Below are 72,089 nucleotides of genomic sequence, written 5' to 3'. Positions count from 1 at the left end.
AACCCAAACTGCAGCCTTGAAGGTATCTTTCTTAAATACTCTGTGTTTTCCTGCATTTTATTAATTATATATGCAGTACAGAGCCTGTTTTTCACCTTTTTTCATGGCAGTAAAGACTTTTAGGACCACCACCAAACCTGCCACCCTGGGAAACGCTGCCCACCCAACACAGAGGGATCCACCGCTCTCACCTTCCCTCCTCCCGCGGGGGATCCTCTTCTTACTGGTGTCAGTGGGAATGGGAATAACTGGCACCCCTGGCAGTCCTTCACTGACTCTCGGCCCCTGCTCGGGGTTCTTTGCTAGAAAGAAGCTGAAGCATTTGCTGGTGAGTGGGAAGCTCTGCAGCTCTTCACGGGAGCTTCCAGCCACCAGAGCTTTGCCCCCGGTGTGCTCAGACGTAGCAGGTTCCTTGGCAGCCAAGAGATTTTGGGCCACGAGGCAGCTCTGGAGCACAAGGACTACAAAACCAGCAGTTTCCCTAATTTAAACCTTGGGTTAAAGTGAGCTCTCGCCCTCTCCACTGTTTTCCAAACTGACTTCCAAGCAACCTTTTTTCCTTCTATGTGCCCGTTCCTGCCCAAACAGCTGACCCTGACACAGGGAATCTTTTCCCTGAGCTCATACTCTACCTTTTCCAGAGGGCAATTTTATTTTTCACTCGCATCTCCTGATTTACTCTGTATCCCCTTTAAGACCAGTTGTGCTTCACGCAATGATCTCTGAATTTAAATGATCGTTTATCTCACCTAACGCAAACTACAGCCATAACTCACTTTAAAAGCCTGCTATTTTCGTAGCACCCTCCAAAGCAGAGTGGCTTAAGACAGAAAGAAAATTGTTGCCGTAACTATTTTAGTGTCACTACTGAAGTTTCTAGATCTCTCTTTTGTTTTCAGTTCCAAACAAAGAAAAATGCTGTTGTGACCCTACTGCAGATCTCTTACGCGATGCTTTTACTCGGGAGATTAATGCAGATGCTCACGCAGTTTTGCTGCTTGTCTGAAAGTCAAGACTAATTACTCCTCTAAAGCAACCGCATGCGAGAAGTCCATCAGCATTGATACTCCAGCACCTTGGTGGGAAGACACTGACAGATTTTTCTGGATATTCTCTGTTTTATGGCTAAAGTAGCAGCAAACATGAAGAATTATGTAGATTTATAACGTATTTTGGTATGGAGTAAAACACGCTGGGTAAGTCAGCCCTGAGAAACCAGTAGCCTTCCCCTGCTGTCTGCACAGCGGGAAGAGCCACTGCTGTGAATGTGCTACGTGACAGTTTATTAAAAATAAATCTCACACCTGGAAGAGGACTAGAAATGCTATTAGCTCGTCACGCAAACAATTTTCAAAATTTTCTGTCAACAGCATCAATTCTAATGACATCTTCGAAGCTGAGGGACACCAAAGAGTAAACCATTGGGCTTGTTCTCATTAAAATAGAAAAAAAATATGCAAAACTCTGGGGTAATGGAAGAACCTCCTCCTGTGGCACATCTGCAGATCCATGGCTGATCTTTATCAGTATCGGTGACGCAGAGCCACGAGCCAACCTTCCCCTGCGGGGAGCAGAGCGGGTGTCCTGCTGCATCTGCACCAAGCAGAAGGTTTGGGCTGGAATCTGCCCCTCTGCTGTCCCAGCACCGTGCTGGGAGCACAAAGTCACCAACATCAGCCCGGGGGACACGATTTTGAAGCTGGCGCATGGAAGTAGCCGAGATGCATGCGAGAGTGCATGTACACCCCTCCTAACCATCCCTGCTCTGGTTGTAGCACTGCCCTTGAGAGGACACCCAGCGTGAGCAGAAGGTACAACCGGGAAAACAAATTCACATGCTGGGTTGAAAAAAAAAAAATAATTAATAGTTACAGAAGGGGGATAAAAATAGAAGAAAAACCAAATAATCCCCTAGATTTTTTCAAGGAATTTGAACACTCACAGTCCACAGTGTCACCCAAACGCTCTTCAATACACCCAAGGGCAAGGCTTCTCCCATGGGATGGCAATTCCCCCACTGAGCACCCTTCAGCTCTCTTGGACCTTCCACCTAAAGGTGAGCTGAGAGAGACAGACCCTGCCTGAGAGAATCTCCGGTCCCACACCAGAATTCCCTGAAATTCCCTGACACTCACCGAGCAGGGACGAGGGGGGGACACCCCAGGGGTGGGTGCCACGGGGGATGTCACCACAGGCTGGCCTGGCAGCGACTGAGTGAGACCGTACAGCAAAAACGGGCTTGAACAGGACTCCATTCTATCATTGGAAAGATAATAACTTTTTCCATATGTTTTCCTGAAATTAGGAACGCTCTGTCCTCGTCAACAGATGCCTATATAGAAAAAGTAAGCAAAAGAAATAAAAAATAAAAATAACTTTATCTTTTCATAGGGAAGCAATATTATTATTGCAGGCTATTATAACTTCGAGGTTTCTATCAAAAGCTTCTCTAAGGGAGACAAATATCACATTAAACTAGCCAGACAGTCCCTGAACTCCTACATTTTCAAACAACCCTGGAGGTCAGAAACTTACGCAATTATCTCTCCGTCTTGCACTCTCTCACGGACCTCTATATCAAATAGGAATAGTCATTCCATTCAGGCTTGGTATGGCTTCAGGACAGACACACAAATATAGCAGGAAAGGTCTTTGCAATAGAAACTTGGAGAGACGGGGGTGGGTTTGTGTTGCAGATAGCGGTGTCAGGGCTACATTTGATTTTTTAATGTGAATCCTGCTACAGTCTCATATTCATCATAAAATGCATGTATTAGAAATACTATCTCTATTTGTGCTGGTTGGGTGGGTTTGAATGCGCCTTGGTCTCACCCTCATTTGTAACGAGCCGCGTTAGACTGAATCCATCCATCTCCGCGTAGTTGGAGACAAGAGGCGGCTGCAGACTGAGCACAGCGGGGGTTCGCCTCCAAGAAGGACTTCAGTGCAATAGGTACTTGAGTTATCTCTTCAAAGATGATCCAAAGTAGCTAGTATTTAAAAGATTCAGGAGTTACCATATTTTATTCTATATTAGTTTAAGCAACGTAAAAGTTAGCATTTGTTAAAAAAAGCGGCAGAAAAAACATTTTTTCAGTTGGCTTATTCTTAGCCCAAAGAGTCATTTTTCCAATTATAACAATTCCTTTCTGATGATTTCACTTCCCTGGAGTAGCTACGGAGCTAAGAACGTTTCTGCTAAAAAAGTCCTACTTCTGTCTGATTCAACTCGGATCGACTCGCAGTGCTGGATTTGCTGCCACGACGCGAATACGGCTATCCTCTTATTTTCCCCTGTAACAGGAGCAGAAAAATTCCACTTCTGATTGTGCAGTCTGCCATGCAAGCGTGTATAACTTGCGTTTTTCTTTCATGCATATAAACAGCTTTGTGATTTGTAAGGCGTAATTGGATGATCATTCCTGTTGTTATCTCATAATTATTACATGTTCCTTGTAAAGGTTCCTGATGAAATACCGGGGCACCATCTTCTGCAAAAGCATTACATTTAGATCACCCTAAAGAACGGGAGAGCAACGAGGTTTCCTTAGAAGTACAGGAGCATCCTTTTGTAACCAAAGATGTGCAGCTTATTCTTTTATTCCTCCAAGATCTAATTTTCCCAACTTAGTAAGAGTTTCTGCGTGGATCCTTTGAGAGGTGTGAACTCTACCCTGATCATCACAATAAAGCGGAGAAAAAAAGGCGGTGTAGAAACATACCGGCCAGCCAGGCAGGAGCAGCACTCTAGGCATGGAAACAGCAAGCTAGAGACAAATTAATTTATGCTTTCAGAAGAACGGAAAAAAACTGCCCTGTGCAGACCTGCTGCAGTTCGACTGCCTCTAATATCCAGTTTTGCTGAAGATTACAGGAGAGAGTCTGGAGCTCGTATTTCTAATTTCGGGGGGTGGTTCTGGGTTTGTTTTTTTTTTTCTTCTCTGAAACTACGTCCCACCCCTCAAAGCCTGACATTAGCAAGCTCTGAGTGTCCCCAGGTGCCATGGTGGCCAGAGGAGGCAGTGGGAGAGTGGTCCCTCTGACTTGGGGTCCTTACTTTTTTTTGACCCGTATCTCAGATTTAACTATAAAAGACAGTACACAAGTAACAACAGGGTTATTCATTTAGCCACTGCGATCCTTGTTTCACTCAGTTTCTCTGAAAAAGATTACCCTGAAAAGGTTTTCCTCACTTTTGCAGCTGATAGTAATCAGGAATACATAGCTAAGAACTGACATTTGTACAAGGAGGACTTTTCCTCGTACTTCCAAGACTCTGCCCTACACCAGCTGGCTTGGGGTCCTTATTTTTTTTTGATCTATTTTGATCTACTCTTGCTTTAGAAATTCAAAAAGGTGTTTGATGTTTTAATGCAATTCACTATTTACTGCAATTACGTTTTTTTTCTATCACCAGATAACACACATTTCTACTTTCTTTTTTTTTTTTTTTTTCCCTTTTCATTGGTGTTTTCCAGGATTAGTTTCTCATGGCATTTACAGGGGAAGTTTAATATCACACGTTTCGGGGTGTGCTGTGGGTTCTCTTGCCCCAGTGCAGCCCCAGCCCGCGGCTCTTGTCCCTTCCACCACCGGGGCCACCACGACAGAGCAAACTCTTCCCGTCTCTTGCTCCTCCCTTCTCCACTCCCAAATCTACACCTGCCTTTCAGACCCCTGTCAGCTAAATGGAAATTCTCATCTCCTGCAGCTTTTTAAGCAAATGAACTTTAATATAAAATAAACTCGCTGTGATACCAGTTCTCCATAAGTGCCTGTAGTTTGGGGATGAGGTGCGTTACCACTCCACACCAGCAGCAGAAAATGTGAGTAACAGAACATTTCAAACAGCTGATTAACATATTCACCTCCAGATTTGCTAAAAATCTGAGAAAGCATCTAAACCGGAGACCTGCTGATCAGCAGCCTGGACACAGCCACCTCCCACCACCCGGCCCTCGGGGAGGGGAAGCCACCCGGCGGAGGAGACACTGCCCAGGGGAGGTGTCCCCTCCGCTCGGCCATGCCCTCCTTCATGTCTACGAGCTCTGGGCCCTGACACACGGAGGGGTACAAGGATATTTGGCTAATTAACCCCCCCACCCAAACACCACGCAGCATTTTTGCCGGGGGACACGGGTACCCATCACACACACTTTACATGCTTGAAAGCAGATGGCATGGCAGCACCCAAAGACACTGCGATCCAAGTATCCTTCCATTATTAATTTATACTTTCACGCCACCAGCACCCCACGCCATCTCAACAAAGAGTATTTCTGATAACGGAAAGCTCAGCTCTTACTCAACAGATTTGCAGCAATTCAATATCTTAGCACTGGCACTTATTTTACATTTCTTACCTAGGACAATGTCTTTTTTTGACCAATATAGCACCTGCTGTCTTCTCAGATGGCCCTGTAATGAAAGTGAAAAGATATCCTTTAAATGATAAAATGATAAACTATAATCTATGTTGTTTATCTACTCAGAGATTGTATTTTTCAAATTTAGTAATTCTGGAAAAATATTTACATCAGAATTATAAAAACAGCAAACAATCACAATTTTCAAAAAAATGACCAAACGGTCACGGTCAGCAATGCTGTGCTGACTGTAGTATCTTTCATGCTTTTCCATAGCTTCTCCTGTAAGCATGGAGACATGAATCCCCATGAGTTTTAGCAAAACACTGGAACAAAGCCCAGACCCCGGGGGGCCGGGGCTGGCAGGAGCTGGGGGCGGGGGGGGGATGCAAAGTCTGCATCCAGACTTTGTCCTGTCGCGGGCAACAGGCTCTGCATTTTCACCCCAAACTATATAAAGATTTGACAAGTGCTCAGCTCCCGCCGTTCGGGCACTGCCTACCCCAACCTGTCCGACCTCTGCCTCTTCCCAGTGACTGAGACTGAACATTCCGGCAGTGCACAGGGGACGGTGTTCCTCTTTTTTTCCTTTTTCTTTTAAATCTTTATCATGCCCTCTGTACTTCCACAACTCAGAAATAACAGGAACCATACGCTGGCTTGGGGTTTTCCCTTCAATTTTAAAATTACTTCTAAATTGTGACCTTGAATACCAAGATTTTGCCTAAAGCAAGGTTTTATTGCCATGTTATCAACTCCAGAAAATAAAACCTTCACATTATAAAAAGAAACAGACCTTTAATTAACCGTAATGATAGTTCTGGGTACCATTATCACACATTTTAGTGACAATAAAAAGCTTTTGAGAGAGTTGACAGCAAGTTCAGCCCATATTTCTCCCTCCTTCCCAGCACCCAGACTTCAGGAAGGAGGCGAACTCTCAGCTCCCTCCACAAAAAGCAAAGTTCAGAAACATCTCGGATGCTTGAGCGGTTGCTCTGTCGGGCCGACGCAAACTCATGGGGTGGGGTGATGGACGGGCAGCTCCATGGCCAAACTGCTACAAGGCATGGAAGAGTTTGTCCAAAGGATCAAAAAAAACCCACCACCACCAACAACGAAAGATAAACATTTCGTTCACTATCCTGAAAAGAAAACGGCCCCAGGCAAGTTCCTCTCCAGTTCACACCTCAATCCTGTTTCCTCTTCAAGATTTTGCAATAATTCCATTTTTTTTATCCCCAGTCCCTTTGGAACCAAAGGCTAGGTCAGAAGTCCCGTTTAACATCCTTCCAGTTGCAACCTGAGGTGGAACAGGCAAACCTCTTGAAAAACCCTTTTGCTGAAAAGCATTCTGACTTCTCAGTTTTGGATTTTCACATAATCTGGGCAGAGGGAATTGCTTGCCACCAGCTTTCAGCTTTTTAAAGCCCCAGGTCTGCCAGCCGACCCCAGTGGAGTTGGCTTCTCTCCTCCCTCCCCAAGTCTCATGGGGACGAGAGAGAAAGTGTCACCCATGTGGCCACGTAACCGCGCGGGGACACAGCGGCCAACACCAGCAATGAAGGGTCATCACTTTTCCCAGAGTCACAGCTTGGAAGGGATCACCAGAGGTCAATTGGTCCAACCCAGTTCCTCAGTTGCACAAAAGAAATCTCCTCAAAAATACTTCCTGCAGAGAATAGCACCTTTCATGCACTTTAAATATGGATGTCATGCTCTTTAACGTTACTGTGACTATGGCCAACTGCTACACCAGCAGCGTGCTGGGCACCATCCCACCTATCCCCACCCCAGTTGCTTTTCTAGGCCCAGTAGGCAGTGTGGTCGTGTTGTAACCCACTGGCCTTCAATACAGGGGGGAAAAAAAAAAAAATAAAAGAATAAAAATTTGCGCCCGATGGCAAAGCATTTTCTCCATTTTCTATTCCATCATCAGGATGGTTAGTATGCAAATGGCAATTTGTGTCAACATTTTTGCAGGCTGCAATTACATGGCACGAGAGGTATTTACATGCTGGATGGAACCAAACCGGTGGGACTGAAATTGCAGATCAGTCTCAGCATTTAATTGGACAGAGTAAATGTAATGAATTAAAACGACCAAGACAGCACCACAACAGCAACATTTAGCACATAAAAATTAGTATGCTATGGAAAGAGAAACTGCTAGAAAGGGCTCCGTTAATGTAAAAATACTTGTTCACAAGTGAGCCATTAGAACAGCACAGGCCAGAGGAAACATCAAGTAACATAAAATAACCATTTAGCGTTGCGTCTCATTATCCGCACTTAGGGTATACCAGGAATCTTTGGACACAAGGGAACTGGACCTCATCTGGAGGCCACACCATCTGCAGAGTTGTGAACTGGACCTCACCTAGAGACAACGTCATCTGCGGAGCGGTGAACTGGACCCCATGTGGAGGCCACGTCATCTGCAGAGTGGCGAACTGGACCTCAACTGGAGAGCACGTCATCTGCAGAGTGGTGAACTGGATCTCATCTGGAGATCACGTCATCTGCAGCGTTACCCAGGGCAGCTGATAAGGACCTCCCAGGTTTGGGGTTCCTGCCTGGTGGGACCCACCTCTCCTGCAGGATGCCTCTAAGGAACGCATTTTGTTGAGGCCACTTTTCCATACGTTGTTACTAGTGCATAGTTTAAAACACAAAAATTTAATGGCTGAACCCATTAAATCTAATTTTGGTTCAAATTAATTTCTTCAGCTAGTTTGGCCCATATGTAAGCAGAGTTCTCTAAGCAATAATACAAAAAGAGATCAAGGGAGAGGGAAGAACACAAAAAAAGTCTGGTCTGCCCTGCGCCACATTGCCCTGGCACCTCCATCCCAAGAGGCCACCCTTGGGATTCTTCCGTCTCACACAGACTTCTCCAAGATTTCTAAGATACAGTCAAATCTTTCAGTAAGTGAATTCTGGTTGAGACTGCTTCAACTTTTAGTAAGAGCTGCTACGGAAGCCATGATGACTTTAAAAAGCATATCTTGTCCTTATATCCCCATTTTCTGTGATTTTGTTGTTTTGGGTAGAAGGAAACCTGCCCTTGCAGCTGATAATTAAAGCCACAAAGCAAGAAACCAATACTTGTTCTTACTGATGCTAGAGATTCCCTACACTCTGGTAATTTGTTTTTAAATGAAAAGAAACTATAGTTTAGAATATTGACGCATTTCTCAGATTTGTTTTGGTTTTCCCCAAGTTGCTTTATGCCAAGTTATAGTTACTACTTATGTACTTTTTCTAATCAATTGGTCAAATAATCTACAGGATAAGTCCAGGCAGAGAGTCACTGGAGGGGTTTTGGCCTGTATTGCTCTGCTGCTCCCCAGATGCTGCAGCCCCGTTCCCTGCTGTGGAACAGGGGTTACGTTACCCTGTGCTGCAGCCTCTCCGGAGCTAATCTCTCAGTTATTGCTACCATCAGAGTAAGAAATATCAGTAGCAATTCATTTTCTTAATCTACATCAAAACCTTCCAAAACAGAAAGAAGGAAATTGGATTTTTAGCACTCCGACATTGCTCCAGCATCAACAAGGAGAAAACCCCTGCTACTCCTGAAATTAATGTTTTCATTCTCTAGCAACCCCAGCATCTCAGTCGGGGAAAATAACAGAGGCATTAATACAAAATACACTACTTGACCAGAAGGAAAGCATTTCAATATTATGTAGAAAAGTGTCTCAAAGGGCACACTGTGATAAAATATATATGTGGTTAAAAATGAATCGTACTTTAATATGTTAACCAGAAACACAAAAATCAATAACGGCAATTTAAGTTTGCAACCGAGAGAAGGAGCCATGGTTGAGTGAATGTTCAGAATGCTCCACCAGATGCTCAGAGTGCTTCATTAGGTATTTTTATACGCTGGCTTCGAGTAGATACAAGAGACAGAATTTCAAATGGACAGTAAGAATCCAGAGCTGCGCCCACCCTTCGACCAGCGTTGCTAAGCCCCCAGCTACTCAACACCGTTTTTAAAGGCAAACAGTACACTAGACTAGAAGCTGCTTTTTTTTTTTCTTGTCACTCTTTAATTTGACGTGACCTTATGTTACCACTTTTCAGAACCAGACATATTAAGATGTTGCGTTTCACATCTGCCTTTTTTTTTTAACTAGTTAAAGAGTTTATAAATATCTTTGTTTTAAATTCAGAAGAGCACTAGCAGCCCTGCACTCTTCTTTCTTGACTACATTTAAGCTATTTCATTGCGGCACAGAGAAATTACCAATTGCCTTCCATCTTTTTGAGCTCTGTCTCTTAAGGCAAAGAAGCACCTCCTTCATGGGAGCCACGGTCCGTTCCCCTGCTGTCCCTGGGGCTGCGTTAGAGGTGCACCGTCACAGTCACCTCCTCGCTCTGCTCCGTTGCCTCCCCCGTGTTGGCTTTCACCTTGCTGTTTAACAGACCTGCTCGAGATAAACGCCAGCAGCACAACGTGATCTATGTTTGCCTTCAACTTTCGAACCCAGGCTCCAGTTAGCGTGTTCCTTCAGAGAACAGCCATAGCTTTCCCTCGATAGCCAACGCATCGTTATTTTTTAAAGAGACTCAGAGAGCACTGCATGAAGCCAATTCCCCAAAGAGGCGAAGAGGAACATAAAGACGATGTTACTTTTCGTGGGCTAGGCTGGGAAGAACTAACTCCTTTGTGACAGAAAGTTTCCAAACCTTGCAGAACATAAAGAAAGAAGAAGGTACTTCCATAATTAAATAGCACAAACGCCAGCTGATACAGAGACTATCCCGCAGCAGTCTGAAATTAATTCCCATAACCAAAGTAATCACCCCTGACTTCAGAGAAAGCCAAACACTTGGAGAAACAGCACGAAAGGTGGAGCTGATTTGCTTGTAAATGTTAATAAAACCAGGCCTCCAAGGGGAAGTTACTCACTGGGAACAATTATGCCGTGGTGTTTGATTCCACAAAAAGGCACAGCAGCATTCACAAGCGGAAAAGGCCAGATCAACACCATGGAACAACTAAGACTACATCACGTGCTGAACATCTCAGCAGTGCCCAAGAGAGAGAAGTGACACATTCCAATACTTGCATTTCAAGGCATGAGTGGCAAGGCCATTGCTGCCTTACTCCCACAGCGTTGTCCATTATCTTCCAGCTTTCCTTCGCTGAAGTAAATGCTCTTCTCCAGAAGCAGTAGGACTGAATGCAAGTTTCTTAATACTAGTGTTGTCATATCCACTTTCCAAAGACGTGTTAAAACTAGGCAGACATGCTTGGGGGATGCTCAAGAGCAAAGAGAGACACTATTAATAGTGTCTTTAATAACTTAAAACTATCTCAAGCCTGAAAGTCGAAATTGTAGCAGCACAAAGGAAACAGAAGTTGCCTGGGCACTGTCAGCAGCGGTGAAGAAAGTTGCGGTGAGTTAAAGGAGGATGGACAGAGCGAGCCTTCTGGCCTTTGGCTGGCCCCGAGTCAGTCACTTATTCTGTGGGTTTATTTTGGATTCATACCCATATCACTGGCAGCTTGCAATGCCTGAAGTTCCGTCCCTCAGACCCGTTACGTCTTATCATCTTGAAGTGCTTGGATCTGGGGCAGGGCAGAATTCTGTTACTGAACACTAACGAAATAGCTTCAACGACACTATCTATACACTACATGAAAACTTACTTTCCCTCTTACTCCTGCTACAGTAGGAGTGTTAGTTCCTATCAGGACACAGCGTGCTCAACACATGATCCACCAATCTCTGGTGAAGTAGGTCTTTCCATCCAGCACATTCCCAGCCTTACGATGCTCGTGGTGCAACGCACAACAACTCCACATCGAGCTCTATAGCTCGATGGGGAAGGCCAACATGAGGAAAAGCAAAACGTCAGAAGGTCATCAGTGAGATTTGCATATTCCAAACCCTGGTTTTGCAGGGAACAAGACAAACAGACATCGCAGAAGCAGCTGAGATGCCACAGAAAATAGAAGGCCAAGACACAAGAAACAGTGTCGTTTAAATACCTTAATGAAATTATACTATGTTTTTGAAACAGTATGCAGAAAAATGTTTACAAAGACTAGCTATAAAACATTTAAGGAAGAAAGAGCAACACATGGAATGGACTGGACAGGGAGGAAACATTTAATTACTGCTGCAATAACAGAAGGGACAATGATCCAAAGCATCTTCTAGGTTTATTCATTCAGCGGGGCATTTTTATCTTCCTACTTGCCTTTTGTACATTTTTTCTTTCTTTTTGCCATACCACCTGTGTTGTCACAACTCCCTGTAGTGCACATCTTGGTTTTAAAAAAGTCTAAGTTAAAGAATGAAGTAGGAGAGGACCAATTTCCAAACTTCTGTTGTTCAGTCAACAAGTGACGGTTCCAGGATATCAAGACAGGCAATTACTGCCCACAGCCTGACATGATCCTCCTCTTCCCAGCACGAACTTCTCACAGAAGGGATCATACGTATCCCTTTTTTGCACGAACTCCTCATTAAAATCCTTAATTCTCTCCGTGATTTACTCGTGTTACTGACAATTGCTCCTGACAATTGTACACGTCCTGTTGACCTCATGTGCGCGGAGCAACAAGATATATTCTGCACGTAAATAGCCTTTCAGTTCTCTAAGGTAACATCAAGTCATTACAAAGAGACTCTAGATAACCTGATCATGAACCACAGACACCTCAAAGTGCCTGAGCAGCCCTACCAACGTCAACGTTAAGCATTTGCCAACGTGGCAGCAGTTTTATGGCTGAAGGTGTCCCCCAGCAGTACAGCACTAGCAACACAATCTCAGTCCCTTGCTCACATCTACTGGGAGAAGAGTCCTTCAGTCACAGCCATAGAATGGTTTGGGTGGGAAGGGACCTTAAAGCCCACCCAGTCGAACCCTCTCGCCCTGGGCAGGGACACCTCCCACCAGCCCAGGTTGCTCCAAGCCCCGTCCAACCTGGCCTTGAACCCCTCCAGGGATGGGGCAGCCACAGCTGCTCTGGGCAACCTGGGCCAGGGGCTCACCACCCTCTCTTTTTTAGCAAATTCATTTAATTGCTGCTTTCTCGACGGATATATTTTTTCCCCAGAGATTCAAGTGAAGCTGCTGGTCAGAAGCACTGTCAGTTCAAACCAAATTCTCGATTCACACCCTCCTTCTTGAGTAAATCTGTCCAGCTGAGTGATGCATCTTTCCCAACTGTCTTTATGGTAGGAACAATAAAAATGATCAGATGTCAGCAGACACGTACTCTGTAGTACTTCACCTGCATTTCTACCGTTTTTCCCAGTTTAATAGGAAAGAAAAGCATTCACAGATGACTCAATAGACCTACAAAGTCTAAAGCAAACAAAAGGCGATTTGACATACTTGGGCGCAACGTGTTCTGAGGATGGCTATGTCTTACACTTCCCTGTACATATAATCATTAACTGAACCAAGACGCTCTGGTCATATGGAATTCGGTAATGTACAAAAGAAGAGCTGGGGTGAAACAGTGAGAGATGGAGAGATTGGGCTGTCCTCACCAAGAAGACGTCCTGCTGTGTAGTGCTAACGCCTCTTTCTGCAACCAGGCTCAGAGGCAGCAAGACCGGCACGTGTGGTTCACGTTAATATTATCGATGCCTTGGAGAGGCGGCACACAGAAGTGCCTGACCCCAACCCCAGCCGCCTCACGTGGGCCCCTTGCGCTTTGAGGACACCAACCTCAGTCAGGCGCCAGCTGGCAAGTACCGTACTCCCCTCTATGAGCTTTTCTGTGGGCGCTTTTTATTTTTTTAAATAACCCTTTGAAATGTTTTAAAGAAATACTTAAACCCCACGTATAAAGTAACACAGCCCCAAATCTCATCTGCCTTTCATAGCAGTAGTACTTACCACAGCTTGTTGTTGCACACCACTTGACACTATCCGTAGGCCTATGAATCAAGTATAATTAGCTTTTATTCTAAAATGAAGCAGGTGCTTTTCAGTTTATTACTTCACGGCCTCCCACGCTACAGAATCTGACGTAGGAAAAGTTAGATTTATTATGTGCTCAGGAATTATTCCACTATATTAACTACCAATATAAAGTGATCTCATTGGAGACTGTATTATTGTACAAGCACTTCAACATCTGCATGATGCAATGTATTCCAGGCCCTTAGAGAGGTAAATAATTGATAGGAAACGGCTCATTTTTCATCTTCGCAGCTTTTTTTAATCCTTTTTTAATGTACATCAGAGTATTCCTAGGACACCAGAGCGCTAAAGGAGGCAAGTTTTGTTCAGGCAATTCACTAATCATCACTATGGCAAAAACTGTATCACACACTGGATATTTTGATGGGTGCTTAGCAACATGGTCAAAGCTAGCTTCATTATTATTATTATTATGGTATTTTCCAGAATTACTATGTACAAATTGCTATGTCCTAACAAAGCAGGAAATTGAATATCAGATACATATGCCAAATCAGGAAATTACCTGCAAAGCTCTTTGATGAGGGCAAGTCTACTGTCAACTAGGACACGGCCTGAGTACCAAGGTACAACCTACAGCAAAAGCCAGTCTTCTGGATTGGGGCAATATTGAGGTTCTGGAAAACCCTGAAAAACCAGCAGATAATTGCAAAAAATCTGAAAATGGTAAGATTTTCTTCTCCCGCTTTCCCACTGCCTTTCTCCTTTGATGGTCTAATCTCTGGTTAGTATGTAGCAAATATTTGAAAGAAAAAAAAAAAGAAAAAAAACATAAAAAGCACAAAATAACAAAAAACTAACCACCAAAACCCCACCAACAGAAAAAGCAAATAAAAATAAGTTAGAAAGGTAAAAGAAAAGGTGAGTGAAGGCCACGTGAGAGAGAAACAGAAGGAAGTGATTGATCAGATTTCCTTTGTGGTAGTTTTAGGAAGAAAAAAATAAAAATAGTGTTGTCTAAAGCATCAACCAGACTATCTGCACTTCTGATCAAGCTGCCCTTCAGAGAGACTACAGAAAAAATCACGCCATTAGCAATTCACTCTGTGCTCTGTAGGAAACCTAATTACACACGCTGCTCCAAAGCGAGCTCTCTCCCCACCCATCACAACCCACCAGCACTGAATCTCCTCCGTGCACGCAGCACTTCTTCTAGAAATTGGCGCATGTGGCATGATTTACACTCCAGCCACAGTGACTCCCTGCGGCCCTTTGAAACACACATAAATCAGCCCCGCTCTCTTTCCTGTTTTCCTGCTTCAAGAGTAATAATTTAACTCCTATAAAGTTCATAAAATCTAATTGTGGGGGGAAAAAAGGGCACCCGCATCACCAAATGTTGCCTTCTTGAATGATAATTAGCAACCACGCGTTAAAGTCCCATCCTGTTTGCATCCTAACACACATCTTGCCAATTAACTTGATCTGACACAGCTTTTTCATTACGGTTTCACAGGACCCTCCTCCCATTTCCATTTCTCTCCCATTTCCACTTTTTTTGCTGAGTCTTTCCCGCCGCCGTGCAGCACATCACCGGCCACTGAAGAGCCCCCAGTCCCGAGCTGAAGGAGGAATATTGCCTCCGTAGTGCCGTTGCCATCCCAGGGCTTTGAATCGCGGAGGGTCTGACGCACCACGGTAATCTCCCTCTTGCCCAAAGCTGCTCAGCTCTCATCCAAGTCCTTACAGCCCAGCGGGTATTTCCCCTGCAGACACGTTTCCCCCTGCCCTGTGCTGGGTGTTTCCGAGCAGAATGGAGGCAGAAGAGTCTAAACCAGTCCCCAGGCGCCCCTGCCTGGTCCCACGGACTGGTTAGAGTCACGTTCTCCCCCCGCAGCCCCTGCTGGGCTCCCCTGGGGAGAAGGGTGAGGATGTACGTACAGGTGAGGACAACTATGGCTCTTGCTACTCTGCCCTTCTCCATCCAGGTAAGTAAAATGCCTTGTCCCTAAGGGATCTTCAGAAGCCTCGCTGTGTCTCACACAGAGAGCAATAACAAATGAGCAGGGGTTGAATACCGAAAAGCTCTGAACTCACCGCTACGTGATTTTTTCATCATTCGTACCTGCCACTCAGTTCCTTCACTTATCTATTCCAACCCTTACCTCAGGAATTAAGTGCATTTGCATGGAACTGAAGTAGCTCCCCGTGCCACTGTTCCTCAACATAGAAGCTGTGTAATTCTTCACCAGAAATTAAAATCAATTAAGGGACAGCAGAGCATGAGGTATTTGTGTGTTTTCTTGAAGTCAGAGGGCTTAGTCTCTCTGAGCAGAAATGAAGAATAAATACAACTGGAATTAAATCTCTTAGACTATTAGACAAATGAAATTTCTTTCTCTGCTGTCAGCTTCTCCAGCCTTTCATCGAGGACTGTCAAACACAGCAGCACACCTCGCATGCCTGATGCCACGTCCCCGCTGCTCAGAAGGAACCTGAAGCAATGGAGAGGGGTTGGTTTGCCTGGTTAGGTCTAGCTTGCGATATTCCTGGGACTTCTGTGCTCTACCATGAGGTCTAATCGCATGGTTTCAACCCAAATGAGAAATTATACATTTGTCAGCTTTATGAATCAGAGCCACCACAGATAATCTATTTTGTTCCCACAATACATCTTTCTTCTAAATAAGAAACTGTTCATCAGTCTACCTCTAAAATCAGATCTACTTCTCCCTGTACTGGAGAAAGAAGACAGATTACTCATAATGGTGTCTTGTATCCTATTACAAAAGCCCCGGGAGATGTGAAATGAACAGAGCTATATGTAACCAAAGAACGCACGCAGTAAGTTCACTAAGTTGAAAAGAATTACAGAGAGACTTCATGATTTATAAAGTGATATGAGTGTAAGGCAAAAGAAGAAAGTTAAGCCATGAAATGAAGACACATCTAGTTAAGATAAATTTAATTTAATTCTCCTGTCTTCTGATGATTGGGAATACCTAGAGAGGCTTTGATGTGGATGACATGGTTCTCTATGTAAGAAAAAAAGGATGGGAGAGCGCTGAAATCCAAACGCGCTGGGGTCCAGCACCCAGTGACAAGAGATCACCTGCCCCATAGGGAACACCCAGCTTAACCAGTGGTACCAGTTAGAAGCACAGAGCAAGGTCAGCACTCATGTCTCTGGATGCCTTTATTCACTCATCTCTACAGCATGAATACAAACAAAGGTGAACTCACGGCCCTTCAAAAGCCCATGGTAAAACTCTTCATTCTAATAACTATTCCAACCCAAGACTCCATCGCCTTATGTTTGTACTATGTTCAGAGACCATGAGATTAGGGTATTTCTAGATTTTTATATTTTGGTTTTTGCTATAGCTTGTCCTTTGTTCTTTGTTTTGCTTGCAGGTGAAAACAAACTATTGCCGATGTTCATTCCTGCAAGGTAAAACACACATTTCAACCCCAGCTGTGCAGGAAACTGCAAATAGCAGGGGGGTCTGTGCCGAGGCAGAGGTCCCTCTGGAGAGGGGAAGGCGCGAGCAGGACGTTCGTGGTCAAAGTACGGCTGCGTTTCAAGAGAGCAGCAATTAAGAGCAAAAACAACGGGAAAGAGAATCTAAGCTGCCCCTTAAGAACCTGGCCTGAACGGGCTGTATATATAGGATGGAATGCAAAAAAAAAATAGGTGGCTTTCAAGCCTGACTAAAAATAGCTTGCTCAAATTTCTTTCTAATGCCTTTAAAGATAGGAAGGGACAGCGGAAATGAGAAATCAGGCTGCCCGCGCTCAAACCACAGAGCGGATGAGGTTGGAAGGGACCTGCGGAGATCACCTAGTCCAAATCCCAGCATCACAGTAATATTTTCTTCTGCATCTCAGGTGAACATCTATTTTCTCTTTCCCTCATAATAACACTTCCAGTTTTGGACTGTAACTGCAAACCGATTATTTCCCTCCCTCTACCCCCAATCCAGACACAAGTTGACTCTACATGTTCCCCACAGGCAACTGGAGTTACATTTGCTATGGCAATTTAACATCTTAAATTCCATTTACAGTTTAAAACCTATACACTTCTTTTAACTGTCTCCTTCCTTTCATTGACTGTCCTCTGTTGTTCATTCATTATTGCAGGTTAAGCCTTCTCACATACGTCTTCTATTCACCTATTTAATAAAGTTTTGATTATGCCATTGTATCTAATAACTTCCCCACCTCCGTGTTTGAGAAAACTGCGTTTGGGAGAGTTCCCTCAAATGTCTTTAATCACAAATGGACAGTAGCCGGGCAGCCTTCTGAAATTAAAGAGCAGAATTTGGGATAACTCCCACAGCAACTCCGGCTCTGTTTGCAGAACGGCATCACACAAGACAGCAGATCCTCCTTCACGCCACGCAGGTGTGCTGGGCAGTCCCGGAGGTAAGTGGATTACAGCGGATGCCATAATCCCCATCCTGCATTAATGCAGTGTTTTATCACTAGAAAGAGCAGGGAGAGCTCCGGCTGTTTATGCATCGCTTATCTCTAGAGCGCTGCCTTGCAATATGTCAATTTTCGTGCCAGTACAACAAATCATTGAACTGCAGAAGAGAATTCTGTGTTCGAGAACAACACAAATCCTCTTTGGTAGTCTGCCTTCAGTCCCTGCACAATGACAGTTAACTCTCACCGCCTGCACCAGCCACAGCTAAAATGGCTTTTTGGTGATGTACATGGGAACTACCCCATCTGAAGGTTTGACACTAGTCATCCAAAAAAGCCAAACAAGCTCAGAAATGCTCTCCATAGTCCCAAACATTACCTCTGACTCCAGCTCTATGTTTTGGCGGGCAACTGCTTGTATTTAGCTCTTTTTTTTTCCCCAAAGTGCTGGTGTTCGGTTCCTTGTGGCCTGATCTCAACAACTACCAGACACAGAACCCTGCAGCCAAGCTTGCCACGACCCTCAGCGTTCGGCGCCCAAAGGAGAAGGGAATCATGTATATTTCCACTAAACACAAAACATGCAGCAAGCTTGCGTGGGGGACCTTGTCTCTCCAATCTCTCCTTTTGTGTCTTGGTTATTTAAATGTAGGCGACTGGCTTTGTTTCTTGGAAACAGAACAGTTTCTCAACATAAGGAAGTCAAGTCTTGGAGATGGTTCTTGCCAGCTGCAAAAAGAAAAGCTTTCTATTGATCCTATTCCTGTCAGTGAAGGATTACTTCTTCATCGATTTCAATAGAACATCTAGAACTTACTAAAAACATACCAAAAACTTGAAACTTAAGACCATAATGTCTTCTAGGATCCCAGTGCATCTGTGAGGCACCCAGCCCTACAGATGGAGAGTGTGAGTGATGGTGTTCAGAGAGGCTCCCAGCTCCTCCCTGCTCACCTTCCCCACGACAAGCGAAGCCAAGTGCTCGCAGCCTTTAAAGGCTTCTGCTGGATTTTCGTTTTCAGCAGGATTTTCACCTAGGCAAGCATTAAGAACGGGGCATCCACTCAGTTCAGTTTCCTTCTGCAGATAAAAAAACCACCTCAGTGCCCAATATTACTTCAGAACAGTATCTGCTGTTTACTTGCATTATGAATATTAGCTCACTGCAACTATAAATCCCCAGTAACACGGATACGTGAGAATCGTTGCATCTTCCAGGCTAGTTTCAGTGACTTGCTTAACAAGATTGTTTCTCCTTTAAACATCTTTATATTTTGGTACGCTGATAAAAGTCCCCTTCATTTATTCAGTCATGTCGCATACATTCTGCTTTGTGCACTTCTGCATATTTGCAACTGCGCTAATCATCTCAGTCTGTTCTCCTTTAGGCTTGAATGAGATGTACTACATTAATCAGTTGATTGTTATTAACCCAGTTACATTGTATCTTTGCATAATGCTGCTCCATCTCTAAATCCATAGTCTAATCAGGTATTATGACATACATTTAATTATACTACTTGTGTACTCCATAATAATCCTCTTATTAAGTGATTGGGGTTTTATGGTTTAAGCCTTACAAAATTTCAGCAAGCCAAGGGATGGCAAGGCTGGTTTATGGGTCAGGATCGGGTCCTAACCGACAAGGCCGCTCTATATTGCAAAAAACCCTCACGTAGCAAATTCCCAGAGGGCAGAAAAACACCACTCCCTCTGTCGCTTCTATATCCAGGCCAGAACAGGCAAAGGTCCACTTTGATTCTGCTGAAAACAAACGTTTGGAGTTACTCGCCTCAACAGCAACCCAACCAACACTGTCCGTGGTCAAAGACAAAGGCAAAAAGTCACATTCATCTCCTCAATCTACCCCTGAAACAAGAGGGACCATGTGCCAGCACCTCCGCGCTGCTCACGGGAAAACACAAAGGGCTCTGGAGACAGAGGCAAATCCCCAGGAGAGAACGTCACCGGCAAGAGCCCAAAGCAAAGCTGTGCAAACCAGCGGGCTGTGAACTGGGAAGGGAGAGAACGCAACAGAAGATCATCTCTTCAAAGTAGAATAAATGTATATTCATTTATCAAGAGATGCACTTACTGTTGTCCAGAGGGGACTTGTCACCGCTGTGGGACCAGAAGACAGGAGGACTCCAAGGATGCTGAAGGAGCCAGGAGACACCATCGTGAGGCTGCTCTCGGGAGTCTCTCCAAGCTCACGGGGACCAGGGGAGAGACCCATGGCTGGAGAAAGGCAGACATTGCTTCAACCCCAAACAGGGCAAACCCCAGCTCAGCCTCTGGGAAGACTATGGCTCTTCAAAGCTTCACGTACCTGGAAAGGCAAGAAGTAAACTGGAATCATAGAATGGTTTAGGTTGGAATGGACCTTAAAGACCATTTAGTTCCAAGCCCCTGCCATGGCCAGGGACACCTCCCACTAGACCACAGTACTCAAAGCCCTGTCCAACGTGGCCTTGGATCACCTTCCCATGTACAAACTGTGCCTGATGCTCATCCGCTGCTGGGATGAGGTGACTGGATCCATGGGCAAGCAAAAAGCAAAGATGTCACTCACTTTGATTCCATCAGCACTTTCAAAACAGTCTGGAGAAATGGAGGTGAAGGAAGGATCTAACACCTGCCTGTAAGAGGGTCATGGAGAAAACTCATCCAAAGGCACTCAGCAAAAGAGCAGGCGGTAGCAATGCCAGGGCACAGTGAAGCAAGCTCCACTGAGACAGAAGGGGAGGAAAAAATTGCAGTGAGGTCAGGTAAGCGCTGGGCCAGATTTCCCCTTGCAACACCCTGTGAAATCCCCATGCTTGAAGATGTCCATGGCTCAATAAGGCAAGACCCCGAGGCCACCTCCTCGACTACCACCGCAGCCCTATTATGTTGCTGTGGCTGCTACTGCCCCTACCCTTTTGGTGGCAAAGGAAACAAATACGGGGTTTTTTTTTTGCTCAGGTAGTAGAAAATCAGGTTTGTCTCTTCCAGGGCAAACCACTTAATGAGAGATGTTAAGAGCTGGGCTGTCTCCGTTAACAACAGTGTTTGCACTCAGGCAAATTGAAACGTCAATAACCAGTGCTAAAACAAACCCACAGCAAACTGGGAAGATAAGCCACGTTGTTCACCAGACAGCAATGCCCTCCAGGGAGCGGCGTGCACTGGAAATTAATACACACAAGAAGAAAAATAATAGAAACTGCAACTAAAACCTAAAGGAATGAAAAAAAGGTTCAGCCACAGATTAAAGCATCATCTTCCCACCACTGAAGTCTGGCCATAAACCACCCATAAACACAAATCGTCCTGTTTAACTCAGGGGATCGCTCAAATACTTGAAGACGTGTGGTTGCCTAACTGCAGCCAAGATCAGGGCATACCTGTATTATTCCTTCCTTCCTTCCATCTGAATTTTGATCTAATTATGTAAGTTTTGAAGCACATGAGGAACTTCAGCCAAGTAAACGCCTCTGTTGATTCGGACGGTTATTCCTCAGCACAACGTTACACATCGGAATACGAGCTTCTAGGGTCACAGTCTTTAATAATAAATTATTTGAGCCAAATAAACCTCTTCCTACTCATCTTTCCATGATATTCAGACATACTTGTAAAAAGCCTGAATTAAATTTGTAGTATGTTCACTTGTTTACACGAGCATAGCTTGAAATACGCACAGCTGTTTGCAGGATTTTGGCATATACAGACAGTCATAATGCAGTGATGTATTTTTGAATTTTATTCCTTATACCACAGAGTAAAGAGAAAATATATTTAAACTGTCATCCCAATTTTATTTTTTTTTACTTTTTTTTTTACTGTAGACATCCCACAAAGATCATTTACAGAAGCAGACTATTTTGTTAGCATGTGCTTTAAATATTTTATTTTTCATTTTATTACCTGCAGGTCTAATCAGACTTTTCACAGCGTAGAGTCTGATAACAAATAATTTAGCTACCAGACATCTTTAGTTCCACAAAATGATTTTAAGAAAGTGCGCAGTGACAAATTAAAAGTGTAGTTTACAGAAAAATCCCTGTATGTTTTTTTGCAAAACACGCAGTTGCTTTGAATACACAAAAAATACGCTATACTTGGAAAAACGATTTGCAGTATCCACATGAACTTTCTCGGAATTGTTAATGTATTTTAATACATTAATTATTAACCACAAGCACACCATACAATGTAGATACTGCCTAATTACTAACATGTTTACAACAATTTTGCAAATAATGAGCTAATTACTCCAATTTTGTATTTCTCAGTCATCTGAAGCTGCTCGGCTCCACGTTAGGCATGGAGGGAAGACGCGCTCTCGTTGGCTGCGTCCCCTTGACAGGAGGTTCGGTGATGGGACCCAAGGTGACACCCAGCCCCCGGGACCACCAGCAAGGCCAGATGAGGGGCAGTGGGTGGTCAATATGCTGGTGGGAGGTTGCCCAGACCTGGGGAGCAGGTCTGTGCTCACCTGCAATCCCAACAAAAGCGGCATGAAAGCCTCCATTTCCCAGGCTGCTGTTTATTTACGGTGGCGATTGATTTTATGCCAGAATTTAGTAGGATCCCATTTTAACAGATAGTCTAGTCGTTCTTCCCGGCTTTAAATTATTAATGAGCATCATGTCTTAGTTACCCGTTCACAGTACTCCCAACGCCTCAGAAATGACTGGCTTCAACACATAAATACCTGAATCGCTGACCACAGTGAGATATTTCACTGTGTGGCTCACTATGAAACTTCTGCTACGCCAGGACTGCTGCAGGATGAAGAGGCCCTGAGCTGCTATAAATAAGCAAGATGTAGCACAGGTAGAGGGGGGTTCCCACCCTTTACACTCTGCTGTTTTGTCCCGCAGGCTGCTATGAAAAGGAGAGCAGTCACTGTTTTCTCCATGGACTTAGAAATAGCAATAATAGTATGAGGCCGGTCTGTAGGCGCGCCAGGTGCACAAGCTCCTCAGCAATCTTAAAGAGCAGTAGAAGAGACAGAGATTTGATTCACAAATGATCGTGATTACTCACTATTTACTGTTCCTTTTGCAGCGGGTGAAGGAGGTGTTAAGTCAAACTGCTTTAGTTTAACAGCATTTACTGTCAAAGCAAGCAGGAAAAATAAGCCTCAGAGTTTTAGTACCAAATTTGGAATTACATATAATTAATATAATGTGCTCAAGTTGATTATATCCAATGGCAATTGATTTTGTCATTATATCCACTGTGCGTATACACCATGGGCTGTATAGTGTGCTATATACTATATACGTGTCTACACACCACCCCCTATATGCTTAGTGTAGATATTCACGTAAAAATCCAAGTCTAAAAGTCCAAGTCAAGAATTAGAAGAGAGAGTTCTCCCAGCCTGATGTGCCAGAGATGCAAGCCTCTCCACCTTCGGTGTTTATTTATTCTAAGCAATCTGCTCTACTACATATCTGCTTTTCTTCCCTTTTTTCGGCTTAGGAATAGAGAAAAAAATTCACTGTTCATTAGAGACAGAGGGGAAGCCAGGCCGTGTCAATGAAAAAAGTGACTGGTGCCCATCCCTCACAGGGGTAATGCAATTTTAACACAGGTTCCTCACTCAGTTTTAGAGTTTCCTTTAGGTCTCATCACCTGTCAGGAGCTCCTTTAATACAAGTCAAACAAAACAGAAAGAAAGAGACATGACAACACGCACTAAATGCTCCAAGTGGACCTTTCCCCTTGCCGAAGCACGCCAAGCCCAGGCTGCCCAAGTCATGCCATCTCCAGAGGGGAGAAAAAAAATTTTAAAACGCAAACATGAATCAGAAAGACAACCGAAGGAACAATGGCCTCTTCCTTCAGCAAGAAATGCTCATTTAATCCTAAGGAACCTGGCTGGGTCTGCTGGGCACCAACAAGGCGGTGATGCTGGAAGAGTACAGCTCATCCAGTTGTAGCTGAAATGCAACACGGATCTCAATTGAGAAGGTCTAAGGCTTCCAAAAACGTCAGCTTCAAGCATGTTGTAAGAACTAACAAGCATAAAATGAAATCCAGAGAAGTGGGAGAACTATCACATGCTATTTCTCAGGAGCACAGAGCAGAAACAAGTCAGATCCAGTAAGTGCCAACACCTGATGAGGACACTCTGCCCAACACAGGCACAAACCCTGAGCAAGCCAACACGAGGAGCTCAAGCGGAAGATAAAACATCTCCATAGAAAAGCATTAGTGAGACAGCCATTAGGATTTGTTCTCAGGCTATTTCAAACTGATTCCCCGAAGGAGATGCACATAAAAAACCCACCAGTAGATGACTCTGCTGTAAACAGACCAGTAGCATTCTATAATCTAGAATGAACTTGTCAGTTAAAAACCCGTAGAAATGTAGAAGACAAGGACTGTTTGAAAGCATTGCCGTTAGTGTTAAGTAGCATAAGACACCTCTTGGACTGAGGAACCTCAAAAGATATGGGAGAGAAGGTGACATTGGCCTGCTGAGGATGAAGAGATGCTCTCTCATTTAACCCGTTCCCATCAAGCGTTTTCCAAAGAAAAGGAGGAAGGAGGTAGAATACTGCACAGAAGGACAGAGGGAGTTACTGTAACAATTCATTCATGTGGCCCTGTAAAAATCTTGTACTAAGGTGTCTTTATCTTTGTAGACCACAAGAGACACAAAGAAACCCTCAGGTCTAAAAAATGATATTTTCTTCTCACTGCTAAGATCAGTCTAGACTGACAACTTGATTTTGTCACATCCCATTCTGGATGACTAAAGGGACAGAAATCTTATTACAGAGATAATGACCAGGATTTTGCAAAGCTCTTGGGAAGAAAAAGGCTGGTAGATGCTGTAACTTAAAATAGCGTTCATAAGAGGGGAAAATGAAACTTTTTGTGATGTAAGGATAGATCCTAATTACAGTTTACCCTTTTGAGGAAAGTAAGTAAATAAGAAGCTGGATGTAATAAACATGTGCTTGGAACACACAATCAACTTCAGAAAAGTGGGAAAGGACGAGTCCAAAAGTTACTCACATTTTCCTCCACATCTGGCAATGGCTGCTGCTGGGGACGGACAAAGGGCCTGGGAGTCTGGTCCAGCAGGATGGAACATAGATCCTCACCATCCTGGTTTGGTACTTCTACATCTCGGTAAAATAATACTTTGGAGGGGAAAAAAAAAAAAATCATTTATTGAAAAATCAGGTATTTACGTAGTACTTGTAGAAGACAAGGGATAGCGCACTTCAGAGATGAGAAATCTCACCACATTTCCAGCAGCAGCGCTCGATGCTGTTCCCTGTTCCCAGCCACTTCAACCTCTTTAGCCAGAAGCTTTCCCCGAGCAAACCCACCCCGCAGTGTCCCACCAGGGGTCCCTGCCAGGGGCCAAGCACTGCTGGTGCCACCGCAGGTGTGGGACATGTGGCACCCCCAAAACCAGCATTTAACACCAGGTTACTTTTTACGATTGAGAAGCTCGTGCCTCATAAAGCAAGAAAATTATCTGAGTTAGGGAAACCAGATATGATACGTTTTCATTTTGAGGCACGCAGATCTCAAAAACATGGGGGGAAAAAATATCAAAGTCTCTCAAGAAATAGATGATAGATAAATGGCTTCAAAATGGAAGAGGGGAGATTGAGATGAGATCTAAGGAAGGAATTCTTAGCTGTGAGGGTGGTGAGCCCCTGGCCCAGGTTGCCCAGAGCAGCTGTGGCTGCCCCATCCCTGGAGGGGTTCAAGGCCAGGTTGGACGGGGCTTGGAGCAACCTGGGCTGGTGGGAGGTGTCCCTGCCCAGGGCAGGGGGTGCCACTGGGTGGGCTTGAAGGTCCCTTCTAGCTTGAACCATTCTACGATTCTATAAAATATAGAGATTGAATTAAAAGGGAGAACTGCTCTGGTAAGAGCCTGTGTCGGCTCCCGTCACCTGGGCTATTTGCTGGAATACAGAATATTTAGTGAAACAGGAGTTTCAGTCTCCTCATGGCACTGCAGGTTTCATAGCAACAGTTTGTGCCAAAAAAAAAAAAAAAAGGCGGCAGTAAACTGACTTCAGATTGGGAGCAGTCATTAAGATAAAAAGGTTAGGTTGTAAAAAGCTTGGGATTTTTGCATGAAAAAGGTCCTTACCCACAAACGGAAGGTAACAATGATGACAAATGCAAGAACTAGGAAGTGGGGTTTTGCCTCAGTAATCTTCTTATTATTCTTACTGTTTTTATTAAGATGTACTGGGAAAAATATAGTTCAATCTAAAACAGGATTTTCATTACATTCTCTGGTTCAATTCTTTTTAATATTTAGGGCTAAATTCAGCAAATAGCCAGGAAGTAGAGTTTTTTGTCCTGTTTAAAGCCATTAAATACCATTTCACAAATTACAGAGAAATCTCTAGATTTTGCTTTCAGATGAAGAGATAAAAGCTGTCACCACACAATTACATTCTGTCTGGGCATGAAATTCAGGAAAAGAGGGAAACCGCAGACAGACGGAGGATTCCATCCTCACGGGAGATGCAGGCAGCACATCGCCCATGAGCTGGACTGCACTGGGTGGGATGCTTTCCACGCTTTTAATATATTTGAATTCAGCTTTTCATGAATTCTTCCTGCTATGCTTGTTTGGGGCACGGAAATGAGACTTTGCTTAATGAACAACAGCAGTGCCAGGTTTCAAAAACGCAAACAAAGCTTCCTTTGCCTTCCCTGTTTTGACACAACCACCAGCACAAGAGGGTGAAGCCAGTTCCCAGCTCTGGAGGAGAGGAGTAAACTGGCCACATTCTTCTCTCAAATCCATTCTCTAATGGACTACCCATAAAAAAACCCATTGCCTGGAACACCTCTAAGAAACCCCACCGCCCACAGTGCTGCTACATTAACCAGAATTTGTAGGGCCCCATCAAGCCAAGGCAATGCGCACAGTCTAATCTCTGACTCCTTGTAATGCGTTTCCTGCTAAACACTGAGGAAAACAATCTTTTTTCTTTTTTCCCCTAGCATATTAAATGTATAAGCTTAAAGGGCTCTGGCGACCCCCAGAAGATGACCTTTGGGGTCCATCAGCAGCTGGCAGAGATGACACGCTGCTGTAAATCACAGCAGGAAGGTGATGGTCACCACCCTGGGCGAAGAGCGGAACAACAGCTCCCCAAATTTTAAAGGAGACTATTTCCATTATAAACATTAAGATTACCGAATATCAAATTGTAATACCAGTTCTGTGGACAGACATGCTTACTCCTAATCCTTCACCCATCAAAGCTCAAAGTACAGTGTGAGCAGATGCGGTTTTCCAGGCTCGGCCATCGGCAGGCAGATGGTAGATCCGCATACGGATTCTGACACATTCCCTAAAAATTGTGGGCTTCAAATGAGTGTCACCGAGCATTTTGCAAGCGTGAAGTTTATTATGGGCCCTGTAATTCTCTGGAATATTGTGTTTTCCTCTGGCTAGAGAAAGTCCTAGTACATGAAACAATTTGTCCCTAGGAACATTAATTGTTTAACATTGGATTTTAATGAGCTTTCAGCATCAAAACCAGAAAAATTCTGCCCCTAGCAGAAAAAGCTTTCTATTTGCAGGAAATACACATTGCCAGAAGAGAGCTCTGAAGACTGAAATCATGTTTCCTTAAGCCAGTAATTTCCTGAACTTTCTGAATACAGTGCACAAGGGGATTTTTGTTGTCTTCTGCTCTTTTGTTTTTGTGGCCGGCCAAAGCACTGACAGCTACCACCCGAAGGCAGAGACCCTCCATCCCAACGCCTCCGCCCCTCTCCCTGCACAAGGCACAAACTGACAGGCAGCGGCTCAGGCTCCAATTATAACAATTATTTTGTTGCAGGTGGACCAAAGAGTATTATTTTTTTTTCAAGTATCGCAAATAATCTAAAATCTGAATTAATTCCTGTGCTTCATCTGAAAGTCCCAGGTATGGCTTCGGTGCCATCTGGATCAGCGAGTGCAGCTGACACCATCAAATTTCAGGCAAGTGGTGGGTTGGTGAAATCCAGATCTCTCTTACTTAGAGGAAAACCAAATGATACAAAGCAACATCTTTTTTGACTTGATATATCAAGGGACTAAAATACCAGCTTTCCAACTAAAAGCACGGAAAAACCTAAGGTAAAACAGAAATCACCTTTGCCCATTCGGGTCTATAGTAGCTAACTGGCTCATTACGTACACTATGTACAAAGAGAAAAACATGATGTAATCTGAGATTTATGAAGAACAGATGAAATAACCATCCTGCTAGCACATGACAGCGATTCTCTGTGTTTAAAACTCATGTTCCTATTTCATATTTTGCTTCTCCAAAATGCCTGCTGCATTTTGTTTGTATTTTAAAAAGTAAGGTGAAGGTTTCACTAATGCGAACCCACATTTTTCCCCTCCCGCAGTGTTGGTTTTCTATTTTGCTGTTCTGCTTCAGAAAGCCACGTCCCAGCGTTCCCGACGCGGGCTCCCGGCATACAGCATAGCCCCCGTCGGATGCCCCAACACGCAGATGCAGCTCTGCCCCGGAGCTGGGAAAAACTTTTCAGGTGAAGAACTTTCATTTGGCACCAGCCATTTGGGGCAGACAAGCCTGTTTAAAAATTCAAATTAGATTTTCAAATAGTTTTTAGCTAAAGAATTCAAAAACGTTTCCTGAAAGATGGAAATTTTAGTGCTTGTTCTCCAAGTGACTGGAAATGAAAGCTAAGTGAGGAAAAAAAGACACCTTTTAAGGCAAAACATTTTTTGAAAATTACCATTTCAGGGGATGAAATTGTGTTGCATTCAATCCGAAACTAATGAGGTCTGCTCCGTTACTTGGCTGTCCTGAACAAACCACCAGCTCCTTCAGCGAGTGCTGTCCTTGCACCATCGTCACTGAACACCTACCGCAGCGTAGCAAGATGAGGCCAAGAGAGATGACCGAAAGCTGGCAGATGCTTGTCACACTAGGCATTTACCCTAATGACAGATCAACTATTGCACGCCTAAAATAGCCGTTCTCCCTCAAAGAGAAACAGACGCCTCTGCACACAACGCTACTGCTTTGTTCTCTCTTAGCACCTTAGAAACCCTCCAAAGAAAGACCAAAAAAAGGCATTGCATATTCACTCTTCCACCCCCAGGTGGACAGAGCACAGCACCACACACCACCTAAAGTTACGTATTCATTTTAGATGATTGCTGCACAGCTCAAAGCCAGGAATATTGCCAAAATTTCTACTCTGTTCTTTCAGCCATCTTCCATGTTTCCAATGGGACTTTCTAAAGCACTGCCCTCCTGATCCCAGATTCCTGGCTAAGCAGTGAAGGAGCTTTTGTCACGCTCTAAACTGATGACTTGTTTCATATGGGGGAGCAGTTCACCTGTTGAACTAAGAGACACTACAGTAATCCTTTCCTGTCCACAAGCCAACTGCTCTTTTGTTGTGCTTTAAATTCTTGAAACAACTATATCCAAATGTAGCATTTTATAAAATAAAGGAACTTTATTATCATATATGTTGGCTATTTGAAAGCAAACAATGATCTACCAGTTTGTAATCTGCAGTGATTTCAGCAGGAAATCGCTTTGTCACACTCCTTACGATGAAGGGGAATCAGGACTTCCATTACCGCCCCGTACACAGCCTCCGCACACACACCCCCGTACTTGCTCATCTTTTCCTCTCCTTGCATCCATCATGTCACAAAAAGGCTTTCGATGCTTCCACTTCCAAAACATTTTAACAGAGAACAGCAGCCCTTGTTTCCCCATTTTATTCTAAGTCACCTCCCCCTTCCTAAGTTTTCTTGTAAGGAGTCTCCACATCTACTGTTGCCCCAGTAGAAAACTCAAAGTTCTGGGAAAACCCATGTATTTTTAATCAAGAGATATGGACAGATTAATGGACATGATTTCTTCAGTTCCTCTGCATCCTTAATAAATTAGCAGGGTTTTATATGATACCAGAACCAAGGAAAAACCCTGGAGAAATAAAACAAGCTGGTACAGCTTGTGAAAAGCTGGAAATTAAAGAAAAAAAAAAACCCTGAAAAAAAGGCAGGAGAACACTCTCTGAAATTCCACATGTGTAACTTAAGACAGCAGAATAATGCAGCCCCCTGGATGGAAGTCAGCCATACCCAGTATCTCATCCCCTGAATGCTGTTGACACCACATACGAGGTTTCAGACACAAGATCACCGCCGGCCTGTAATCCCTTTTATCCTCACAGCCCAAGCACATGCCAGAGGATAAACCTCAGATTTCGTACTGCCTAAAAGGTAGGAAAGACCATGGTCTTGGTCACTGTGATAGCACATCGATTTACAGGTAGAACGTAAAGCGTTAATTATCTCAAGTTTTGTTTCTTGCTTTGACAGACGCGTGGAAGGCTCAGACACCAGCTGTGAGGTCTCCTCGTCCTGCGCCCGCCACAGCTGACTCCCTGTCCATGACCACAGCCATCAAACCCAGTGACAGCCCATCATTCCCACAGGATCACCCCATTTCCTCCACTTAAATTAAAATCAAGATGGTCAGAATCCATGAGATACTTTTAAATATGGACATTCAGAATGGGATTGAGGGAGAAGCTGACTTTTGGGATCACACAGTCTCTTCATATCCACAAATTTCCCAGCAGTGCTTTCAAAGTAATGCCTTGCCAGCACTTGCAGAATGCAGGAGTCCCAACCGACAGCCCAAAGCCAGCAATGAAGGGGATCTGGCACCTCCTTTGCTTGTTGGGAGCCTTTCACAGGGCAAGAGAGAGGTGATCTAAGGGAGGGCTGGGAGGGATGACCTGCTCATGTACTCCAAATACACCTGACAGAGTTCCTGCCTGGCTGGAGGCTGTAAAGGAAACACGGTTACCACCGGGTTAACGATAAAGTCTTGTCATGGATTAAAACAAGTTAAGAGATAGGAAAGAGAATAGAAATAAATGGCCAATTCTCAGCATGGAGAAAGGTTAATAGTGTAGTGCCCTAGGGATCAGTCTTCGGGCTGGTGTTTTTCAATATATTCATTAACAGCCTGCAAGAGGTGGTGAAGAGCAAGGCAGCAAGAGTGCTTGACAGAATTGTTTTAGGTCAGTGGCAAGGAGGGGAGGCTGGGAGGGAGCAACCACCAGCACAGACACACACGCTCAGCAACCCACGCGCTGCTCCCCCAGTGCCGCCGTGGGGAAGCGACACGGAGACATCGGGTACTGCCAGATCGTTGTAAAGACAGAAGAAGAATAGCCAACAGTCACCTAGGAACTCACCTAATGCTATACCTGATAAAACACCACATATCTGCTAAGGTCCAGGAATCATCAAAACAGACAGTGTAAAGAAAAAATTCTAGATAATTATACCAAAGGTCTCCCCCACCTGTTACCATTAAGACTTTTTTAATAAGATGACAAAATAAAGGTAGCAGAAAGAAAACTATATTGAAATACCATGAAATCCTTAGAATCCATCATCCCTTCCACATCTCTCTGACATTGTGGCTCTCCCAGTGCTCTCTGGTCCCCACCAGTGTCTTACAGCGTATCCAGAAGTTGTCCTTGGAAATCACCTGTGTCTCCAGGCATTTGGAGCTCATGGCATTTTCTCCTTTATCTGCAGTAGTGGCAGCACTCTGATGAAATAAAGGCAAAACATTACTCATAGGCATAGAAGGTGCAAGGAACATTTGATGACAAAATACGATAGTTTGATCTGCTCACCAAGCCTTAGAGGAAGGGAAGAGGCCACCTCCCAGGTGGAAACAAACGGTGGTATCAAAAATATCCCAAGAAACTAGTGGGAATTAGCGTGGGAAAGGGTATACATCCAGGGAGGGAACTTGCAGCAAGAGCCTCTTAGGTGCTGGGGGCAGAGGAGGTCAGTTCATCCTCAAGAAATCTTCATTCCTAAGAAAGAAACACCGCAAGAAAGCATGCATGCACGTGGCCAGAGCAATGAGCTATGGTTATCAGTACCCATGGGGTGACTGATCTCTTCAAAACACCTTCAAAATATTATCAGACAACCTCAGTACACATAGGAGAGGAACAGACCTTGATCATTGCAGATAAGAGAGATGCAGATTTTGTTAGGAAGAAGGTGCCTAAAGAAAGGAATCGGCTGCCCAGATTCATGCAGGAGCTGAAAGCCATGGAGCTTCAGTGCTTTACGGATGTGCCCAAGCCGGCTGTGAATAAGCCAGGATGGGGCTCTGGGGGTCGAGTAGCCAGATCTGTGCTTCGTCCTTACAGCAATGCCGCTCCATCTCACAGCGCTCCAGCCGGGATTGTCCGCATCCCACTGTGCACCCCCAGGCCCTGCAGGGACAGTAAGTGACTGCTGCCTCCCAGTGTGGACACCAACACCCAGCACCCCAACAAAGAGGGATTTCAAGCAAAGATCCCCAAACTGACAAATTCAGATACTTCAGGAACTCCCCGTCTGCAGCTCGGAGATGGAACAAACCCACAGCCCCAGAGAACAGCCAAATACCAGCTCCACGATGATTCTCTTCTCTCCCTGTGCAAAGGCGCACCACCAGCATCAAGGTGGAGACAGCAACATTCCCATTATTAACAACACACCCCATGTATTACCACAATCACAGGAAACTGTGTTTTTAATACAAAGATAAAGTACGTTTTATAAGCTGGCCTACTAGCACCTCTTCCCTTTGCCACGCAGCACACCAAGACGTGGCTGAAGTAGAACGCGATAGCAATTTAGCGGAGAGAGGATGAATGTCAGCTTTGACAGATTACTTTCTCAATTGGCTGTAGTAATCTTTTAAGAGGCCACTGACAAACTCCCAGCACCGTGTAACAGCCACACTCACCCGAAAATTAAGGCAAAGCTACCCAATACAAGGGGCTGCATATCTGATGGCTTCTACCAGGCAACACAAACTTCAAAAGGCACAGGTTAATTCAGGGGGGTTGGGAGAAATATCGTTGTTCTGAATTACTTACAGAAATTTGCTGAAACTTTAACATTCTGTTGGTACCGCATTTAATTTAGAAGAAAAAAAAAATAATGTGGATGAATTTGTTGTTGTTTTCAACTCATTCGTGCTACTTTACTAGATTGAATCCATCAATGAAAACCTTCTGAAGTCTTTCTCGGCGGGTTGGTGAGCAGGGGATCACAGGCAGGGATTATTTCTCACTGGAAAAAGACCAACAGCCCATTTCATAGACTGAGTGAAAGCCAACGGCAGCCTCTCCTGCTCCATCCCTCACTGCAATAATCCAATTAAACCAGTGTCCTATGCAGCGCACAGAAGGTAGGAAAGAACTTTAATTCTAAACATGTCAATATTTTTCCTTTTCTAAACAATTAAGAAGCACATGCCTCTGCTTACACGTAAGAATTTTAAAAGTATGTCCTTACATGTAGGAATACGAAAGGTTTAATTATCTTTCTGTTTTCCACTAAAGAGGCTATAATGAAGTGATTCTACTAAATACATTGGGAACTATTCAGCTGAGCACAAAATTATAGCAGTATGCATAAATATTTGCAGAACGAGGTCATTAAGCCATCAATGATCCCGTTCTGCAAGGTTTGAAAATGGTTGGCAATCTTTTGGTTCCGAGGATCTACCCTTTGCATGGCTCCGTGCCCACAGCTCAGTTCTTTACAACAGCTTCTCTTTCAGTTATCACTCTCAGTGCAAACATCTGTAATTTGCCCAAAATTTGGTTTATATTTGCATTTTCTCAGTATCTTATAATCATTCTGGGTGTCAGCAAGATGTACTAGTTGTTTATATGCAGTCTAAAATTTGCAAGGAATAATTAAGATGACATGGTTCGTTTCATAATGATGTTGCAATTTCGTCTTCTTGGAAACTAGTATTCTGTAATCTGCTTTCCCGGTTGCTTTCAGAGGCTGCTGATGTGCACAGAATGCTGACGCCGCTCGGCTTCTGTAGGAATAACATTGGGAAGAGCTCCCCAGAGCAACGCCACGTTGCGTCATTCAGGGACATCAGTCGCCGGTGCACTGGAGCCCTACCACCAAAGCCACAATATAAAATAATAATCAGCTTATTAAGAAAGTGTCAAAACTGATCATATTTTGACTAATTTTCCTAAGAACGACAGCTGCAGATTGTTGTGGAAAGCCAGACACTGATGGACAGAAATCATCCTGTGTGTATCTGGCTGCAGGCACATGCTCTCAAAGCCACAAACACAACCTTTCCTCCACGTATGCTTCAAAAACTACTTTAAAAATGATGTGTACATAATCTTTAATGCCATAATCATTCTGATTCGTAGTTCTGATGTATTTTTCATGCAAAGGGAAACACCACATGATTTTTTTGCCCTCTGTAGGTGTAAGAAAGAATTTCCCACCATGTTTTCCCCGTTACAAAGCCTTTTTGCCAGCAATACCGGCATTAACACCTTCTACCAGCTGCTGCTGGAAGTGGAGAACGCTGCTCTGAACTCCTCAAACTCCTCTGCTCCTCCAGCGCACAGAAGGCTCCATCTAGCGTTACACACACATCATCCCAGGGAAAAGGTGGAGAGGGGAAAAAAGCCATTTGATAATAAATGCTATAGATTTTTTTAAGCTGTTTTAGCAAAATAACCGGACTTTCCTGCCCGTGCCTTCCCATGCTTGCTTTGCTGTCCCCCTGGAGGCTTGGAGTCCAGACTGAAAAGCAACGAAACCAAGCAAGAATAAATGCCTAAATCCCTCACACACATGCAAACAATCACATTGAATAATACACTAACAGGAAAAGAGCTGGAACTTACACCAAGTGGGAATGGGCCCAGGACTGGGTGGTGACCCATCGCGGGCAGCACGGCCACGCTGCAGCCGCTCTCTCCCATCACATACGAGGAGTTCCCCCTTCGCCCAGCGGCTGCAGGGGGCTTAAGGACCACAGGTCTCCATCCAGAGACAGCCAACAGTGGATATTATGCCTTGAACCCAGAAGTCACATCGGGGATAAAATGCAACACAGCATTTCCAGCCCAAACCAAACCAGCTGAGGACCAGAGCTTCCATCCTGCCTCGCCCGTAACGCCATTAATTCTGCTGCCATCTCCTAATTACACTGGCAGTTGCACTGTAACCAGCAGTGGGTTTGACCACAATAGGTTTCTGTACAAAACCAAGTTCCAGGAGCAGAGTGCTGGGCCGGCGGACTGGCATCCCGGGGTTAAGCCAGCTCAGCTGATGGATTATCCAGGACGCTGAGCAGGCAGAAATGTCAGGCTGATTCTGATGGAGCACGAACATCCCTTGGCTTAGTTGTTTCACTCACAACAGCTTCAGTCAGCCTAATGTTTAGATTTTTAATTTCACCCAAATATTTTAAGTTGCAAGAAGACCTTGTTGGCCTGTCCTTCCTTCAGAGGCACCCGTGACCCTGCCGGGCTCTCAGAGCCACTCCACCAGCTGTGACACCACTTCCACGGCGGCTGGGGTCACCACTCGCCCCGCCACCCTTCCACCCTCCTCAGAGACCCCCAGGTTCACTCCATACTTGATTTCCATTGCCTCTGCTCCCTGACCCCCCCACCCCACGGATGCCCTCTCTGTCCCCCTTGTCCCCAGCTTCTCCCCCCTGCACCCCTCCATACCCCACTGCACTTTCCTGCTTCATCTGCCACCACCCCTCAGCTAGGCCTCTCTCATTAATCATTACATCTTTATTTCCAAAATAACTGGTTTAACCCCAGCCAGCAACTAGGATTACACATCCACTTGCTCACTTCCCCCCCAAGTTGGGCAGGGAGAAGAGGGAGAAAATGAGGGGGAAGGACAAAAGAAAAACCGTGGCATTGAGACAGAAAGAGTTTAACAGAAAAGGAAAATAACAATAACGGTAAAGGATATACAAGTCACAAGTCCCTCTCACCACCCAGTGAACTAGTTGCCCCCAGCCCAATCCCAGCAGAGATTGCAGATTCCCCCACCGCCCTGGCCAACCCCCATTTATATACCGACCATGACATCTATGGTACGGGATATTCCATTGGCCATTCTGTTGTTCTGCCTGTGCTCCTTCCCAGCTTCTATGGGAAGCTGAAAAAAGTCCTTGGCTAGTAAAAACATCACTTGGCAACAACTAAAACAATATGCATTATTGACATTCCTTTCACACCAAAACTGAAAACACAGCAACTGCTAGAAAGAAAATTAACTCTATCTCAGCTGAGACCAGGACAACTGGGCACTGCACAGCACTTACCAAGAATAGCCATGTGGGGGATCTACCAGTAACCATGGGCAGCTTTTACCATAGAATGGTTTGGGTTGGAAGGGACCTTAAAGGCCACCCAGTGACACCTCCCACCAGCCCAGGTTGCTCCAAGCCCCGTCCAACCTGGCCTTGAACCCCTCCAGGGATGGGGCAGCCACAGCTGCTCTGGGCAACCTGGGCCAGGGGCTCACCACCCTCACAGCCAAGAATTCCTTCCTCACATCTCATCTCAATCTCCCCTCTTGCAGTGTAAAACCCTTCCCCCTGGTCCCACGGTTCCCCTCCCTGATTCCAGAGTCCCTCCCCAGCTTTCCTGGAGCCCCTTTAGGGACTGGAAGGGGCTGGAAGGTCTCCCCGGAGCCTTCTCTTCTCCAGGCTGAACCCCCCCAGCTCTCTCAGCCTGTCCCCACAGCAGAGGGGCTCCAGCCCTCCCAGCATCTCCAGGGCCTCCTCTGGCCCCGCTCCAGCAGCTCCGTGTCCTTCTGCTGTTGGTGCCCCAGCGCTGGAGGCAGCACTGCAGGGGGGTCTCACAGAGCGGAGCAGAGGGGCAGAATCCCCCCCTGGCCCTGCTGCCCACGCTGCTGGGGATGAGCCCAGGCTGCCGGGGGGTTCTGGGCTGCCAGCGCATGGCATGTTGCCATCCACCAACACCCCCAGGTCCTTCTCCTCAGGGCTGCTCTCCAGCCATTCTCTGCCCAGCCTGGGTTTGTGCTTGGGATTGCCCCGACCCAGGTGCAGGACCCTGCACTTGGCCTTGGTGAACTTCATGAGGTTCACATGGGCCCACCTCACGAACCCCCGAGCATCAGCAGCCCCCAGCCCCTGTGCAATAAGTGCCTTCAAGCTGCCCTTCAGCAGCCCATCACCCTGCACTTCACTATCTGCCCCCTGCCACCCTGGGAGCCCCCTGACACAACCCCTGGCTCCTAGAGTGGACCCCCCAGCACACCTCCACACCTCCCCACAGGCACTGCCACATTTTCTTTCGACCCTGAACTCCATGCTTTTCAATATACTTCAGAATGTACTTCAATACACCGACCAGGCTGTTCAGCATTTCCATTCACAGCTAAAGAGTCGCCTTTGCACAGTGGTCTTGCTGGACACAGACACGGTGGCGTTCCTTCCAGAGCGCTGAGGAAGCACATCTATGTCCCAATTACATTTAACTACTCACTGTTTTACTGGTTTTAACTATTCATCTGCAGATGATTACGCTGCAGAAGAACGTGCTGACCAAAGGTACACCCTCCATCAGGTCACAAAACCAGCAGTGTGTGGCAGTTGCTTCTAAAGATTTTGTCTTTGGGGCAAATTTCGACTATTGCTAAAAATAACACTACAAACTAATCCTAACTAGGCACAGCACTGGTGAGGGAGAGCACTGTAGTACCATAGACTCTATTCAGTGAAATAACTTGGAAGAGGCAGAAGTTTGTGGCTTTTTTGAAAATTCATCTCAACAAACCATCTAGTGCCTGTGGAAGTTATCGCATCCACCATGGATGCAGCAGCACAGGGGCAGGGACCAGCGCAAAGGCAATGGGGAACCAGCCCTGCAGGCTGGGGTCAGCTTCGGCATTTGGGCCGCCGTGAGCCAGACCTGGGGAGTCTGGCATAGCCCAGCCTAGGGACTGCGGGAAGCTGACCACACAGCCAGACCCGCTGCTTACTGTCAGTGTTCATGCAGGACATGGACAAACATTCCCTTGGAAACATGTTTTTCTTCCATGTAGGAGAACCTCACCAGTTAGAAGTGATCAGTTAAACAGATGTCAATTTAAGACAGGAAATAAGATGGGAAATGGGTCAGCAGTAGAAGCACTTCGAGACTAAAAGCCTACGAAGCACAGCAGCCTGCTTATCTGCTCTGATGACCCATGAACCATGTCCTCCCAGCCCCTGCTCATCTTGGATCGAGAGCGCTAGCAATGCCATCACCTCTCCCTCACATCTCACTCTGTGCCCGCAGCAACCAGCCAAAGCTTCTGCATCTCGGCCACATCTGCCAATGCCCAGGAGCCCACCTGAACCCAGGCTGCCCATCAGGCACACCGAGGCACTGGGAAGAGCCCTTACAGGGACAGTGGCTGGTGGGACCCAATGTGAGGGGGCACTGCCAGCATTTCTTTCCACAAGCCCAGGGCAGAATTTCACATGCTGGATGTCGTCCCTCCCTATTTAGACTTTTAGGAAACTAGAAGCTCGGCTGGAGCTCAGAGTCCCACCAAAGCAGCAGTCCTGGTACACCCAAGGTCTTCAGCACGTGCAGAAAGGAGAGGTCTTTTCTTTCTCCAGTACACACCAGGAATCCCTTTATTCAAGTTTTTAAACATTCCTGTATACAAGCAATAAAGTCAGCAGACATACTAGTGCGACTCCAGGTATAGCTGGGCACAAATAGCTCTTGTAGAGGCGGAGATACTTCACACACACAGAGATCACAACTGCACTGTGACAGAACAACCACCACATGGCCGAAGGACTCACAGACCCTGAATTAACAGCGGGATGCAAGTTTCCTATGAAGGAGGAGGTAAGGGCTCTACTACCATCTCTGGCTCCTCTCCCCTTAGTTTTATTAACCCACTTCCAAGTGTTTCCCTACCTTGGAAAGGGACCTGCTCCCCCTGACCATATCTATCAGGGAAAAGGAGGACCGTGACCAGGCTCTTCAAACCCACCTTCATCGGTGGGGCTTTGAATAGCTCAAGAGTCTCATCCCAACCGGCTGCCTGGAACTACAACTTGGGAAAAAAAAAAAAAAAAGAAAAAATCTCACAGCTTTCCTCCACTTCTGCCTCAGTACTGTGAAATGACATAGTGTATCTTTCTGATTACCTCCCATGAAATACCTCCCTAATTAAAATCGTTAACTGCATCAAATTTCTCCTTGGACTGTCAGAAGCCTTTAACCAATGTTCACATATTGCCAGATTAATTTTTAATTTAAAAACGATATTGCATTACCTACCTCAGCTATATGACACTTGCCTTTAAAAAATGGAATACTTCATAGTGTTTTGAAAGTTATTTCTTATTCAGGCACAGAGCAGGTGACGGGGGGTGGCAGTTATCTGTTGGGCAAAGTTATTAAATATAGTTAATACCTTACAGCAGTTAATCACTGCAGCAGGACTCTCACTTTGCCCACTCAAAGGGAGCCGTAGGTGCTGTTCTGCACTCTCGTCACTCACACTTTCATTATCCACTAACACTTTGCTACTGTCACATTAAAAAGCAGAGACTAATTCAGGCTGAGACAGACCTCTGCATGTCATCTAGTCCAACCTGTTGCTAAAAGTGGCTCAGCTCAGGTTTCTCTGACATTAATCCGAGTCCTGAGCAACTGTGAGGACAGAGAGCCCCAACCTCTTGAGGCAACCTGTTCCCCTTTTTGACCATCCTCATGGTTAATGTTTTTTTCCTTACACCCTAATATTAAAGTACAGGAAAAAGGGAATCTAATGGAAATCTTGGGACAAGCATGGAAAAGAAAGCAAAAGAAAGAGAAAAATGCAAATAAGTAGAATATAAATTACATTAACTGCACTCAAATGCTGACATGAAATACTTCTCCACCGGTAAGAAGTAACATGCCATCTTTAGCAGCCATAAAAGCTCAAGCCCTCACTTACCTCTTCACCTGGAGGACTGCAGCTCTGACACTTCACTGCCTTTTTTACCCCCTTCTGTGCAAAACACGCATTTTTCCTTGGATGCCTCCCAGCAGAGCACCCCAGGCCTCCCCACATTCACGTTCAGAGGTCTGGGAACACCATCTAACTGCATTGCCCAAATCATTCTAATTTCCAGAAAAACAGCTCAGGAACTCAGTCTGTACTTTATTGGTAGGTAAGAGGAGTGATCTGGGGAAGAGTAGCAAGGAACTCATTTGTAGGAGGCAAGGCGTGCGTGTGAATATGTGGAAAGCTGAAAGAAGAACCAGCCCCGCTCCCCTTTAGCCAGTGAGGATGTCTCAAGCTGTGGCCCTTTATGTAGTACTGAACTGGTTACAGGTATCAACCATGTAACTTCCAGCAGCACCTCTTATGCCTCAATGAATTAATCTACCTCACCTTTATCTCATTACAAGTGCTGATAAACTGCACACCCGCTGTCTCTTCCATTCCACGTAAAGCCAAACTTTTCTTTCCCCCGCAGCAGCAGTCCATTCCAGAGGCAGAGGGATCACAGATTACTCCTGCAGAAGGGCAAGAGTTATCCCTGCAAGGCAGCAACAGCATACAAGCCACACTCCCCAGCAGTCCCTTGAATTAAGGTTCCGGCCATATGGCTGAAATTGTTTCCAAGCGTGTTTTATGTAGCTGCAGATTTCCCGACTCCAGCAGCCCTGTCGGAGCCGTGTTCACTCTCTGGCCACGGAGAGGCAGCCTCCACCCACACATCCCTCCCTGCGCCTCCGCAGCGCCCAGCTAGCAGTTCTGCACCTCCTTAGACACAAACAAACCTAACCAAAATTACAGCTACGGGACAGTAAACCCCACACACAGCCTCAGCACAAATCCTTAAACCACACAGCTGCAGGGGTGTCCCTACGCCACGCAGCAGCGTGAGCCCTGGGCAGAAACGTGCCGCTTTGAACAGCACTTTACCAGCACGAGCATGAAATTCAGGTGCGATGCCCCATTCACACCATTAAACTGCTGGAGGCTGGTGTTCGGCTGCCACGTTGAACACCCCACTCCGCAGGCGCCCCGGGCCACACTCCCTGGCGATGCACGGGCATCCCCAAGCACCACAGCCAGAGGCAGAACTGGCTGGAAAACCGCTTTTAAGAGTTCATTTCCAGAACGTCTGGTTTTGTCCAAAGAAAACTTACAGAGCGTGGGTTTACGGGGAATTCTGACAAAAGGAGGAGTGCTAAATATAGCAAATGGCGCTAATTACCACAGCTGGAGACCCTCAGTTGAGCACCGTGAAAAGTTTGGAGAACAGTCACCAAACACAAGAGCAGCACAGGAACTTCAAGAGTAAATTCTGTACTGGTGTAAGAAGTGCAGCGCTGCAGTACATGGAATATGAAAATATAAAATTGTCAGAGAAACAACTGTTATTCACTGGGGGTCTGCTGCACTTCTATAAATATATTAGCAGGACTCTATAAACCTTGAGTAGTTAAATATCACTACAGTGAATTTTGAAGGAAAACTATTGCAGAAGAAATAACATTTTGTAATTAGTCTTGTTTTAATTAAAGCTCCTAACTCCTAATTTGACCACAGGGATGTTACTTTTTGGTATAATTTTTTTTTTTTTTAAATGAAGTAGGTTACAATTACTACTGACAACTGCCTGGATGCATTTGCAATTCACTTTGAGAGATTAATTACGGCTTGTTTTCATAAGACAGACAAGATTTTTTTATAGTGATTAAAATTGGTTTTGAAGTTATAACATATACTTATAGTAATTACTAAAATTATTCTTAGAAAATTAATACTTGGATGGAATTAAATATCTATCACTAAGAATTCTGTAACATGTATAAGTACCTTTTTCTCTGCAGTCAGCCTTTGCTAGTTTGGGATTAAGTCCAGTAACAGTCTTGCTTCAGGTTCCAGTATATTTAGATTATATTTAGAATTTCAGCAACAAAGCCATAAACGTGCTTCCAAAACCTTACTTCTCAGCTGCTGCCTAAAACTTCGCACCACGTAACTCATCAGGCACATCTGAAGAGCCCGCGGTCAGTCCTGACCCCTCCTGACAAGGAAGCGACTCCTCGGAAGGGTTTCTGGCCCTGAATCTTGAACGGACACAGGCGTTTCCCTGCAAGCACAACCAACACAAAAATCAGCGAGGAAAAGGCTTTTGGCAGTACCTCTCTGCTCTAAATGTCTTACTGGTGAGGTTCAGGCTCAGCAGTGCTTCGTCTGCGGGGTTTCATAGAGGGAGCTGGCTCCTCTTCAGGCCCCAGACCTCCCTAGGAACACGGTGTCCTTGTCCTCTCTCCTGTGTACAGTCAATGCACCCCAAACAGTTTAAACTAATATTTCACAGCTAGACGTCAGTAGCTGATACTGCTGTCACACACAGCAGTCTATACATAGTAAACTAGAAATATTTCAGCATTTCACAGACACAAAACCACCCTTCAAACTAAAATCCTGATTAGTCTCTACGCAGATGCTACGAGGCCAAATGACCCAAAAGCAAAAAGTGTTTCTCTTGAAGAGAAATACCCTCCTGCACAAACTTGCGAGCACACCTATGCTGCAGCTGGCTTGATGGTCAGCCCATTACTAGAGCCCATTATATTTCAGAGCATTACAGGTATTAAAAGAAGCATTAAAAACAAATTAAATCTTCTGAATACAGAAGTGAAGGACTCATGATTTAAATTGCCAAAGTCATAGCCGAGAAAGCGAACCTTTCTATCTAACTGAAGGACCACTGACGATACAGCAAAAGACTGGCCTAATCACTGTGTTTATTGGCTCATTTCCACCGTAATTTAAATACGTCCAAAAAGCTATGTTAAAATAGGTTGAACATCTGAAATTAACAATTACTGCACCTACTTGGATAATGAAGATGCATAGTGTACAGCTGAAACTCATTAATAACAACTTCCTAATGGTGCACTGGATTAAGGTTTCAATAGTATTTTTCTTGCTCACTAGACATGAAAACAATTATTAACAGGGACAGAAAATTATTATGCTCCATACCACAGAGGTATACCCATTAATATCCTCCTAATGAGGGCTGAGCCCAAAAAAAAAAAAAAAAAGGCAATTTAGTCCTATATAGTACTGCAATGGATAGTGGTGTCGTTATTCAAATCTTAAACATCTAGATGCAATGAATACACAGAAAGAGTGTAACAACAAACCCAAAGTTCTTTAGCATTGTATTTTAATTGAATTTGAAGATCTTGACATTTTTGTATCTTCACTGGAAACACATTTTCATACGTAGCATGGTCTTCTGAAATACACAGAGTACATAAACGGTCTTTATTTAATCCTGATGGGTTCCACAGGGCTAAGTTGTATATTGCTCCAATATAATCTATAAACGAATAATTGTTCAAAGTATTTCTGTTCCCATTGATGTCCTTTTCCATTAATTTTCTCCCTTCAGAATAGGCAACAATTCACCACTTTCCCTTAGTTCCTGTAAAGAAATACACAGAGCAATTACTCTCTACATACGTGTTGTGATGATGCTAACAGGATTTCAATCGGCACAGCTTGCGGAGAGGGAATCAATTCCTGGGCTATCAGGGAATGCAGGAGGCGACCCACTAGAGGTCCCTCTTGACCAAGACACTGAAGTTCAAGATGTTGTATTTAAATTCTATTTTCTGTCTATTCAGTAAGTGAGGAAACTTATTCAGTGAAAAGATTCTTCAAAAGAATTGGTTATCATCAACTTTACCAGGTAAATCCCCCGGTATACCTCCTTCTAGATGTAATTCAAGATGTATTTTAGGCATACACAAAATTGTAAGACATCCAAAATGCCTCCCATAAAATGAAAAAGTGACCATTCATAGGTAGATTTTATTCGTAACACACATTAAAACAAACAAGATGGTAAAAGATTGGTAAAAATTCTAAATAAGGGGTGCTTGCTCATATTATCTTGATTTAAATTCAAATTACAAGGCTGTTAACTTACTAAAGAGACCAGAGAATGGTTTTCAAACATGTTGTAGAGTATACATTCTTTTCCCACATCTCAAGAGAAACAACTGTCTCAATTTTATTCCATATTATGCTATATTACGGAATGCATTTTAAAACACTGACAACATTCATCTACCCATACAAGTTAGCCGGTGTAAACTGAATACAGCCCAACAACGCAAACAGACATATTTAAATACCATCGAGAGAAGTATCTTGCAGCATCTCTGCAATGCCCAAGACTATACTTACTGATGACTGAAATAACCCACACACTTGTTAAATAAATAAAATTAAAGTAATCTATATAATTTAAGTAATACCAGTATTTTTAGAACTAAATGAGATTTATTGATTGCATCTTCCCAGGAGTTACAATGTCTGAGGAATTGGCTATAAAACATTCAGACAAGAATGGGCTCAGGAGTATTTGGGGTTTAGAACACTGTGCCTGCTCTGTTACAAAAATCAAAAACCACAGTAACAGATGCAGATCTATTTTTGTTGCTTCAGGGTCTGTTCAAACAACTACAATAAAACCTTACTTTCTTCCAGAAATGAGACTGTTCGCCAGGAAAAAAATGTCTCGCCCACCTTATTTGAGAAAACCAATGTCAGAAGTAAAACTAGGAAGAGAAACCTGTAAAAATGCACCCATGGGGTAAAAATGGTCTTTACAGTAACAGTAACTGACCGCTGTCAAGAAAATACATTTCACTGCTAAATCTTGGCATATGAGAATGGCAGAGATTTAGAGCTCCTTTCAACTGTATGTTGAGCTAATAGAAGTCACAGTAGAAGCAACCAAGTCATTCGGTTTCAGGATCTAGGGCCACTACACAGGTATTTCTGTATTATGGGCAGAAAACATTTTTACAGTTTTAAACAAACTGTCCATTTACATCCCAAACAAGATTCTCCCATTCCTACCTTAACAATATCCAGCCCTCCAACAAGTTCACCTTTCACATATAATTGAGGATACGTTGGCCAGTTTGAATAGGTTTTTAATCCTTGCCGCACCTAGAAAAATAAACTTAAATGTAAACTTCAACTTCAGTAAAAGCAACAACGAAGCCTTCAATGACGGAAAAACTTCATTACCTCTTCATCTTCCAGGATGTCAAATGTCTCGTAGTCAACACTATAAAAAACAACAACAAAGTCATCTACTGCGGAGCTTTTCAATGCAAGACCTTCAAAAATTCAAAATGGGTATGTTTTCAAGATTGCTTCCAAATCACTCAGAATTAACGGTGAAGAAGAGGTTAAAAGTCAATGCCTTATGCACCAAGAGCTAATGTAAAAAATGTCTAGTTTCATGGGAAGCTTCTTATAACGCACAGATGACAGCATAATACAGTAAAAAATTAAGCTGGGTAGCTTAGGCTCTAATTGGCCAAAATGTGTTCAAAGTAATTCCATTCTCTATTAGTTTGTTGGTTTTTTTTAAAAAAAAACAAAAACAAAAACAAACAAAAGGACACACACATGTACTTTAGAGGGTTTTATTAAGGAAATCAACCAGCTGCAGCTATTTCACCATCTTCATATACCACGTGTGAAAAAACACAAAAATAAAACCCCTGCGTACATTTGATTTCTGGTCGGTCCATGTACGAGTTTTGGTACACAATTCCCGGTATTTTAAGACCCAGCGCTCTTCAATAACCTGCAAGTGGGCATGGGCCAGTGACAACGAACACTTGTAACTGCTACTTATTTCCGAGTTGTATATTGATATATAGCGATCTATTATCTCAAAAAGCCCGTTCTAACATCTGGTAATCAAGAAAACTGCTTAACCTCTACATAGCAGTAGAAATGAAACAGGTGTTTATTCAAAGGAAGAGGATACTGATCTCTCCTGCCACAGAAAGAACTGCTTTGAAGAGGAAAACTGAGGGTAGGTAACATGAGAGGCTTCGAGATTAAGGAAATAGATCAAGAGGGACCTCTCTAAGAAGAGTTGCTTATCAGAGTGGAAGGACTGCTTTCATGTCAACAAGCACAGCAAAAAAAGAAAGAGTTCACTGCAATAAACTCCTTAATCCAAGCAAGACAATCACTACGTAGCAGTGCTAAAGCAGCGTAATATCTGACACACCACATTTGATTTGGTATCAAACGAGCATAGGTAGCGATTTACACTACAGGCTTTTACATAAAGATACTTTAAAATATTCTTAAACCAAGAAAATTATATTTGGGGAAGTCTTCCACTAATATTTTCCAAACGCTTTATTTATGAAATGTAGTTTGTAAAACAGAACTGACATCCCAAATTAAAAAAAGAAAGCAACAAAGATAGATAGATAACCACTTACTTACCCAGTACTATTTATGATTTCTATAATTTGCTTGCTGAATCCACATTTTGCCATCTACAACACAAAACACACACGTGTTAGAACATATATTGCCTATATTTAATCCACAAAATTCCAGGTCCTCAAGCTACACTAAAGCTATTACCAATTTATTGCTAGTGATGACCTTACTGGATGAGCAATCCTGCTAATCCCTTTTTCATTATTTTTTATATTCTTTAAGTTTTAAACAGTATGGAACATCTCTTTATATACTCTACTGAAATAAATGAAAACTTGAGGATATTACATGCTTTCCTCAGCTGCGGCATGAAATGTACAACGTGAATCTGTTTCCCAGGTCTGGCAATACTACCTTGAAAACTAGTTAGGCTCGATTATTTTCTAAACATTCAGAAAGCCAAAGCTACAGGTAGGATGGGTATAAATGCCTTATATGCATTTGTAAAATAGACGATTTATTTAGAGACATATGATACCCTTTACTTTCCATTCTGGTGAGAGTAGCAACTTATGGTCAAGTGATAAATAGGCTGCATGTACAGCAACTCCCAACTGAAATTAAAAATTGAAAGTATCTACTGCAAACTCTTCATACCAGCAGCATAAGGGCATAGAACACCCATCATTTTTTAGACACTGATTTTTTAATCCGGACTATCCCTTTTTATTGGTGATTTCACTCCATCAGTAGCTCAAGCAAAAGCAAAACCTGTTAAGTAATTTGCCCGAAGTCTTCCTGTCTTTAGGCAAGATGCAGGTTTTGAAGGAGACAGAAGTGCACGTGTTTAGAAGACCTGAGCCCAACCAGCTCATCACTGCTGTTTCAGTGAGACAGCACAACCCGCAGGGTTCCAGTGGCTATGAAATGGCTTAGTGAATCAGCCTATTACACCCCTAAAAGTGTCTGCTGCTAACACCCAGAGAAGGCTCAGGGAACAAATGAGCAAATGAAATGGAAAGAGGAGTCACATGCACGAGCTCAGTCCCCCACCGCTGCATCCCTTTAAAAAATACCCTATGAACGCCTCTCACAACACGCAATCACTAACTACAGAAGGGAACAATTTATCCCCTGGTTACTTTGTTTGAGTATGCAGCACAAAGCAACAGACTGACCTTTCGCCTTACAGTCATTTGTTATTATTTTAATCCTCACTGTTAGCAGTTGTCTGTCTGCAGTCGCTAGGTTTATTTCAGTGAGCAACGTAATTAAGTGCAGCTGAAAGACACCAGGCATAGACCATTCCATGCGTGTGAGAAAAAGATGGGATCATTTATGGCATGTGGCATTATACTTCAGCCTTAAAAAAAATATCTAGCAGCCTTTTTCAAATGCAGTTGTGAAAGCATAATAAAGTCAGAGCAATTAAGAAGGACAGGACACCCAACCCAACTAGGTCAGAGGGAAGTTTCAAGAAACATGCGTCCAGAGATAAAGTTCTGGCCACTAATCAAAGTGTATGCCTCAAGTCGGATAGCCATCAGAGGCGAGCACTCCGAACATCAGAAGAAAATCCATTATCTGCAAAGACAATCAATAACTAAACTGAAAAGACATGCCCAATTCTTCCATTCATTCCTGAATTGCAGCTCAATTGACAGACGTCACTGCAGGGCAGCAAATTCCCTGATTTTACACAGCATTTTAGCAATACACTTCCATCAGGTAGAATAGGGATTATAGAAGCACCAAATAAAAAGACAAGTAACTAACTTCCCAGCACCATTAAATTTCATTAAGCAAGGAAAGCAAGGAAAAGAAGGTATCTCACTGTTTAAAAAACTGTTGAAATATAATGTAATATAACTTACTTAAATAAAACTTAATCTTACCTGTTTGCTTCCCTTCATAAAAAGCATCACAGGAGCTTTGTTTATCAAGATTTTAAGCCTACAGAAGGCAAGAAACAGAAAGACATAAAACAGCTCAGTCATTACCCCAAGCTTTGTTTTGACAGGAAAACAAAAAGTGGAAAGACAGAAACTTACACCTTTACCAATACATTTAAAGCTTTATTATAAGTAACTCTATTCATTTAGATTACTTACAGTAACTCTAGTGAAAGAACTGGAACAATCCTGTTACTTTCATAGCAACAATTTACTTTTCTAGCTTGACCTCTAAGTACCAAACAGCAATAAGTATAAGGAAAAATGTCGTTTTAGGATATTTTAAATACCGTGTCTATATTTACCGACGTATAGCTTTTTCACTTACTGATGATAATACTTAGCATTTCTCATTCTCCATGAGAGAACGTCTTTTGCCGAGTAAGAGCCATACCTATTGTCCATCAGTCATAAAATCTGTGGGCTTATGGATTAAGGACTTACCACTACTGAAATTCAGGAATTTGCCCCATTGTACCCTGTCCATTTCTGGTCCACCCACACAACCCGCAGACACTGCCCTCCTTTGAGGAAGGCCTTTCAGTGCCAATTGATGGGAAAAGTTAGCAAAGGCTCCTGTCCAACAGTTTCTTGCTATGGGCAAACTACCCTCTGTAAAATGTGTAACAAGTGATCATTTTCTGTAAAAGGTCGCTTTGCGTGACTCGCACAATGCAAAAAGATTCTAGACTGGAGAATCCAGGGTCTTTGAAAAATTGAACTAAACAAAGTTTGGTTGGTGACTTACAGTCTTTGCACATGTAAACCTCAAAACAGTTTTTCCAACCGAGAAGTCTCTACGCTAAAAAGCAACAGCAACACCAACAGCGTCAGCATGGGTGAGGGCAGTAACCTGAGCTGGTGCCTCATAGGATTTTTCTTGTGAGTGACTGATGGAGTGAATGTGGTTTGAAAGAGATGTCAGTTGCTCAGAAGTTAAGTATGAGGTTAGCTTCAAAGAAAAACTAACCTGTGCCATAGAAAGAACTTTCCAATTGTCACCAGAAACAAACCTCAGCTAATAAAGAAACAAGCTCCTACTAAAAGGTGAAGAACAAGCTAGGCAATAAGCAGCTACTTCTGACTTGCCCAGTGAATTTTTAGCCAGTTTGCCTTCAGGCCGTTTTCACATTCAAATTTGATACAATTGACAAAAACACCTCTGCAAAAGACGCCACTGTTGCTCCTTTAGGGAGGCCTTGAGCTATACCAACAATTTCCATCCATTAAAACACATTACGTAAGCAGAGGACATTTCACATTACCTTCTTTCCCCCAAAAAGACTAAGCAAAGCAAAAAAAAACCCTACGTATGAATTCAATAAAGTTGTAGCTTATGCAAGTTAGCAAGAAGGAAGGAATAGACTAACGGAAGCTTTCTAAAATAAATTTTTAAAAGGCCACACTGAGGCGATCTCTTTGCCTATAATTTAATCTGAAATGGCAAATCCTAGTGATTGGTTTTTGTGGCCTCGGTGATACAATTTACAAGTTACACTACTAGAGTAACAAAAGGGAAACCTCAGCCATAGAACAAATTAAAACGGGAATTAATAAACAAACAAGGGTGAAAGTAAGTATACTTTATCACCGTACCAAAATGGGTTGCATTAAATTATTTTTCCACTGTGCTGAGAAGGCAAAAGAACCAGAACCAGTCCCACCTAGAGCACTCCAAAACTTCTCTGACCACCCTCAGCCGGCGAGAGAGGATCTCTGCTAAGACATTTGCCTTCAAGGTACAGGCCAGCTTCTTGGTAAACCAGCTCCCCTTTCCATGTCTTAATGGCACACAAAATTCACCCAAAAACTAGGGAAAAAAAGCCACATCTACGAGCAACTTCTCAAGCTGAATGACTTGTTGGATATCTGGAGCTTGACTGCCTGGGGCACAGCAGAATTTCAAACACGAGCGAATCTTCAAATGGGAAGGTCAGAGGAGGACAAATTGGTTTCTAGATATTACATCCGACTCGGGAAGCAACACACTTCCTACTGATGCAGCATATATTCATGGTGCCAAGGTGAAAGAGAACAGGAACTGAAGGACATGAGTAATCAAGAAAAATGAGGAGACAAGCCTAGGTATTTTCTCCAGTGGCATCGTAGTTATGAAGTCTATGCCAAATAAAGGTAATAAAAGCTACTAATGTTTAAAAGATGACTGAGTTATCTTTAAAGAATAAATTCTTAAAAGAGAGACAAGAATGAATCTATATATTCCTGCTATAATTAAAAGTTAACTAACTACAAATACAATAAGTAAAGCCTATTGGAACAGTATAGCTTAATACAGATATAACAGTGTAGCTTTATATTAAGTGATGCTTACTGTATAGAAGATGGAACATATTAAACAACTGCAGGAGTTCTGTAATTAAAGAAAATTTTGACACACTTCTGATAAAGTCAAAGAACAGGAATTTATATAGGGGTTCCCCCTACGTAAATGAACATACAGGAAACCTCAAAAACAAGCACCCTTAAAGTAATGACATAATACATCACACCTGTCCTCCAACTTCTGTGCCTTTGGACAGACTGTGTCCAGTTCTCCAGATGCCTCAAGTTCCTAGGGAGATTGGGGAGAAGAAAAATCAGATGTAAAAAGTATGAAAAACATGCTTCTGACAACTAACAAGATTAAGAATTTCTCAGTTTCTAACCTTGATAATATCAAGTCCACCTATAAGCTCTCCGGCTACATATAACTGTGGATAAGTTGGCCAATTAGAATATGTTTTCAGCCCCTGACGAACTTCTTCATCAGAAAAAATATCAAAACTGCTAAATGAAATACCATGTTTGTTCAATATCTCCACCATTTGTTTGCTGAAACCTGCAAACACAAAAAGAGGAATTACATATCATTTTAAACGGAGCGTTTCCATGTCTGTACTAAACCTTACACATTTAAAAAATGAAATTCTTCTAGACAGTAATTTCAAAACAGTGTGTTATTCTTCACTCTATCAATATCGTCAAATATTATAAAGGGGCAAAACCTATATTTATTATGGGGATTAGAAAACCAAAGTACATGGACAGCTTGGTGCTACTCTATTTAGAGAGAACACAGTAAGTAACCTTCATATACATATCTCTGTTGTTCCAACATACAATTAGAGCAAAGATAAATGCATTCCAGCTTTTTGTCCTTATGTCTTTTCCAGCTCTTCTTCATTTAGCATTCATAAAGAAGAAAATCTTATCCATGGCCACAACAGCACCTTCAGTAGCCACCTTTTCATTCCTCTAATTGCACATCTCTTCCTCTGCCCCCATCATTTCTTCCTCCAGCTGCTACCAAGGTTCTCCCACGCCAAACCTGGACACGCAAAGTGGGAACCGGGATTTAACCCCACCACTGTGTCACTAGTTTAACTTAGAAACTTGGCTTTTATAATGTTTACTACTATTCTGCTTTAAGGGAATGTCCTTTCCTACTTTATGCTAAAAGGCAGATTCCTTTTTATTTTTTTAAAGCCTTTACTTTCACATGAGTACTTAGTACTATTTTACTACCCTTGTGACACTTTCACACCATGTGTTGTTTACCTTTATGACAGATCTTCATCATGTCCTACACTATCTCAGCAGGACATTAAGCACTGAATATTATGATGTAAACATCCAGATTTTCTAAATTTATTTAAGTGGCCAACCTTAGAAAAAAAGTTTCTCCTTTCTCTAAGCAAGCATCTTTTTCCTAAAAAACCCATATTATTTGTAAAAAGTTATATGTATAAAAATTTTACTATTATAGAATTTACAGTCTATAATCACCCAGATTTTCTTATACTAGGGGGAAACCCCCACAAAATTTCCCTTTCAAACAATTCTCCTTCTACTCTATTTTAAAATCACCATTTTCATTGAAGTGAAACATTAAATTGATTTTTTTTTTTAACCATGACAAATGGTTCTTTAAAGCATTAGTCTCTACAGAAAGTCTTCAAAATCACTTTGAAAAACAAAACTTGCACGTACACACCACCCACACCCAGGCTGCGCCCTCCACGTCACCGGGTCCGGGGGTAACCTGGACCTACGGGATGTCTGACAGTGTTCTGCAGGTATTTACCCCGTAAGAAAACGGATGAGAAGGGGTCTGCTGGACTTCACAACACAAGGAAGCCAATAACTTCATCTTTAGGACTGACGATGAAATCCTGATTCGCAACTCCACTGTTCCTCCACAACCTACTCGCTCTGCTATGGAAATCACGCTAATCAGGGAAAAAATGCTAAGCACACTGCAACACACTGAAAGGTTTTGGAATTTTGCTTCATTTCTAACACGTGGTCTTTATCCTGAAGTATTTCAACACCTGCCACTGTTGCTTTAATGCACATCCCCTCTAAGGAAGTAGAAGCCTCCCAGACAACACTACCGTATGGTTTGCAAAAAGGATCCATGAGAATCTGTCCATAAATCAATGCGATAATAATGTGTGATTTATATCTTTGCCAGCTCATTCTGTTTTGGATTCAAATGCCCTTGCAATCCTACCAATTCCCTCAAAGAATTCCAACAAATGCTGTACAGACAAATGAAAACCTCTATACAAATATTAAAAAAAAAAAAAAAGGAAAGGCAATGCTTAAAGGGTTTAATAAAGGAATACAAAAAACAAAGAAGCTTTAAATGGGAAAAGAATCAAAGTGCCATAGAAAAATAACCTTTGATTTCAGCTTGCAAGACCACCTATTAGTTTTTGAAATATGGATTTTTACTAGAGCTTTCTGCAGTTTTCATGATCTGCAATTTATTGAGATATGAAGTAGCAGTATTTATATGTATGGCATCTAAGTTGCTTTTCTTTTTACAACTGAAGTGTTAAGTTCATGTACAGCCTGAAGTAAAACACAGATTCTGAAATTTTTCACACATCTGGGAGTTCATTAGTAAACAGCTAAAGGCTGATTGCTGATGGTTATTCCATCGCCAATATATTAACTCATTTCTACTGTAAGGAACTGGGGGGAAAAAAAAAGCTTTATTTTAGCTGTAGGCAATTACATGCAAACTAGAAAGATTGATTGGTTGTGTTTCGTTTCGAAGGGTTATGGTAGCAGTCTGGAAGCGTTATGCTTAGGGATAAAGTGCCAGAACAGCTTTACTTTCATAACAAAAGATTTAGGTTGAATTTCTGAAGAAATGCCATACGGGCATTACAAGGAATAATTAAACTGCTAACCAAACGTTTTAAGTGTTTATCTAGACCATCACAAATGCCACTCCAGATTCTACACAATAAAAGCACCCTAAATAAATCACAGTATTGATGAAGCAAATAAAACACTACCACAGTCCAAACGAATCCACTGAAATAATACAACATACGTAGCAAGCACATACAATTGCCAGTAAATACACAGCCAAGGGGACAAACCTGGCTTTACGCTATGCTTAGCTGGCTCTTCCAATGAAGAAATAACGAACTACAAGAAGACGCCAGAATCCACTGCTGGATAGGGTTCCCCCTACTTGCCAACTGCACAAGAGACTGCAGTGCAAGTCTGCTATTTGTATCAAAATAGATACAATTCAAAAATATCTTCACCTTTAAACAGGCATGACTCCTTTTGTTTAATTCTATTTTTATTACTCTGACTACTGTTATAACAGATCCATATCGTCTTTGACAAAACGTTGAACTACCTTCACCTTTAAAAAGATTTTCATCATAGAATCATAGAATTGTCAGGGTTGGAAGGGACCTTAAAGATCATCCAGTTCCAACCCCCTGCCCTGGGCAGGGACACCTCCCACTAGATCAGGTTGCTCAGAGCCCCGTCCAGCCTGGCCTTAAAAACTTCCAGGGATGGGGCTTCCACCACCTCTCTGGGCAACCTGTTCCAGTGTCTCACCACCCTCATGGTGAAGGACTTCTTCCTAACGCCCAGTCTGAATCGACCCATCTCTGGTTTTAATCCATTCCCTCTAGTCCTACCATTACCCGACATCCTAAAAAGTCCCTCCCCAGCTTTCTTGTAGGCCCCCTTAAGATACTGGTAGGCCACTGTAGGGTCTCCTCGGAGCCTTCTTTTCTCCAGACGGAACAACCCCAGCTCTCTCAGTCTGTCCTCATAGGAGAGGTGCTCCAGCCCTCTGATCATCCTCGTGGCCCTTCTCTGGACACGTTCCAGCACGTCCATATCTCTCTTATAAAAGGGGCTGCAGAATTGGACACAGTACTCCAGGTGGGGTCTCACGAGAGTGGAGTAGAGGGGGAGAATTTTGTCTGTTCCAGAAGTTTAATGGACTCAACTTACTAACATCTCCCAACTACTGCTAGAAACTACCCCAGCAGACTAAAGCAGGCACGGTATTTAACTGCAAAATTAAGAGGTAAGTTCAGATGATTTTGTGTGTTGCACTATTTAATACTCCAATTTTAATACATACACCTATTTAGGTTAAGTACCTCCTGCGTACTTTTCATGGGGTACCAGGCATCAAATGTAAGAACAGAAAGATTGTGAAGAAATATCTACTTTATCATATTAAGACATGCAAATGAACCTGTGTTATACTCTTAAATCACTTTCCACATTGAGTTTATGATGAAGTACCTAACTATCGTTAACCTTGATGCCTCAATGTCTTTTTTGGTTTGTGGTTTTTGCCTGTGATCACCAGGGACACAGACAGAACCGTGCTCTGCTCCTCCAGCTTGCCAGGAAACTGCCAAACAGCTTGCAGCGCAATCACGGCAGGTTCACTAACAGTAGTGTCATATTAGCATCCCATACGGTCTCATTTAACACACGTATATTGGAATAACCTCAACTGTAGAGACCCCAAGTGTGCTCATAAATATTAGGAGCTCATCAGAGCAGTGCTATAGTACATACAGGTGTGATAGGATATATCAATGGATGCACTTCACAAGTGTACTTCAGAACAAGCCAAAATTTCCATTCTTACCAAATTATACATAAATCCCTATGTCGGTATGTAACCTTCACGCACTTATAACTGTATTGTTCCATAACAAACAAATACAGAATTATCTTTATTTAAATAGATGGAACTTCATTAGGCATTTGCTAAATCCCAAGCTAAAAGTTCTGAGATCTGCGGTTATTTCTGAAACTGCTTCTACTGAAGTGATTCTGCAACCTATTAATGCATTGAAATGAAACAGCAGCCTTCAATTACAAAGGGAAAAAGGAGGAAAAAAAAAGTGCGTGCAGATACCAATACAGTAGAAGCCCAACACAGTATGGGAAGCCTCAGTACCTACAGGATCTTCTACCTCCCCTCGTATTTCTCTAACCCTTTTACAGCAACATCTGAAAAAGCAGATTGTAAAATGGCATGCAAACATTTTTAAAGTAGCTGAAAGCACACTTTGGTACAGAGGGCAGAGGCAATAAGAGCAGCTGCACACAAGCCATAAGCAAGTGCTTCATCAACCTGAAGTAGCCTGGACTGGAGGACTTCCCCCCCATTTAACAGTACATGGCGATACTGTAATTTGAATCCTTCCGCATTAAAATAAAGGGACAGAACATGTAAGCTCAGTTTCTCTAGGTCCTTTAACACTATTTCATCTGTTTTCCTTCACATAGTTCTCTACCCAGTTTCTTTTGGAACCCTCCTGGACACACTCCACCAGAAAGCACAGGAAGCAGCTACAGGGGGATGTCTGCACTTGAAACTGTTAACTGAATTTAATACTCAAAACTGTGGTGAGATCTTCCACGGCTGGACATCAGCAGTGCATACACACCACAAGGATATTGGGCGATTATGTGAGTATCAATAAACCACCACAGCATGCCACCAGTTGGAACCAAGCACTCGTGGACTGCTGACCAGACACGAGAAGCATTGCTCTGTCTCCAGGCTGCACCGGCTGAGCCTCTACCAGAAGGGGGTCAAAAAGAATAGTTCCACGAGTCCTCATTTCCCTTCTCAAAATGTTTTAAACTCATTTAGTTCACATGCATCTCTGCCATGACAGAGAATCATTTACGAGGAATCTTTCAAGCCTGTGCATGCTACTGTAATACATGCACAGATGGACAAAACAAGTGTTTTCATTATTTGCTTTTAGACACAAATAACTGCGGTTTTGCACGACAATTTAGCTTTTTGAGTAGTTATCGCTTTATTGGTTCTGTAAATATATGCCACAGGCCTTTCTGTCAGGAGCTTGGCTGTGAGGAGCTAGCTACTGCTAACCCTTTTCTTATTCTCCCGTTAACGTTTCACAATCCCTTCATCTCTGTAGTCCCGCAACGTAGTTGACATGATCTGCCCCATGGGACAGATGTTTCTGAGCAAAGTAATCCAGTCTTGGTCATCTCCTGCAGAGCAGTGACAGTAGAAGTTGCAACATTTCATCTCTAGACGAATTCGGGGAGAGAAAGGAGGTAAAAGAACTCAATGCAACTTTTTTCCCCATTGCCTTTTCCTTCCCTCAGTTTTAGAATTTTATAATTATGTCTTATTGCCACCGCCCCCAGAATAAGACATTTTCAGTCTTCTCATTTCAAGTAAACTCTGGAGATGAGGAATTGTTGTTCTTCCATGCTGCTTTTTGGTCCTTGTTTTTTCAAGATGGAATACAGGCCTTGGGGAACAAGTGTATATGAAAAAAAACAGTACAGAACCAGCAGCTAATATTCACTTCTGTAAGACATCGGTAGAAAAAGACTGGTGGGCTACAAGCAGACTGACAACTGAAGATAAATTTAAACAAACGTAGGCAAGGATTACACTCAAAGGAAACAACCTGGAAAGTGTTGTGTTGTTAATTGCCAAAATGATGCCGCCAGAACTACACTGGAACAAGAGGAGCCATAACCCAACAAGAGCTGCCAGCAGTGCTGTTTGGTCAAGCCATCCCCACCCTACATCCGTGTCACTCTTCTGTTTACCTGCAGCTCACCACAGAAGACCCTGCAAAAACAGTTCTGCATTGCAACTTCACAAGACTGTGTGAGCAGAAGGACGGCAGCTTCACAGTACTGAAAAATCTGGGGTTTTAACATTTGTTCATGTGCTTTTCACATAGATCAACACTTCAAGTTAGCTAGGAACCAGGCACTCTGCACAGAGAGCAAGGGCTGAGAGCACTAGGTTTAAGCAAAGGCATTTCTACTGTAGCAGAAACATGCTACTGGTCTTTCAATTCTACCAGCTAGGATAGTTTTATTTTCTTTTTCCAAATGGCAACAGTAATCCCCAATGTTAGTCAATTATTGTTATTCCTTGCGTTGAAATGTTCTCTTCAGACTATTTTACATTTTCAACCTGTAACTTCACACACAAAACATATCATGAATAAGCATTGAACTGCCTCAGGAAAAGTACCCGAGTTCAAGGATAGCATTGCGCATCTCATATTCCTTAGAAAGCCCCTAATCTCCGCGATTCCATTTCCAAAATTTAACTAAGGAAACAGCAATCCTCTAACTGTATATAAGCAACATGAAAATACTTTCATTAATGTTTCTAGGTGTACAGGCCACTGTTGGGATGTATCTCCCCAAAACTGGGTAAATCTGACAACTAGCCCAAAGCAAATGCTGTTACATTGAATATGAACTTCCAAATATCCTTACCGCAGCGAGGTTCTTTTGGAGACCCTTTCATAAACAGCATGCAAGGGGCAGCGTTGATGAGCTTCTTCAGACGGACATTAAGATCTTCTTTTGCGCTGTCATTAGAACCAGCAGAAATGGAACTGCTGGACACGTAACGCTGCACTTTTTTGGTCAGCTCTGGGGCATGCGCACCATCTAATCTGTCAACTTTCTGAGAATTCTAAGGAAACCAAAACACAGGCTCATGTTGAAGGATTAAATTCAGAATTTGTAACGTAATAAAAAAATAGTAAAACCACCATATAAAGTATAGATTTTCAGATGCAGGGTGGATTAGTGTATTGATCTTTTAGCCAGACATTAGTTCCAAGACTCATACCATTCTGTTGGCTAGCTACTGTTAATGCCAGCAAATTTGCCATCAGCAGAATTTATTAAAGAAAATATTTTTGAATTTTATTATCGCAGGCAAGCATGACCCAAACAGACTTGTCATTTCTACCGAAAGATTATTCACTTGGGTTTCTGCCATGTTGCAGAACAATAGCTAGACAAGGAAACACTACTGAAAATTTTTTGACCCAGTACAAGGTACGACGACTAAAGTAAGAACTATATAAGAATCCAATACAATTAACAAAGCTCTGAAATGTTACATATAAAGTGCAAGAGCCATTTCTATCTACTTTTTTAGGTTCCACTGGACAGACTTTAATCAGATACATAACTGTTTTTTCACTGATTCTTAAGTTTCTGCTCTTCTGGTAGTTGTATTAAAAAAGTATACGTATTAAGAGTCCACATGGAATCCATTTTCTCTTAAATCCATTTCCTCTTACCTTAAAGAATAAGAACGTTGGAACAGAACTAATTCCATATTTTTCAGATACTTCAGGCACAGCTTCAGCTTCCAGCTAAAAAAACAACGAAAAAACAAAACAAAAAGATTATTTTCATAATCTTCTTTAAAGTTTGACTGCAGATGTCAATCCTGTCTGGAATGTTCTTCTAGGCATTTTATACATTTAAAAAGGATTTGATGCAGAAGTTTGTGACACATTTGCATTTAAATGAGACTCACTGGGTTGGCATGTCATCCACTGAGCCTACACAGTGTCAAAACAGGTTCAGAGGTTTTTATTTTGTTGCACATTTCAAAAGATGCCCGGAGGCTACGAATAAAATTTTTGGTGCACTAGTGACCTAGTAAATTTTCAATCATATGCAGCTACTACTATATTGAAATCCATAAATCATTGACCCCAGTTATGTCATGATTACAGTGCTTATTTTCTGCCCACAGCAATTCTTGCTGTTTGCTCTATTGACTAATTTCAAGGGGCAGTACATCATGACTGACATTTGCAGCCTTCTGCAAATTATGAAGAAAAAAGGAGTGTTTCTTCAATAAGCTATTGATGTCTACTAAATTTTATTTTTAACTCCTGCAAGGCTGCTGGGTATTGAGTGGCCAGCTTGTGGAGATTATCGGTTCTAAACTTATCCAGCATCCAAATGCATACCTTGAAATTATATAATGCAGTAATTTGCCAGGAAAATATACCCTCTAATTAACTCAAACTTGTGGTTTTCTGTGCATAGGCTAAAAGCTTACTTGAGTGGTAGAAGACCTCATATGAGGACACTAGCTCTGTAACAGCTGCAGAGTTAATGGTTAAAAAAGCAGTAATAAATCTAAATGTTTCAAACAGAAAGCTACAATTCAGCGTACAGAAGAAAAAGCCTTTCAAATTTTTATTTGACAAACCATACAGTGACACTTCATGAACAAGCATCGACAGAACTACTTACGTTTGCTCCTGCCTGCACCCCATTTTAGAAAATGCATCCTTACGCATTTTAGAAAATACTGTGACTGTTCTCACTATCAACTGAAACGTAATGAACCTCTGAATATTTTAGCATTACACCATGTTTTGATTTGCTCCAACTATATAGGCTCTTAATGAACCCACTAAATCCAGAAGGATACCTGCAGAATAAGTCAGAAGTGAGAGTCCAAACTTCACCCCTATTCCCGTAAGGCAATGCTCCAACAGGATCAACAGAGAAACCAAAGCTATAAATTGAAAATGGTAAATAGATTCCAATTATCTATTCTCTTTCAAGTGGCAAATGATTAAATGACTTCTACCTATAATATTAATTTTCTTTTCCAGTGAAATTTCCTACTTAGATATTTATGTTCCACTCTGGTGAGGTTCACACACAGAGAACAGATTTAATTTCATATTTCAATAACTTGCTTTTATTGGTACAACTTTCCAAAAAAGTGTTTCTAACTGCTTCTGGATATAGACAACACTTTCATTTTAACCAAGCCAAGGATCTTAAAGTTAGGCTATGCAGCAACTAAAATGAGAAACTGAATTTAGAAAGACTTCAAGATTTATTGACAATTTTGAAGTTCATTTCATTATTCCTTAGCTGTATTCTAGAACGTAACTGTTTATGATTTGCAAGGCGGTACGCTACTCTTGGTCAGTCATCTGTAACCGTCTGATGAGTTAACAGGTTCTTGCCAATTAAAAGGCAGACTCTGGCTATTCTGGAATACAGACCAAAATCCCACAAAGAACTTCCAAAATCAAATACATTCCCCATGAGGAGCCCTTCCTCCCCCCAAAAAACATAAAGAAAATGCACCCAAGTCTTTTAGTAGCTTATTTTCTCTAAACAAGTAAAGCTGAGGGGGGGAGGGAGGGAGGGGAAGGTGTCATTATCTTACTTTTGCAAAACTTGATCACTTCAGAACCATGTTATTAAAAAATAAATTACAGCTGGATAATAAGGGTTATAAATAAATAATACATTAATATGAATAATAAAGAGGTAACTGAGAGTTTTCAAGTTTTCTTGGGCTTCCCAAAAGCTATAGCAACTCTATGTAAATTTAAGCATCTTGAATTTTCAAAATGTTGAAAATTAGTCTTTTGAAGCTCTAAGTAATAAAATACTACCATTAAAATAGCTCTGTCTTTCTGTTTCACAGAGAGAAATACCAACTGACAGGAATCATTAAAAAAAAGTCACAAAACCTAAAGGCTGTAAGAAATCAAATTAAAACACTCACACACAGCTGGCTGCTCCATTACTCCCTGCCCTCATAATCACAGAAGTGTCTCATTAACAAGAGCAAGTTGTTTTAAAATGAACAGCATGTTGATGAAGTGCATTCATTTTTCCCTCCACACTTATTTTCTCACTAGTGCAGACAATCTCACAAAAATATAGCATCCCATTTGTGTTTATACCACCCAGCACCATACGGCTGTCATCTCAGAGCGACAATATTGCACAGACTTATATTTATCTTCCTTTAAACTTCATAAAGATTCCTGTTCATCTTTAGTATCAGACAGAAATCTCTATGAATTCTGAGATCTATTTAGCTAAGCACTAACATCCCAGGAACAAATGAAATCTCCAGCACACAGGAACAGAACAGTGTTGCCAAATTAATCTCAAATCCATGGACAAAATCATGCTTTAAAGACGTGGCTATCTACAGAACTGAAGGATTGACACATTGCACGCACAGAGAAATTTAAAAGCCTATTTGTTAGATGGAGCAGCTAGTGAAAAAAAAAATCCATCATCATATCTCAGTAGACTTTTTTTTTTCTTTTTACAGCACAATAAAATGAAGGTGTTATTTATGCTTGCAATATCAAGTTCGGAAAGATGAACCTAGAACTTTCATCCCAGATTTTTGATGCATCTCTTTCATATGTTCAACTCGCATCTTTAAATGTGAAGCCATAAAGGAACTTCAAAAATAACTTTACCCATATTTTGAATTACTTTACTCATACTTTGTAATAATGGCTCTCCTCTATTTAAAACAAGCTTAACTGCCTGACTTACCTTCACAAATGTAACCTGCGTGTGTTCCTTTGCTAGTGCCGCCATAACCTCGTTCATTTGAGCACACTGAGGAGCCCATGGTGCCCAAAAATGGACAACTACAAGGGACCTATTAAAAAAAAAAAAAGAGTAACAGCATTTATTTTTAAGAAAAAAACCATGCAATGTAAAAGTTTGATATATGTCATGCCAAAAAGCCCCACAAACAAAAAACAAATAAACAAAAAAACCCACCACCCACACCATCTTCCTGAGAAAAAAGAAAATTAAATGAGCAAAACCAGGAACATTTTCTATTACTTCCACTGAGGAAGACTTTAATGCTTTTTGACGAAACATTCCAAAACCCAACCAGCACTGTCAAGGTAACGCAATACAAAGAAAAACATCCTGTATTTTGATAGTAAGAGATCACTTCATATGAATGACAGCCAGGGAGAAGAACAAGCAGAAACACTACAGACCAAGTCACACACTGCAGGACACAGATCTTAAGCACGTGTGGGTGCAGCACTGAGCCCAGTTCTCGGGCATCCCACATCTCTGCCCGGGCAAGATTTCTGTCTTCAGCATCTTCACCCTAGAGCCTGCACCATTGCTCTTCTCTTCCCAAGCCATTATTGCCTCTTTACTACTTATCCAGGAAATAAGGTAGTAACTTTTCAAAGCTACTGGGATTTTTCTAAAGATACAGTATCCTTATGCCAAAATGTTATTTTATGCTTTTATTGGCTTCAGCTTCTTATTCCTCTTCCAGCTTCAATACAGTTTCCTTGAATGTTTGGTATTAATTATACACAGCATTTAAAGAAGAGGAGTCACATGCATGAACAGAAATCCCACCAAACTGGGTACCACACTGTAGTCCTCATGATGACAACAGCAATAAGATATTTGCATCTAATTTTCAGATTTGTTTTCCAGGTTTGCTGAAGCCAAAACCACTACAAAATATGTGATAAAGAATAAAAGCCATATGATCTACTACGTTTAATCTACTTAGAAAGAGATATACAAATCAACACAACCATACTGTAGAAGCTTTTAGTGTCTTTTATTACTAAATAATGGAAACAATGGAATTTCAGTACAAATTTTAATGGCTATGCAGGCAGCATGACATTCATATTGGAACAGAAGCTGTGTTATCTGACCACGCACTCTGAATACAGTGCTAAACTCAATTCAGACACAGAACTTTAAAATCCATAAACTCGCTTTCCCAAAGCAATTCTAGAAAATTTCAGTAGAAATATAATAGGATAGCCTCTTTTTTTTTTTATTATGCCATGAGTCAGAGCATGCTTCTGCTCTGAAAGCTCATTAAGACTGGCAGAGTTTACAGACTAGTAAAAACTGAAATTGTGGAAAAATAGAACTGCCTTGTTCTGTAAGTGCCAGCCTCGCAAATTTAGACCTGAGCCCAGAACAATCCAGGACATCTTCTCCAGGGCTGTCACCTGTATAGGTTCTTCCCGCACTCTTCTATATGAGTCACCAGCAGCAATGACCCCAAAGGCAAACCATCTCTTTTTAATTACCACAAAGTAGCTGTACGCTTCTTTGAACCAATTTCACTGCTCACAATTGACATTTAAACCCCAGTAAAGTCTCACTTAAGTGACTCTTTACTTATAAACGGGATTTGATATGGACTTCTTGAGAAAGCTGAGACTATGTCTCACTGCTCAGAGTAAAACCTTAACTGCAAAACTGTGTTTCAGCATGTAAACTTTTATAGCAATATTCTTCGCAGAGCCCAGCTACAGAGTAAATGCAGAGGCAGATTATAGCACAGGCAGGTCCTGCAGGAGCTTTATCTCTGCCCTGACAGCAGACAGGTCTTCCCAACATCACTACAGCTCTCAGCTCAGCCAGACACGTTTTAATTAAGACCTTTGAGCCAATGGGGACCAGCACTTGGAAGTGCTGTCCCCGTGCTGCAACCAACGTTATTTTGCCACAAAGTAATAAGGTGAAAATAATTAGGTAGGTCAGGAGACGGGGGGAGTCATTTATATGTATGAGAATATCCAGCCACAACAGACAGAAAATTTTAAAATTGAAAAAGCAGCAGCAGTTCAATATTTCAGAAGACAGACCAAGCTCTGATGAAGCGAATTATCAAGAGCTTTGCTCCAGGATTGGTCTTCCTGTACTTGTTCATCACACCCTTCATTTGAAGTACCAATTTTGAGACCTCCCTCCAATATCATTTTAACACATAACACCTGTGCTGTTTACACCATTTAGAGCTCAGAGAAGTTCTTAAAAGTGGATCAAGGATGAATATACTTTTTTTTAAATCAAGTTTTATGACAAAACAGTCTAATCTACTTAGATCTACTACACCTTTTACAATTACAGAGAATGAAGCTGTCAAGCTGTCATTGCAACTGCACAATGCCTGTACATCTAAAAACATAATTTTTACATTTGTTAGACTACAAGGAGGACAAGAGAATACTTCCACTGGCTAAAAAAAAAAATAGCGGAAGGAAGGAGAACAGAGAACATAAGTAGTAGTGGCTACGCATCAGGCCAAAGCAGTAATAAATAAGGTGCGTCTTCCTTCCATTAACTGAAGGCAGGAATGCATACTCTTCCCTGCTGCCAAGAAGTATTTCACAAGTGCTCAGTTTAATTTAGGATGCATAGTGGGACACATCTGATCACATGAATGTTAGCTCACGACAAGTAGAGGAGGAATAATCTCATAGTTATTTAATCCTCATTCCATTGGAGCCTTTCCTTACCAACATATAACTGCAATGCACTTACTTTTTATCTTCACGAAGTACATACTTTAAATTAATTTTCACCAAGGGTGTCGGGGGGGGAGGAGGAGGAGAGGTGATAAATTCATTCACAGAATACATCTGATTTTGCAATTAAGGCTGCCCTCTTGGTATCTGCGCACTTTAAAATAAACTTGAAAAATAGCCAGAGTAATTTAAAACATTAAGAGAGGAAGAAAATAGAGAGTTAGCAAAATGAAATGCGTAAGTGATTCTACATAAAGTATTTCTAAATACTCTACTATTAGCTACAAAAGAGGATTGTAACAAAAAGCTTATGACAAGTCCCAAAGTTTCTCTTCCTGTATCATTTTATATTTCACATTTTGGAGGAAAACCTGTGGGCCCAAAAATAAAATTAGATTTCATTAATATAACTTTTTGTAAACTTCAGTAGCAAAAGAAAAATCAGATGGAGGTATCATGCATTTTCTGTGGAGAAACAAAAAGCCCAAAGTCTTGTTGCTATAATGTATTTAAAAAAAAAAAATGGTTGAGACAGACTTCCAAAGTATACCTTTAAAACAAAGAGTCTATTGACTGCACAGCCAAAATAGTAAGACATTGTCTGATAGCAACATCCATAAAATAATTACTATATAGGCCACTTTTGGGCCAAAATACAAGTATTTTTCAAGTATTTATAATCTTTCTGACAGGCAGCCAAAGTCACGTGGTTTTACAAGCTGATTTTTCTAAAGCATAGTCCAAGTAACACAACAGATTACAGAGCAAGAAATCTTCAAAATTATCCAGATGCATTTTGAAAAAAATTAAACCTTGAAATTTACACTTATTCCATAACACAAAGCTTATTAATAACTTGATGTCAGAAAGATTAATTTTCTGAAACAAGAACTGTTATGAAATTAAGTGTTAATATAAAACACTGACAGTTGCAGATTAGTGGTAACTCTATTAGTTTGGAAAAATCAGGAATTCCATTTGAAAAAAAAAAAATTAGCAGTAAAATAGCATTAGGCCTAGCCTTAAAAATTCAGCACATCTTTTGTCATAAGCTTTATCTTTCACAAGAAAAATGCTTCCTTGAAGAAATTTTCTCCTTTCCCACATTATTAAGTGAATGTTTAAAACTACTTTTTTTTTTTTTACAGCATTACTTTTCAAATTCACTTGATAATCTAAATATAGAAGGTACCCCAAGTCAGCCAATGTATCTTTTCAAAGTTCTACCACCATCCAGAAACAGGGAGATCATTAAAAAAAATATATCCATGATTTGAGGGATCTGTTATGCTCTTAGTGCAGGTTTGTTTGGTTTCCTAGCAGTAACAAAAAACAAAGCCAAATATTTTGAAATGAAGCAGAGGAAGAGAGTTATCAGTACTATCAATTCACCTTAGGACCAAACAAATATGCATAAAATAATCAAGTCCATTCAAGAGAAAACTGAATGATGTTCTGTGGACAAAGGAAATTATAGAAATACTGAGGGTTTTGTTGAAAATAACTTCTAAATATTGTATTTATTCCCAAAGCCATTTTCATTTCAGTATGTCTCAGTGAGCGTGAGAGTGTGACTTTCCTCTGGAATGTTCCCACACAACAATTCAGTTGAAAAATAATTCCAGAAAAGAAAACCGAAAGTCAAGCAGCAAGTTTCAAAGAATCTAGTTTTTTCTTCCCATAATCAAAAAACTTTTCCGTGTTTCCTTATGCTGTCTTTAAGAATGTGATGCTGGTAGTTTCATCATTCTTTTTAAACCCCTCATTTCAATTGGCTTTCTCTCCTTATTTGTTTAAGGGCCACTTGCTAACACAGCAGTTAAATGATGTGGGAATGTTTTTGATGAAGCAATTTTAACGTGCCTTACAAGACCTAGTTAAATACATACTCAGCTAGTGGATTAAAAGATATAATAATAGTTACCACACCTTTGATTCAACAGGACAAACAAGCAAAGCTCATAACCAAACCCGTCTTTCTTCAGTAAAGCGCATTCCAGTGAGTACCTGTTCGTCTTTAATTGCAGTAGTAGTTACTGCGACTTTTGCCTACCAAAGTGAAGCATGTGCACAGTTTTACCCCATAGATCAGTGCCCAAAACCGCTAATATCAGACCAAGAGCCACTACCCAGTAGCTACAGAGAACCAATGGCCCATGCTGAGACGCCAATGGAAAGAGAGCCCTGTTACTCGTCATTAGAGCAGAAAACCAGACTAATGAGAAACCAGCTCTGTCACACAAGAGGTGAGCAACTTAAGTATCACATTGTTTGTCAATAAACAACCTAACGCTGCTGTTTTCATTGAAAATGTTGTACAGTAATAGTTTGGTTTGGTGACACTTTAGAGCTCAAGAGAAAAAGAAAGTTCTTGGGTGGCATGAAAGTTCTGTTTTGCATAATTTTCCTGCCAGTCAGCCCACTGAGGCAGGTTTTGCAGCTGCCGCAGACCTCCCCGTCCGGGCGCCTCAGCCCTCCGAGAGACTCACAAGAGGAGTGCTTAAAAAAAATAAACTCTCAAAAAACCAAACCCGCAGCTCTACTCAGATCTATAGGTTTGGTGTTTTTTCATTTCCCCAGGAAGGTTGAGGCAGCGCCAGGCCTGCTTCCCTCAGCAAACACCGGCCTTTCACCGAGCTCAGCCTAAACGCGCGGCGGCGGCGGCGGGCCCCGCTCCCTCAGCGCCCGGCCGGCCGCCCCCCGCCTCACTTTCCCAGCGGCGCCCCAGCTCACCCATCCTTCTGCTGCAGCAGCTGCTGGAACTGCTCGGCGGAACCCGCCGCTGCCACCTCCCCCGCCGCCATGGCCCCGCCGCCGCCGCCGCCGCCGCCGGAAGGGGGAGAGGCGCCGGGTCACGTGGGGGCGGTGCCGCGCATGCGCCACAGCGGCTGCGTGCCCCCGCGCGTGCGCCGCCCACCCGCGCAGGCGTCATGGCGGGCCGGGACGGCGGCCATCTTGGGCCGGAGCGGGTGTGCAGCCCCGGGGCCCCGCAGGACGCGGTCACCGTGGCGGTGAGGGCCTCGCTGTCCGGTTTTACTTCATTTAGTCGATATTCAGCCTTCTGGAAGGAGGGTGTGCTGCAGACTGTGATTTATGGGTGCCACTTCCTTGCCCCTTGGCAGGCTGCGGTGCCACTCAGAAATTAATGAACATAAATCCGAAGATACACTTGTATACAGTAATGAAGGTGTTTTGTTAATGGGGCCGGTGTTTCCTTATCCATACCTTGACGCAGGCGTTAATGGCTCTGCGTGGCCATAAACTACTACTCGTAACAGCGGCAAAACTTAGGGCTGCTTTATCGCTTCTATCCTATATTTGGCATTTCTGAGGTATATTTTTAACAAAAATCAAAAAGCTTAGCCAGTGCTCTATCTAAAGATTATTCCGACACTCATAAAAGGTCCCTGTTCATGATAACGATTACCAAACTAAGACCACTTTAATTCTGGATTAAAATAGCCATAAAAGGTTTTAATGTCATGTAGAAAATCCGTATCTTGAATAATTCTTTGAGTTTTCTAGAATCTACGAATTCAAACAAGACCTCGGGGTTGTCCTCACCATTCAGAAATTACTAGTTAGCGCTTGTGTTGCCAAAATAACGCACCTTTTGTTTCTAGTGAAGACAAGGCTTAAAGATTCCAGTGCAATGTAAGTGTCCTGGTTTGAGTTCTTACCATTCACGTCAGGTCGCTGCTCGGGACCGACACATTACCATTTCCCCTCAATGCCAAGGTAGGCTATTGAAAAGAATCAGATCCAATGTCAGCCTGAAATTAGATTTTCACTCCTCGAGCTCACGGCCCATAAATATGCAGCTGTTTCAATTCATGCCACTGGAACCAGGATTACCACTGGTGATGGGGAACCGCATTGTGAAGGGATGGAACAGGATAAGAAGAGTGAATATTTTATTTTATTTTGTTTTGTCTAATAATACTTAAGTCCTTTTGATGCGGAAAGAGAAAAAAGAATTTAATCCAAAATACTGTCTTACCTCTGTGCTGTTAAAAAGATGGTCGTAAAGGATCCTGAAGAATGTTTACTGATCTTACAAATGTAATGTAAAATTTTAACACGTTAACAACAATATCTGAAATATCAAAAAGCACAACAGAAATTAATCCAAAATAAAATATTACTAACTCCATTGAGTTAATCTCAGTTCTCAAAGAATATTTCTAAGAAAACAAAAATATGTAAATACTTTTGAAGAAAACAAAGAAAAAGTAAGATGTAAAAGTATGTGCTTTCTATTAAATAAATTCTAGTTGACATAAAGTACATTGCTGCCACGCTGCACAAACAGCCACTCCAGGGAAAGACCTACGTCAGCGTGTGACTCCAGAGCAGAGTCCCAGGCCAACTAAAAATAGATTTAACTTCAAGATTGTTCCCAGACCACCCTAAATCTTCATTGTTCAACAATACGGTTGTTTTCTAATTACTTTGGAAAAGCAGCAAGTGGAGGATGTATCTGAAACTTTTGATAAAGTTGCCTTCACTGTTTCTCTGTTCAATGCTTATTAATCGACTACATCACCAGAGAGGGCAAAAAAAAAAGTTCAGAAACAAACTTTTGGAATAAATTGGGAGTATCTTAACAACATTCTAAACAAAGGGTACGGATCATGAAGCAAGATCACCACAATTTGTTCATCTTAACAGTTATGTGTTTGTCTTAGCTGGTGTCATGATAAAAGCAGCAATTCAAAAAGATTTCAGGGGCACGATAAGAAGTACGAGAACTTTGGCTTTGTTTACTGAATGCTACATCTCTCGGGTGATTTGGGATAAGTGGAGGGAAGGAAGTCTAATTCTATATATTTTCTCTGACATTTTAACCTGACAGAACATCAGTGGTGCAATCAGAAATTTATAAGAATAGAAAATGTTTGGGGAAAGCATATTTGGAATTTTATACCATATTTTGCCGAGTTTCAAAGCTTTTAAAAATTACTGTTCCTTTCAGTCACAAAACAGGGAAGAAACAGGATTTTTTTCCCTATAAAATATTTGTTTCAAAGAAAAAAATTTTCTTACATTGCAAACTCTTGTGTTAGATAAATAAGTCCCACAGATTTCCCAATATTATTTTAGATTTCAGATCATAAAAAAAAAAATCCCGTATTAAATAATCTAGAACATCGAGCAAATCACGTGACCTCCTCCTGCAGCTCTTCCGTGGCTGTGTAGAGTGGCATAGGACCCAGCGCTGTGCCATTAATGAGACTAAAATATGTAATTCCACAAACAAATCTATTTCCTAACGGTAATTTGGTTTTTTTGCCCTTTAAGTTCCCTGTTACCAGACAAAATGTGCATTCTCATTCTGTTCTGAGCTAAGCATTTCTGCTGTATTAAAGATGGGGTTATATTGTTGGAAAAGACTGTAATTTTTGCAATAAGAAAACACACTGTTGTAATCTGTTTGATGATTTATCGTCCATATTTTTGGTCCTGTTTTCAGGGAATGGAGCTACTTTTCCACCGGGAAGGAGTTCTGGAGAAGACGGGAACGGAGCTTGGGGACGCGGTCCCGCTTTAGGAATGACTCGCCCTCCTTCAGCTGGAGGACAGATGGAACTTGGGGAAATAAATGTCTTCCTCTGTAGCCTATGTCAACTCTACAGCTATGTCACATAATTTAAAACCTCATTCTTCAATAAGGTTCACAAGACCTTTTCAAGGTTCATTTGGAAGGTAGAAACAAGGATTGCTGTTAAAAATGTATAGGCCCATTGAGACGCAGGGGAACTAAATCTCCCTAACATTAGGCTATATTTCTGGGCATCCCATATGGAGTAGTTGGCAGCACGGTCCCAGGGAAACCGGGGGCTTCAATGACTCCAGATTGGAGAACAGGCAGCGGGCCAAACGACTCTGGCAAGGCTCCCGTAGTGCCCGGAGAGCCGCTGCTCACCCAAGGACTTGATGGCAGAGGCGAGCTCCAAACCGGGGTGAAAGGAGACCTGAAGACGCAGCTCGCCCCCGGGTGCCGCTCCTGTTTTCCAGCCCTGAGAGAACAAGTCGGTTTACGAACGAATGGTGTCGTGGCTTTACATTTGCTAATTACCACGTTGTAGTGCCCTGTCGAAGTACTGACATGGATATTCCTCACAGACACAGGTTTTATTCTGTTATATTCAAGCTGGGAATTCCCTGTAAAATACTGATGTGTTTTAACATAATTCTCATTCTAGCCAGTCCCTGAACCCACGACTTTTATGTGTGGCGGAAAAGTTACGGGTGCTTAGTACTATTTTCCTGAGCTGTGCTTAGACAAAGACGTATCACAGTAGAGAGACTGTGTAATTCCATTTTTAAGAAATTAATGTAGCTGGAAGTTGCTAGGTATTCAGGATATATATACACTATGTTTTGATGCAGAAATAGTATTTATTAGTACACGTGCAGCGTAAAATAAAAACACCTTTAGAATATGCTTAAGCAACACCTTTTCTTCTTTTACCTGGTTACATCCTTTCTCTATTCTGACATATCATCAGCTATACTTTTGGGAATTTAGTCTGTCCTTTGCTACAAAAGACTTCTTATTATGCACTAATTCAGCATCTTATTTATACAAAGTGATTAAGACTAGCACATTTTGTTGATTCTTTGAAAAACAGCTTCCTGGGGGTCTGAACTGGTGCGAGGTACTAGACTACAAATTCAGATTGATCCTAGGAAAAAGCTCTGGTTAAAGGAAATAGTTGCATTCAAAGTCACAGTAAAATGTATATCAAAACAGATTTATTTAATAATTCTTTTATTTTTGAGTATTGTTTTTTGCCTAGGGGCGTTGACTATGACTACTGATGATAAGATTAACACATAAGGTGCTCTCCCTCCTTAAAAAATCGTTGTAAGTTGAGGCAGAATTGTTTGCCGTGTAGCAAGGGATATCCAAGGGTGACAGCCTGCTTTCGCTGAAGCAAAGATGAGATTCACTGCCTGTGCGCAGCCATGCGTTCGCACCGTTCGTGTTGGTGTGTGGAAGGATTTCCCACATAATAAAATGTCCCCTTTTATTCTAGGGGGTTCAGAGAGCCTCGAAGATGAAGAGAACAAAAGAGCTTGGATGTGATAAGAATGCGTGATATGATTACAAAGGGTGAAAATGACAGATTCAGAAGATGAGCACAGAAAACTTATAATAAATAAGGGCGTAGGAGCCAGGAAGAGGGCACTGACAATGGTAAAAATGCATAATAGAGTTCTGGAAAAACTTTTCATGATAAGCAAACGTGGTCCAGCATTATATTTTGACTTTCGGATGCATGACTCAAGATAACATGAAAAACACTTTGGTCTGGAAGAATGTATAGGTTTGGGAGGTGAAAAGATTGTGTGGTATGAACACTGCAAAACAAAGTGCAAATATTCTGAAACAAGAGAGGAATTCACTTTAAGACATGCCAGGTCTTAGTGTAATAGCAGTGGGAAAAGGCTATGACAGGTCACTAGTTTTCTTGATTAAATGTCAGTAAGAGTTGTATACACAGAATAAAACAAAATGTGGGGGAATTTAACAGGGAATCAAATACAGCAAACATGGAAATAGTGACATTTTCATCTAGGAAAACAGTAAAATTAAGGTCCCAGTTGAAGACCTAAAGATACCAATTAGCTTTGGACCAAGGATGTGAAAAAGGATGAACATGTCTGTAATTGCAGAGTTCCCACAGTTGTGAGTCCGTCTTTAACAGCACTCAACAAGGTGTGCACAGAAACAGGTTGGGAGGCGTGACAGGTTTGTGACTGCTAAATCGATTTACTAAGGGTAGCCATGAACACAAGGAAACTGGGTTTTGACTGAGGGTGGCCAAGCTCGGGAGCTGCTCAGAGAGGCTGGAGATACTCAAAACTCCACCGGGCACAGTCCTGGCAGCCTGCTCCAGGGACCCAGCTTCAGCAGAGACTCAGACTAGGTCATCTCAAGAGGTCCCTTCCAACCCAAACGGTTCTGTGAGATTATCCTCCTTTTAAGTTACCCGGTACTCCATGAAATGATGCACTTAACAGCAGAGAAAGCCTGGGGAAGCAGTTGGCAAACGAGCTCAATGGAGGAAAAGGAAAAAAAAGGAGC

The 72,089-nt window shown here is 42.4% G+C and overlaps 1 protein-coding gene and 1 long non-coding RNA gene across 2 annotated transcripts; one reads left to right on the top strand and one right to left on the bottom strand.

Annotated features, from left to right (window-relative positions):
• Nucleotides 1-42,756: 42,756 nt before the first annotated feature.
• GLRX3 (glutaredoxin 3) lies at nucleotides 42,757-66,846 on the bottom strand. Its single transcript, XM_074590285.1, has 11 exons — nucleotides 66,728-66,846; nucleotides 61,230-61,338; nucleotides 58,181-58,255; nucleotides 57,360-57,561; nucleotides 50,444-50,616; nucleotides 50,288-50,349; nucleotides 47,721-47,778; nucleotides 45,886-45,938; nucleotides 44,659-44,698; nucleotides 44,485-44,577; nucleotides 42,757-43,039 (listed from the first exon to the last, which is right to left on the bottom strand). Exons 1-11 carry the CDS (start codon nucleotides 66,796-66,798, stop codon nucleotides 42,989-42,991), a joined length of 987 nt encoding a protein of 328 aa, XP_074446386.1. The 5' UTR covers nucleotides 66,799-66,846; the 3' UTR covers nucleotides 42,757-42,988.
• An 84-nt stretch (nucleotides 66,847-66,930) lies between these two features.
• LOC141744415 (uncharacterized) lies at nucleotides 66,931-70,442 on the top strand. Its single transcript, XR_012587443.1, has 2 exons — nucleotides 66,931-67,732; nucleotides 69,468-70,442. It is a non-coding gene; the product is annotated as an uncharacterized LOC141744415 (long non-coding RNA).
• The last annotated feature ends 1,647 nt before the right edge of the window (nucleotides 70,443-72,089 follow it).

Source organism: Larus michahellis, chromosome 6, assembly GCF_964199755.1.
Source record: "Larus michahellis chromosome 6, bLarMic1.1, whole genome shotgun sequence".
Classification (NCBI taxonomy): Eukaryota; Metazoa; Chordata; class Aves; order Charadriiformes; family Laridae; genus Larus; species Larus michahellis.
Note: the sequence above shows the minus strand (reverse complement) of the source record. Positions and strands in the feature narration are given on the sequence as shown.

Coding starts and splice junctions, on each gene's coding strand:
- GLRX3 (XM_074590285.1), bottom strand. CDS start 66,798: ATGGCGGCGGGGGAGGTGGCAGCGGCGGGTTCCGCCGAGCAGTTCCAG. Junction 50,617..57,359: donor TCCAAAAGAACCTCGCTGCG/GTAAGGATATTT, acceptor TTGTGTTTGCAG/GTTTCAGCAAACAAATGGTG. Junction 44,578..44,658: donor ACATCCTGGAAGATGAAGAG/GTAATGAAGTTT, acceptor TTATTTTTCTAG/GTGCGGCAAGGATTAAAAAC.